The sequence below is a fragment of the Daktulosphaira vitifoliae genome, unplaced genomic scaffold (assembly GCF_025091365.1).
Source record: "Daktulosphaira vitifoliae isolate Bord-2020 unplaced genomic scaffold, ASM2509136v1 Scaffold_4, whole genome shotgun sequence".
NCBI classification, from domain to species: domain Eukaryota; kingdom Metazoa; phylum Arthropoda; class Insecta; order Hemiptera; family Phylloxeridae; genus Daktulosphaira; species Daktulosphaira vitifoliae.
The window spans coordinates 34,817,874-34,888,171 of record NW_026099575.1 but is presented as its reverse complement, the minus strand read 5'-3'; the positions used below and the strand labels follow the sequence as shown (position 1 = coordinate 34,888,171).

Here is a 70,298-nt window from a genome sequence, read left to right as displayed (position 1 = left end):
TTTTAAGTAAAAAAAATTGAAAAAATTTCGAAAATTAGCGATTTTTAAATTTGTAATTTTTTTGGAGGTTTCCCCCTTTTACGGGGAACGAGGGAATTTTTTTCAATTTTTAAGGGTAATGTCTTCGACTAGATACGATTTGTGATCTTTTGACGTATCATTGAAAGAAATCGGTTCGGTGAGAGCTGAGAAAAAGTGGTAACAGAAAAAAAAAAAAAAAAAAATAAAAAAAAAAACACATCTTAGTAAAACCAATACCTTCTCAACTTCGCATCGAAGCTAAAAATTAATTAAAATAATTACTACCAAAAGTCAATAATCTAACCTATAAAGTTCGAGCATGATAATTGTGCAGTTTATGCAAACGACAATTAATGTATTAATTTTTAGTACATTGTCAGTAGAATTAATAAATTTAATTAAAAATTAAGTCAGGATTAATTCAACTTCTTTTAATAATTGTAAAAATCAAGAGTATTAAGTCAAAAAATTCGTAATTACTTTTTAGTAGTATTAGTTTAATATAGTTTAATATATTATATGAAAATAAAGTTCATTATTAGATACAAAATTAAAACACGAACAGCTTAATTAATTTATTATTAATTAATAGGATAATTATATATTTTATAATCATCGGAGAAAATGATTAAAAGTAATTTATTTGTAAGTGTTCGAAAATATTAAAAATGTTCGATTACCCAAAAACAGAAACTTAAAATACAACTTATGTCACAAATGTAAAATCGTATTTGATTCATAACCTATAAATGTAAAATGTTAGAATACATTTTATAGTTATAACAATTCCTCAGCAATACTTCAGTATATCTATCGCAGTTTTTATACAAGTCAATTGAGCTTATTAACAATACATATAAAAAATAAACCATGAACACTATGTAGAAAATTATCTGTTTAATTGCACATCGAGTAAATAAGGAACGCTTTTGAACATACGACCAATTGGTAATACGAGTTTTATTCTTTATTAACTTAAATTATTCATTCATTAATAGGAATTAATTGTAATCCTATTTAAATCGATATGCCATGCTGTGATTAATTATATGATTATTTCGTAAAACATGTTTCACTGGTAATACTTAATCACACGCTGAAATTTCACATACTAAACAATAAAATCAGCTCAGGTGTGTATTAGGTGTCGAGAAAATTATAGTACCTAAAATTAAAACCGCTTAGGTACGGAATTTAGGTAATATCATGTACATAATATTATAATGGTGCACACATATTATAATTTACTTTGTCGGCGACCACGTAGTCAGCTCTTTACAGGCATATATTCCCGTATGCAGTACATAACGACTGCCGGTTTGCCTCTGGTTAAGAGCCATTATATTACGAACTCTACGAGAAGCCAGCCGGCTGCAAGAACGTTGGGCTTTTTTACTCGTGTGTGTGTGTGTGTGTGTGTGTGATGTTTTCATTATTACCGATAATTACAGAGCGGTGCGTAACACAAACGATACCGCCGCGGTCGCTATCCTCCTTTCCTTCACACTTGTAAGCGAACACGTTTGTATATAATGTGTATAATACATTCGTATGAGTACACCTATGACCTATTACACGCGCCCGTATACAGGGGCACCGGTTCCAACCCCCAACTCGGAGCTCAGGTATCAAGGAGTGTGATTCGTGTAAAACGGCCAAGTATAGGGAAAACAATAAAAACACAATGCACTTTATTGTAACGGCCGCCCGGGAATGACGTTGAGATAATTTTGGAAACGTCAAAGAAGCCCGCGCATAGGTGTGTTTTTTTTCCCGAATAATTATTGTTCGGTTACGACGGTTTGCCACGTGTTCGGAGATTGTCAAAGTGCCGCCACCGATTATTATTATCCGATTGTGACACGGCAGCATCGGCGGCTTAAGTCGGCACTGTTTGATGTGTGTCCAGTTGCGCAGCTGATTTTTCCTCACTTTATACTTAATCATTACAAACGTTTAAAAGAACAGATGTGTTATGTACCTATGATAATTCTTCCATTTTTTATTATTTTTTTTCCTTTGCCGATGTTGTTATGATCCAGAAAAAAAAACAGGCGGCATGCTTTGTCATCGTCAACTCCGCTTTTCTTATAACTTACTTTATTCTACTTACACCGAGTAAGTAATTAATAGTCAATAGGTAACGACGACATTAATAAATACCGAACGTTTACTGACATTGGAAACTTACACTATTTGACCGACCAATAAGTGATGCCATTTCATTAGTCTCGGACATAGTAAAATAGAATTTATAACCAAAGCGATCTTAGATTTTACATATTATGGTTCTAAAAAAAAAAAAATTTGAAATTCATTTAATGCACTCCCTAGAATTGTTCCATTAAGTAAAATTACAAAAATAATTTTCACAAAATTGAAATCGAATGACGTTAACAGATGCCGCAAAAGGATTAAAAATTTAACTGTGAGGGTATTTTTACGATTTTTGTCACTTACCTTACAAACTATGCTTAATACATACAACTACAAACTTAACACATATATTAAATGTTTTCCGTAAAAAATGTTGCGGACAAAAAAGCCGTATCTATAATAATTGTCAACAAATTTATAAAAACAGCCTATCTTTAAATCAATGTAATTATTTTATTTAAATATTACAGACGAATATACAACTTACAAAACAAAGTTTCGTATAAAAGTTGTTTAAGATTTAATTTTTTATTATTTTTTATTCATTTATTTTTTACCAAATATAGTTCACATATTTTAGATTTAATGCACGAAAAAAGTTTTTTTTACAAATATAGAACAAAGATGCACAAAACATATTTATTCATTTTTAATTATGTAGTTCTACGTGACTGAAGATAAAAAAATATACGCCACCTGAAATTATTATTATAATATTTAAACATTAATATTAATCAGAGTTTTAAAGGAAACATACTTTAATGATAAGAAAATGAATAATATTAATAAATAAATAATTGTTCTAGTTGATTACAAACAGTTTACATGTGTAACCGTTATCTCCAGTACTAATTTTCATTAAAATTCTCCAGAAATACAATAACCTTAAGAGGTTTGATATTATCGATTCCTTAGTAGGTCGTTATTGTTAATTATTAACGACAAGATGAGTATTTCTATAGAATATATCTATTCAGCATAGGCGTAGTAAACTTCTCTTAAATTACTTTTGGTTATTACCTTATTGCTCGTGGTAACTTAAAATTAAACATAACATTTTTATAAGTCAATTATTTTAAGTATATTTTCTATTTTCAAATGAAAGTATAATTTTTTATTAAATTATAATACAATGTATGTCCAAGTTTTTAAGTATTTTTTTAAAATCCATACTTACAACATAGATACATATATCAAGCGTTATGGAATAAAAACCTTTTTTTTTTTAATGGAAAGGAAATGACAATATATGCAACAAAAACTAGAATTTTTATAGGTACTTTGAGTTTTACAACTGTTTATTATATTATATTTTAGTGTATATTCTTGTTATATTTTATATAAATCACAATAAATGTTTTTCTTCGTTATTTAAGATCACAACTGCAGACCTCACGTCAAAATTTTAACATTTTTTTTTAATAATTGTCATAAACATTAATTCGATCAAACGGTTTTAAGAGTTATCAGCTATATAACGCACTCAAGTGTAAATATGTTAAATTTGAATTGTACATGTTTTTATCACAATAAATAGAACGGTCTTTACAATAGCGTATTATTTCTTATCTATAAAATTGAATATGTAATAATACTAAATAATATTTTTTATCAAAAACAGAAATGATAAATTTGTTTCCCACATTAATATGTAATGTGTTCAGTTGCTACACTAAAGTACTCTCAGTGCGATATCTCACACATCATAAAAGTCTGGTGCGTCAATAGTATAGGTACGGAAATTTAGCTGAGGGGTGGCCTGGGTACACTCCCCTAAATTTCTTTGGCCACCACTCCATTAGCTGTCCCATTAAATTGTTCAAGGATCAAATAATTCAATCTAAGTAAACCATATTTTTAAAACTTGTACTACGATTTGGTTATTACATCACGAATACGAATTTATATATTCGTTTGTATAACTTAAAAATAATATTAAATATTTAATTTTCTATGAGACGGTTTTCAGTAATATTAACAAAAATAACAATTGTGTTCATTATGATATTTTATTCAGTACGACTGTACCTACTCTGAGTAAGGTTGAGTTAGCTATGAATTGAGATTCATGAGTATTTATATTTAGAATAATTTATAAATATATTTATACCTACTTGTAATTATTAACTGTATGAAAAGAAATTTGACCAAACACAATAAACAAGAAAATAAAACAAAAATCACTAATTTAATAAATTTTGTTGATTTATTATACAAGTGATAAAGTATAAAATCGTTTATAATGAAATGTATAAAATCACTATAATCTCAATTATAATTCTGGTATCGAGTACAGGGCGTGAAAGGACATTTTCTTGTCTAAGGTACTGAAGACATACAGAGTGTTCATTAAGTGTAATGAAACGGGTTTCTATTGTACTTATTGTTTGTAATAATTGATATGTTTCCTTACTTCATGAACACTCTGTATAAGAAACAAAATGACATGATCGTCTATTATATTTATCTATGATAAACGTTGATCAGAAAATTGTAAATTTTTTGAATTTAGAAATAATTGTTAAATTTGCAGTTAATCATAAAAATTGAAAAATTATATTAGTAAAGAATATGTTTGAAAATTGTATACATTTTAAAATAAAATAAATACATATAGGTGTTTATTATTTGTATAATAAGATTTATATAAAATAAAGATGAAAAATATCTAATTTGTTTTTTTTTTAATTAAACTAAATTGTATGTTTAGTGGTAAGGGAAATAATCAAATGATTGCCACTCGATAAAAATTTTGTCCATAATTAGACCACCCCGTCGTGTAATCCAATCTAACAATCTGTATAGACATCATGTAAGTCCATCTACAATGACTTAACAAAATTATTTATGATTTAAGACTCAACAGACTTAACTCTTTTTAAATCGTTTAATTTAATTCCTTCAAAAATTATTTTTATTTCTAATTAAGCGTAAGTATTTATTTAAATAAATAAAAAACAATTGCAAACTTGCTTGTATTTAAAAAAAAAAACGAGTTGTTTAGAAATGAGACAATATGGTGAGTTCTATATTAGGTTTAAAACGATAGATAGCTTAATATTATATGATAATGATGTTCATTTAATTAACCAGAAGACTTCACAAAACGTACAAGTGTAACTGTTGGGGATCTGCAGTATCGTCCACATGTTTAACATTTAATGTGCCGTCACCATAAATACCTACGTTCACTTATTCGTTTAATTCACTTTACAGTTTTTGGGAAATGTTATAAATAGAACTAATAAAAAATCTAATGTATTTGTGAACACATATATTATCACGCTCGTTAAAAAGTTAGCTGTAAAACATATAAGTCTATTGAAAGAAATACATCTGTTTTATTTATTATAAAAGTATTATTGCCACATACAAATTACATTCACTGACATATCTAAAAAAAACTTAAAAAACATCGCATCATTAACAATCTTTTAATTTTTTACGAAATTTAGGATGCGATTTTGTAGAAAAATATCATAGGGTTTTTTTTTTTTTATGCACGTGTACTGAGATGATTCAGATAAATAAATTCTATATTATTGTAATTTATATATATATATATTTCGGAAGTTATTGACATGCGTAGGCGAGAGGAAAACTGCGATGGAGAAATGTCAAGATATAAAAATAGCAGCACCTTCTTCACTTCCAATCTTAACTTAAAAATTGTTAATAATTTCTGAAATACTGGTCCAATAGCTGTTATCAAACAATTATTTCATTAATTAGATCATTATCTAATAAATAAGCTAGTAAATTATGTCTGTTGCAATTTAAAAAATTAAAGTTGACTAAGGGATCAGTATAAATTTTTTTTTATGATTATTACATTGAGAAAAATATTGAGCTAAGATATACCAATAAAAAAATCATTATTATTATTTTTATTTTTCGATTAATTAAGTGATTCACAACAAGCGAATTACTCTGTATATGTATATCTTTCCTTAAAAGATCTAACTATTACTTAGATGATCTAATATTTGTTTACATTACAATTATATTTTACATATTTAAAACATCTTAAACGTAAATAATCATGTGTGAAAAATTCGGTGTCACTCATAATTTAGTGTGTACTTTATAATATGTGTAAAAACTTTTCTTTAAATATATTGTTACATTTTTCTAAGGAGATCATATTTTTTTATTAATGTCTTTATAATATTATTATGTTTTATTGTTAAAACATGCTTTTCGTCATTTATGTATTAAATTAAATTATTTAATATGGATAGTGTCATTCGATATTATCAAATGACATTATTAATAGCATAACAAAAAGTTACGTGCATCATATTGTATAAAAATCTATTTGATAGAATGTAGATTTTAATTAATAATATTTTTATCACTATTTATCCAATTTTTTACTTGCAATGTATACGCTAATAACTTTTAATACATGTATATGAACATTTGTATTATTATGTATGTGTTAGTTTTATTTCAACACACACGCAGTAAAAATGTTATTTAGCTAGATTTCCAAGAACAATCATATTAATTTCGATATGTAAATCATTATTTTATTGTCACTTCATAAAATATAATAGAAGTTTAAGTGAATTTACCTTAATTACCTTAATTAAATCCGTAAAGTGGTTGCTAAATTTTAAGTATACTGAACACAAATTCTTTAAAAATAAGTTTTTTCATTTTTCTATTCTTATAATGTAAGGGAAAATGTTAATAAAAATGTTTATTATTGTACGAATTTTCGATTCTTTATACTTTGATTACACTACTTGTGCGTAAAATCAAAGTATATATTAAAAATATAATGACCAATGAGAGAACTTTTGGTTAATTTCTTATAGAGCAAAGAAATTGCAAAAAATTATTAAAAATTATTAAATCTTGGAAAATATAACTAACGCCATTATACTTCCAGTCACGTATTTAGATAGGGAAGGAGGTAATGGGGGAAATGGCTTTGAGAGGTAGCAAAAAGTTAATAACGATAATTTCGTTCATCTTATCTAGCTTGGAAAGTAATGAGCAAAAATTTACATATCACGCAATAAATGTATATTAATTAAGAAAGAAACAAAAATCTGCTGAATGAAATCATATTTGGTACAATAAAATTATATTGATCTAGATCATTATAATTTTACTATTATAGTTCTACACAAAACTTAGTGTTTAAAATGTTTGAAACACCATTGAAAATTATAGCCTTTTTTATTTATTGATTTCTGTGATTCGAAATTGATCAAGTCAAAAGTTTTACCTTTAAAGTTTACATTTTACTCCTCCCAAAGACTTCATCCTACTGCATACTATGTAGGCTTAAACATAAGCTCGATTATACAATTCAGTTCGTTAGTTATTAGGTACATTGAGCTATTTGATTTTAGTTCGACGAATTAAATGACGATGGAAATTAGAAAAGAATTCTTTGAGTTCTTATCGCTTGTGACTGTTTAGTCAGTCTTTTTTTGTCAATGAAATGTACGAATTTAACTTAACACGTGTGTGGGCGGTAACTATTGAAATCTTAGGAAGCCGACGTGTCGTTATGAATGGTACAACGACAGACGAAATCAATTATACAGAAAATTGCTCGTGGAAGGATCTTCTTTTAGAGATATCGAAATATGCCGAGTATCTACCAAGTAAGAACCATTTGTAGTACCTACTGCAACACGCGTAGGTACATAGATTGTGTCTATGGATTGAAGGTGCGCCGGGCGACCACTGTGAAGATTCTATTATTGTATCCTTCGGCGGCGTAAGACATACCTTTTTGTACATTCCAACAATAACACTACTACTTCAACATATAAAATGTTGTATGTGTTTGTGAACGGTATAATCAGCAAGAACGATGGCGGCGGCGGCATCAGTTGACATAAAAATAATGATGTGTGTTCTGTTGGGCGCCGAAAAGCCTCGTCCAAATGATTAATCCCAACGTTTCTGGCGGTTTGACCAACACATTAATGGAAACAGGAACTATAAAGGGTCCAAATATTCCTACTGAGAGACGGCAAAACGGCAAACTACTAATCGACGAGGTCTACGCTGTTTGACGCCAATGTAGGCTCGACAGGAATCCATTTCCTGAAAAAAAATATCTTCAATGTAATTAAGGTCGAATAAGATGCGTCATACTGAAATCGTCCAGGCAATATTTCAAATGTAAATAATTTATATTATTCAGGTTAACTATATGAGAAAATCAGCGACGGACACATTTTTATTACAGTTATGATAACTTTTTTGTCTTTTATTTTATGGATAGATTAGGTACAATAATATAATTTACAAAAAATCAAACGATTAAATTTCATTAGGGCTGTTACGTGTTAAAAAAACCAACATTTCAAATTTTCATTAGTCTTATGGAACGTTTTAAACTGTTTATTTATGTTTTAAACATGTTTTTTATTTAATACAAGTAACGCTTGATTCACCTTTTTTGTATCTTAAATTCAACCAATGTATATAAACTTCTTTCGATTATTCAAATAAAATATGACTTTGTTTGGCACAAAAATGTATAAATATTTGTAAATTTGATTAACTTAAGTTGATATAAATTACAAGAAACAGTATAGAACTGTTAATTTTTCTATTCAAATTTTTAATTAACTAATTGGATATTACAGAAATATGCATAATTATTTAGCCAAATTTTGGCCTGTATACTCTTGTTGTGGTCAAGTAATTTTAACTAAGATTTAACAGATAAAATTATATTTTATGATATAACATGATGGGATACAGGATTTCCTCTAAATTGTGATCAGAAACTATTCCCTAAAGAAGACATGATAGGTAAATCGTGGGATTTCCGCAAATTTCACTATCTGTAAAATATTAAAGCCGTGAAGTTTAATTGACAATTTAATTTAGTGTTCTGGTGTGGTCTAGTGGTTTCTACACGTTACAGTTTAACCATTAATTTTTAAACATATATAAATGTTTATTAAAATAACATTTGTAACTATTTGTTTGATAATTGTTTGTATTAATTCATTTGAAATTTTATTTATTTATCTAATAAGTCTATTGAGTGTTGTTATTTATTTTTACCACCTGTCTTTACGGCTTCAAACCATAAGCATTACTGCCAAGGGTTCTTAGGACAGAACCTAAGAACAAATAAAAATTAAATTATTTGCGGGTCAAATATTTTGTCTGCAATACTCTTAATTTTAATTTTTTATCAATTTTGTTGTTAAAACAATTTAAATTGATATTTACGTAAGTGTTTTTAAAAGAAAATTATTTATTTAATTAAATAAAAGAGTGACCCAGAATAATGTTAGTTACATTTGATATACATTTAAATTTATTATCAACAATTTCAAAATCATAAAAAGTCTTACCTTTACTAATTTGAAAATCGAGCTACGAAATAGACATAAAAAAGATCAAATAGATTTTTTATTTCTTATATAAAATTGTTCTTATATATTGCAACAACATGCATGATCGATGATCACTGATCGTGACATAAAATCTGAAATAAAAAATAAGTTGAGCTCAAAGAGAAAAATGCTTGAAAAACAAAAATATAGCTGTGGAGAACGTTTTTATGCTAACCTCTTAAAATCGAGCACTATCATACCATTAAGCTTCATAAATGATAAGTCATAATAAAAACTGAAAGTTAAAATGTTATTAACTTTATTTCCTGACTCCTTCATTTATTGTAGGTTAGTGAATCTTAAAATAGTACTAAAAAAATTATTCCTTGATTACATTACCACAAAAAGAATTCACGCATGAATATAGAATAATAATTTCGAGAATAGGGAAATTTCAATATTTTGAATGGCGTTCTCACGTCATTTTTTTAAATAAAGAACCTGTTTCAGAAAATAATTTTAACTTTGAGGGAGAATAATTGTTCCTACGCTCTTTCTTTGTATCCACTCCTGTAATAGTGTTTATATGAGTGATTTAACTTACAATCATTGAAAAAATAATTATGGAAATATATTCTATAGTATAATGATGCCATTTTAATAACTACATGCGTGTTATTAACTTCTTTTTTAAGATCAGACGATGGTGGTGGTATTGGCGTTATGCGATGATCCGTTCCGCTGCTACTGATTACACCAGAGACGCCACCGCCCATTGTTTTACGGTAAAAATCACGTTATTGTCATGGACAGACATGGCCAAGCCTACATGATAAACCTAAAGAGCAACCGATAACAGACGTCAATATATTTTTTTTGTTATGATAAGTGGCGGATATACCCTTTTTGTTGAATGGCAAAAAACAAAATTAATGAACCTTGTTCTATTTTATCAGTATTAAATGACCGTACGCTAATAACGTGTAATAAGAGTTTGATTATCGACCCTCTCGTCGGAATAATAGTCAGAATGTTGATAGTATCGTCAAAGTGTCTTTAACATTATTGATATCTGATATCTCTGATAACTAAAAAATATAAGAGTTGATCAAACAAAAAATAAAATTTAATAAAATATTTTTTATGTTCATTCAGTGTTTTATCGTACTACCAGATTTATTGAAAAAATAGATGTAAAATATTTGTCTTTAAAAATACGGTGTTGATTTTAGAAGATAAAAGAAACAATAATAACATTAAGATTGAAAAATATCAAAATGTGGAAAAGAATGTGTTCTTTATCGTTCTTAGAACCAGTAAACAATAGCTTTAGTAATAAACTTAAAAATTCAAAACTTGAAAAACAAAACTCTCCTTAGTAAAAAATTGACCTGCTTTTTTTATTTCATCTTGTGATAAAATATTAGAAAATCTCATTTTATAATGAACATGTTATGTTCTTTTGAACTAATCATAATTAAATGTATTAACTTTTATATTATTTTATCACTATAATTTAATTGATAAAATGGGTGTTATTACTTTAGTGACCTCTAGCAGAATTCAGTAGTACTAAATTTATAAATTGAAAAAATTTACACTATTCTACATTTTGTAATATATTAAAAATAAAATTAATTAAACTAATAAAATTGTGCTAGTAAAACTTGATTTTCTTAAATTACAAATTATTATATTAAATGTAGTACATTCCATGACCAAATTCAAATACAACGTACATCTGTTGGGTTGGCTGTTATCATCAGTGTTGTAACGGACATATTTGTTTACGTGTCTACGTTCCGGTGACGTGAATGGTTTGAAAAGTTAACAACAAAGCGGTTAGGCAACGAAAGCAAATTTCTGTCCTCAATATTTCTTACGTAGTGTTACTTATTGCCAACGAGTTTAGTTTTCTAGTTCACATGTAACACTCTATTTTTTAAAGTTTCATTAATACTGTTTAGCTTTAATATTTTTTCAATTATACATATTGTTGTATACCATACTATATAGGTAAGTCTTGTTTTCAGCTATTATGCTCTGTTAGGGTTGTGTGATAATGTTTTTGCTTGTCTAACCGCTCTTGGTGTTTACTTATAAATTTGCTTATCCGGTTTTTATTTTTATAATTGTTATTGCGAATGTTGGTTTCATGTAAATAATTTAATACCTGGCATTACAATGTCTCGTTACCCAACACTCCAAAGCAATGGATATGTGTTAGATCGAACTATCGGTACGGGTGGTTTTGGTAAAGTGAAATTAGCTACTCATACATTGACTGGTGAAAAAGTTGCTATAAAAATAATGGACAAGAACAAATTAGGGAAGGATCTTCCTCGTGTCAAGTTAGAAATCAGTGCTCTCAAAAGTCTATCCCATCCCAATATATGCAAACTGTATCAAGTGATTGAAACTGAATCTCATTGTTATGTTATCATGGAATATTGTTCAGGTGGTGAACTATTCGATCATATAGTTGAAAAGAGTCGCCTTAGTGAAATGGAGTCTAGAATGTTTTTTAGACAAATTATATCAGCTGTATCATATTTACATGAAAATGGTTATGCTCACAGAGATTTAAAACCTGAAAATGTACTACTGGATAAAGATCAAAATTTGAAACTTATTGATTTTGGTCTTTGTGCAAAACCTCAAGGTGGTATGGAAAGTTTATTATTAACTTCCTGTGGTTCACCAACTTATGCTGCTCCAGAACTAATTCAAGGAGTTAAGTACCATGGATCCGAGGTAGACATTTGGAGTATGGGTGTTATATTATATGCTCTATTATGTGGATGTTTACCTTTTGAAAGTGATAATATTGATGAACTTTTTAGAAAAATATTGAAAGGTAAATATGTCGAGCCAAGTTGGCTTTCATCTGGAAGTAAACGTCTATTGAGAAGAATGCTGTGTGTAGATCCAATAAAGCGTATACAAATAAGTGAATTAATTAATGATCCTTGGGTAAAACTAGGATTTGGTTGTCCTCCAATGATAACTTCTAAAAATATGAATCATATAAAAGATACAGAATGTTTAGAAGTTATGAGTCAATATTTTAGTATAGATATGGATACTTTGTGGAGTCAGATTTCAAAGTGGAGGTATGATAGCAACTGTGCTATTTATTTGTTATTAATCAATCAGAAAAAGAGTGGCTGTTCAGTTTCTCTAAATAAAAAAGAATTACCTAAAGTAGCAGATTTTGCTATTAAAAGACCTACAGCATTACATACCCCTGGTCAAGAAAATAGAAGAATAGTTGGCCGAGCAGTAAGGAGAAAATTAGATGAAGTAACTCCAACTGTTCCAGCCAAAATCAAAAGAAATTCAAATCCTGATACTCCTCAACAAAGTACTTCAGCTCAAAATAGTCCAGCTGGTAAAATATTAGATTCTATTGAAAAACGGTTGGGCTTAAATCGAGTTAGAAAAGCATTAACACCAAGACGAAGAGCTTGTACTTCAACATTAAAAAAACCAGAATTATTGGATATTAAAAAAGATTTATGTAATATTTCGACAACAGTCTGTAAAGACCCAGAAAAGGTAATGAACCAATTGGAAAATGCATTGGTAACAAAAAATATTATTTGTTCAAGAAAAGGTTTTGTATTAAGAGGTAAATTAAAATGTGATATGGCTGATAAAGAAAAATTGAAGTTGTCATTTGAACTAGAAATATGTTTGGTACCTTCAATGAACAAAAATAATGGTTCTGTTGTTGCAATTAAAAGAAAACGTCTTAAAGGTGACTCATGGATGTACAAAAAAATTTGTGAAGAAATTCTCAATTTTACAGGCAAATGTGATACAATACAAGAATAGTAAAAATTAAATTGTTATAAAATGTCTTATTTAAATATTAATATTATACATTTTTTTTATGACTTAATAATTATCTTTAAAAGCTGAAACATTTTGATAAATTCATATTTGTGATAATTTATAGAATATCAAAATACTTAGGCTATTTCATATTGACCTGGTTATTATTTGAGTATTTAATGTACTGATATATATTTAGAAACATTGTTTTGAAATTTGACAAACATGTAAATATTAATATAATTATGTATGCATTATGTTAAAAAAATTTCAGGGTATTTATTTGAGAACTATTGTTAATTTAAATATAATTTAAAGCATTTTATTTTTTTTTTCAAATTAAAGTATTTTCTTTTGAGTAACATTAAACTTTAATCATAATATAATTGTTCATATCTTTGTAATGTTAAAATTAAAACTGATTGCAATACTGCACAATCTAGTATTTGTGATGTATTGAAAATAAAACTGAGATTGATATATTTTAAGTTTATTTTCATAAATACATTATGTATAATAATATTTAATGATTCGCAATACCTTTTAATCATTTTTAAGTTAATTGATAAAATATAATTTTTAAAATTCGTAGGCTCAGAACAAATGTAATATTTTTAGTCATATCTATTTTTCAAGCTCTAAATATGGTGAAATTATTCGTGATCATATTTTACTAATATTTTAAATATGAATAATTTTAAGGTTTAGTTGTAATTTCTAATTAATAAAATATATTAGTTATGTCTTCATTCTAATATTACTTATTTTATTAGTTACTTAAATTAAATTATATTACTGAAATGATATTTTTCTTTTTAGTGTATTTAAATTTGTATTATCTTGCCATGAGCTTTTTAGTCTCCTTAAAGATTAAATGGTTATAAAATTTAGACAATTTATGGTTGTGTATTTTTTTTCAACTCTTGTTACTATCAACATTTTTAAAAAATTATTAACAGATTTTTAATTTTTATAAATTGGTAACCCGTAGTAGGAAATATTAGTTTTTTAAGGTTATGTTATTTTCATTTCATGATAACATTATCTCTTTTTCATATGAAATACTGACTTAATCTTAATTTTTTATAAAACTTTTTCAGAAAAATGTATTCATTAAAAACATTATTAGTATTTACTTTAATATACTCGTTCATTGGAGTTTATTCCCAAAAAAAAGAAGACCAACGAGCTAGATTATTAGTTTCCAAACAAGTACTTAATAAATTATTAGTTCAAGATTCTGATATTCTAGTTAAAGTGAGTGGTTTATTATCTGTTATAAATTATGTGCATTTTTCATAAAAAATACTTTCAATTTTTAGTATACCATTTATAATGTTGGCAGTGCACCAGCAACCAATGTTATTTTGCAAGACAATGGTTTTCCTACTGAAGCATTTGCTTCTGTTAAAGGAAATCTTAATATGCGATTCAAAAGAATACCAGCTGGTGCTAATGTAACACATGCTGTTGTAATTAGACCTCTTACATGGGGAAGATTTAATTTTAGTGCAGCAATTGTTCAATATAAGCCAACTGAAAATGTACAAGAAACACAAATTGCAACAAGCAGTGAACCTGGTGAAGGTTATATCATTAGCTATGCCGAGTATGACAAGAAATTCTCTCCCCATGTGGTAAAAAAATACTATCATAATCTTATCTAAATTATTTAAATTAAATTTGATAATATGTTTATATTATATTAAACAGGGTATTCAGTAAGTAAGGAATCAATTGTTATAAACAATGAGAACAATAGAAACCCATTTCCTTACTTACTGAACATCCTACATATATTTCATTAATCTATACATGAAATCAATATATCTTGAATCATTTGATTATTCAACAAATTTTTGATTCTTTTTGTTAATATCGTTGCTTAAGAAGCAACATTACCTATCTTATTTTTGTTAATTTTAAAAGGAGAGCTAAAAAATAATTTTCTGTTAAATTGATAGTACCGGTCATGAGTTTTTTATTATTTATATAACATACTATCTTAACAAAAGTTGTTATTGACTAATCTTTTTTTAAATTAGATTATTATCTAATAAATTAGCAAGTAAATTATTTGTGTTGCTTTAATTTTGAGAAATTAAAGTTGATACTCCTACAAGTTATATGGGATTATTATAAAAAGTAATAGCTGATAACCCAAGAAATAAAACTGAATAATATTAGTTTAAAAGATTTATAATTCATTTTTGTTCATAGATCTTCTGATTCTGTGTCAACCATATGTTAAAATTAAATTGTAATCCAAGTATTATTATAATTTTTTAGTTAAAAAAAAACAGATTGATTGGTTTATCACTTTAACATTCAAAATAAAAATATTTTTTACTAATGATTTTCAAAATTATTATTTGAAAATTTAATTTCTGAAAGGTGTTTTTGAATGATTTGTTGTTAAAATACAAAATGTAGAAAGTTGTTTCTTAACTAATCATTATCTTCTTAGCCTTTATCTTATCCCAACTATTTGGGTTCTGCTCTACTTTATTGATTTGACAGGATTTTGAGACCTGCTGTCAACTTGATGCAAACTTATAATGGTTAACAGAATCAGTAAAGGGACAATGTGTGTAGTACTTTAAAAGTTTCCGTATGGTCATCCATCGGGAGCTCGCAGCAAACAGAGTAGTTAAACATTAGTGCTAAGACATCGACTGAGTATTCCATTGCGCCACACCACACAAAAGTTATTTTTTAACTATTAATAATAAATTATAAATATTTTTTAGTTGGATTGGTTAGCATTTGCCATCATGTCTTTGCCAGCTGTAGCAGCTCCATTTATGTTGTGGTGGTTTAGCAAGAGCAAATACGAATTAATTTTAAAACAAAAACGTGAAAAAGCATCTAAAGATTAAAATATATTTATAAAAAAAATTGTGTATATTACTATTAAGTATATAAGTTTAATTTTTGTTTAATAGTTTTTGTATGTTTTTAATGTTTCCTATAAAATCTTTAACGCTCAATAATTGAGTTAGTTGTATTTTTTCTATATGCAAATTTTTTAAATAGGTTCTATGTCACAAAAATTTATGTGATCTCTATAAAATTAATTAAACAATATCAATAGTTTACAATAATTGAAAACCCTAATTTAATTTTGCAATCCTTTTTTTTTTAACTAATAAAATTAGTTAAAGAATAGTGCTTAGTTAACAAGTTAGGATAAATACTATAGAGAATTAAAACTAAAAATTTATTATAAATATTATTTGATAATTCAAAAAATCAATTTTGTTTAACAGTAGAAAATATTTTACCAACTGTTTAAAAATATTAATTTTAATTTTTCACTCGAAAATTTTTAAATGTATCACATATTTATTGAATTTAAATGACTCTTCATTTAATTATATGCTTTATATACATACATTTATAAATTTTCTTATTATTATATGTAGATAAATATAATACCGTCCATTGTAAATTATCTGCTTTTATAGTAATTTGTACGATTTATTAAAATCATTTAATTTTTAAAATTAAGTAAGATTTTTCTACTTATTTATACTTCAATATAAATTATTTTTGTTACTTTTATTTTTTATTTAAATTTGTTTAAATTTTCTATTTAATAAATTGATCATAAATATTTAAATATATAACATAGGGACTCAAACTCAAAGTTTCAAGTTTTAATAATGAAATAATTAAGGATAAACCACTACTATAAATAAACTTTTGTCAGTTAGTATTAATATCAATCTCTTCTTACGTATCTTAAAAAAGTAGGCTACAACAAAAATACACCAGTCACAATACATTTTTAAACAAATATTAAAAATAGTTTTTAATGTTTAGTTATAAAATATAATTAAAATTTATAATATTACAATTCATTACACTTTGGTAACAATAAAATGTATTAAAATCAAACAGTTATAAAATATGAAAGGTACAATAGGTTTGAAACAAATTATATCCATTGAAAGAGAATCGTAGTAAATTCTTCCTGTAACAAAAAAAATAAATATTTAGTTAAAAATCTCTAATGAAAAAAAGATTATTTTTTTAAATAGATAAATTTATAACATTAAATTAATATATATATAAATGCAAATTGAGAGGGCTTTGTAGTTATTAATTACTCTGGATGTTTAGCATACATAAAGCTTACAATATTATTTTTAATTTAAATAAAAGAAAAGAATTATAAACTATTATTTATTAATACTAGGTACTTGGAGCATTTTAAAAATTTTTTATGTCCACTTTCCGAACTTTGTGAACATTTTCTTAAGTATACTCAGTACCATAGAAACATTTTTTTTTAATATGATCTTTTCTCATGTTATCCATAACTAAACTTTTCAATTATATACATTTTTTATTATAAAAAATAACAAACACGAATATTTATTTATCATTGATGTACTTAAATAAACTTTATAAATGTCTTGAAACGTATATATTTTTATATAAAAACAGATGTCAATGAAATCAATGTAAGGGGTTGTAGAAGTGGATTAATTGAACCTATGCTGCAGCAAAGGTAATTCAGTCCTAAAGCAATGAGAGTGAGAAGAGAAGAGTGTAATTTCAAATTTTCCATATGGGTATGATATGGGAACACGGTTTAATCGTCTATTATTTTTACAGTTTAAACGTCTATTTTTATGATCACTAAAATTTAGACTACGCCAATGAGGTCTTAAATGATATTTGGTCTACGCTATAAAGGCAACATCGACATTTTGACTGTTCTTGTTTAATATTTTTCTAAATAAAAAATATTTTTAAAGTAAATAAAGTATAAGATTCTAACCCTTTTGTCTAATTCTGTTTATTAAACATTAACATCGGTAGATAAGTGTATATATTTTTATAAAAATTATTTGTTATAAATTGATATTATATATGTAGAGTTACATGTATGTTTTAGAGATCAGTGTCAGTATAGAATTTCGTCGTTTCTATTCGTTCGTCTTAAGTAGTATGTTTAATTTTTGGATAATAGTAAAAAATTTTCATTATGAGAGAATATAGCGTGTGTTTGTGTATAGTGTGTGTGGTTAATCTATAATCGGTAAGTAAATAAAAAACTGATGATAAAAATGAAGTTTAATTAGTAATAATATTATTTAACATTATTAGGTAGTTTACTCAAAAACCTTATAACAATAGACATAATTGTAAAGTAAACGTTTTTTAGTAGGTCTATAACCCTGATATATAATTTTTAATTGACATTATTGGTTTCGTTGAGAATAGTCTGTACTCAATAATGGTATATGAAGAGGATAATAGAGCTAGTTATTAAAATAAGGGATTTTTCGCACTTCAATTTTAGCAGTATTGTGTGAATCAGATGATTTTATATTAAAATTATACATGAAATATTTCGTGGAAATATCGGTTATATCATTATAGTACCAAAGTACATTTTTACGTTTCCATATCAGCAGTAAATTATACTCAAAATTTTGTTTTTTATTGTGTTTTGGAATCATCAATATCAGGTAAGATATTTTTTATACTAATTATTAATTGTTTATACTTAAATAGTATTCCATTATAAATTTGGGATGAAATTTCGAGTGATTATGATGTATATTTAACATTTCAATAAAAGCTAGTAATTAACTTGTTTTTGTGAGAAAACACTGTTTTTATGTACCAGTAAATAAAGCAATAAAATTAATTTTATTCAGATTGAAAAATATTTCAAAACTAATATACAATGTTCATTAAAATAAATGAATAAATAAATTACATTTATATATTAGCTTAGAGTTTGCAAATTAAATATTAGTATATTTTTCCTTAATCAATAGAAAAAATAAATACAGACAAATTATATCACAAACCCCATTCTCTCCTACTCTAGATATTATTATTTATACATTGTTATTTATAAGAGCTCACAGTCATCATTAGCTCTTTTGATTGATAAGTTGAGAAGAGTATAAAATTAAAAGAAATAAATCTATATTAATGTTTTTTTTTCGATTCCTGATAAATGAATCACAAATATACTTTTATAGATAATAAATTTGAGATACCACATTTGTTTACACGTATCTTAAACCTAACTGACAATACTTATAAGTATTGATAAGATTATCATTTTTAGACTACATGTAGTATTTGTATAATTCACACTTACGTTCAAGGATCTCTGATGGTTTTACATGATTCGCGATTTTTCTTTGGAACTCGCCTTCCTATGTGTAAAGCCACTTCACCTAATTTAATTTCTTTGAAGACTGCTATTGCTTCTTGATGACTTAGACCGTGCAATGGTTTGTTGTTGACAGTCAAAATTTCATCACCTATTATAAATCAAAAAAATGTAAAATTTTATTTTACTTTTGAATCGCAGATAAAAAAAAAATTTTATTATTTATAGTGATAAGTTAAGTTCGGAAAGTTTAAGATTAAACTCAATATTTACAAGTTTTAGTTAATTATTGTGTAATAAATTTTAATATGCAATATTTAGACGGCAGAAAAGCCGTGTTTATGTCTAATTTATAATTTATATGTATATTATCGTGACAACTGTGACACGCTATTAGGTACTTTATAAATGCAATTTTTAGGTACACATTTATTACATTAATTAGATGTATCTACCAATTAACACGTTGCGTGTTTAAATACCTTTAAATATCAATGTCGAACAAATTCTAGTTAAATGAAATAATTTTAATTACTTGCACGGATAATACATTAATGGTGTATTTGGTTAATATCATAATACTATGCGAGTTCGCACGTTGATCTATTTAAGTACTTAAACTTATAAATAACTTATGTTATAAATTTCGTAACGCTTTTTTTTTAATTTAATTTAAATAATAGTGACTAATAATCTGCGCCATTTATGATATATATTCATGATAGATTTTTATAAACAATAAAAAACTTTGATAGAAGTGTCCACCAGTTAAGCGTTAAAAAACATTTCAATCAGATACCAGACAAAAATTACTAGGTGCGCCACGGACACTACGATTAAGTTTGAGACATTATAGTTGGCCGACCGCGGTAGTCAATAGACGGTGTGGTTTGATTCCCACGACAGCACCGAAAGTTCAACTAATTTTAACTATATAGGTAGGCATAGGGGACAGGCAATATGATATTTAATAGAACGACCGAAAGTTGGTCTATAGTTGGAAAACCCGCTCAGAGACAGTTGAATTGTACCAATTGATCAAAACAAAGCCACAAAAACCACACATTCAAACAATATAACGTTTTGCTAATATTAATATTAAACTTGTTGGGGAAATGTTTTGGGCACAGGGAGTTTACTATTGGTAGTAATTTCTGTGCAGGGCTCAAAATCCTTAGTGTGATCAAAATCTGACCGCACACCACGGCAGGGCTGGTGAGATGAATGCCAATGTAAAACAAGTTTATGATGAAATTCGTACGTGTTGCACTTGTTCAATCTTTCATGACGAAAATACATTCAGCAGTGGATAGGCTAATCATATTCATATTCGTCTATGAAATATAATAGTGTACAACAGGTATCTTGGCTCTTTGGTATATCAGTCGTCACGATGGTAAACATATCTCACGCGAGTCGCCCCTCAAGAAGGCCCGTTTGAATAGTAATATAATTAATATTGTTATTGTTATCAGTAAATTGTCGTGCATTTCAATAACTTCAGACGCGCGTACTACAAACGTGTGAGATACCCCTGTACCCGCAAACGGTGTATATGAATAATTCATTCAGTGCAGATAACGTGCATGTGTGTATTCACTATTCAGCATTGTTTTGTATATTATATTGTTGTTTCCTCGTGACTCATATTTTTGGACGTACTGCGTCAGGGAGAAGTGGCAAGTGCACCTGTACGATATTATTATTGTAATATGTGTGCGGTGCCAGCAGTGCAAGACGTGGCCCCGAGGCAATGAACCTAAGCTACCGGACGTTCGTTGTTAAACGACGGGCATACATCAAGTACAAACACACCTTTAAGTAGTATTCTGTTGCTGTGCGTTACAAATTTTTCACGTTTCCCGGAGTCCAAACAATAGAATTTAACACTAATTAACCGGTTGGACGTTAAGAATCGGAATTCGAGTAGAATTCTTGGAGTCATATACAATAGAAGCAACTTGTAATTGTACACCACCAATGTGATACCTAATATAATGAGAATAATTGTTTTAGCGCGTAGGTATATACTATAAAAAATTTAATGTCAGAATCAACGGCGTGAATCTCGTGTATTAAAAGTAATAATTTAAATCATATGATTTTCTACGGATCGGTACAATATGATGCCGGACATTTCGATGAGTAATCTTGTGAAGAATTTATAAAGCAGTCACGGTGGCTAGTCGAGATATCCACCAGAGGAATGCAATTGAATCATGTTCAAATTTATAGTTACGACATATTTTTCATAAAGTAACATAAAAGTCGTTTGAACTAAGAGTATTATTGCTCGCTCGTTTTTAGGCGACTTAAGTTGTGAAGCTAATATTTTAGTGGTAATCATCTCGTCTCTTGCATATTTTATTACATGCTTGATGGTTAAAATAAAAAGGAAAAAACTATTTATCTTTCAGTAGTTAGTTTTTAAACTGTTATACTGTTAATGATAAATTATAATGGGTTGTCACGGTATTTTGTATCTTGAAAATGTTTATGTACATTTTGTTTCCTTATAAATTTTTTTGGGTTCCTGTGTTCGGTTTAGTATGTCATTTTTATTGGATTTTTATAGAAAAGCGACTACAGTTATTATCTGTAACACTAGGTAAGTAAAACCACTGCAGTATACTTCACTCACCTTCCTTCAAAGATTGTAGGTCAGCGGCTTGTCCGTTGGGAAATATAGTTTTCACGTATATGCCCATCGTTCCTTTGGGTGAATCTGTACCGCCGACTATGCTGAAGCCCAAGCATTTGTTTCCCGGACCTTTATGGAACTTGACCGTCATGATTGTGAAACATGCGTCTTTGCCGCCTCCCCGTGGCAACGTGTAAAAACAATTTTCCTTTTTATTTTCCTATAAAAAAAAAAAAAATTAACATAAAAAATACACTTTTTTTATTGGGTTCAAATTGTTTGGTAACCTATACATATTTCTCCAGTAAAATTTTATTACGCCGACGAATTCGACTAAGAAAATCATACTCGTGCGCTATTTATTCTAAAATTGATTTGTTTTTGTAACATGAAAAACGAGTTGGTGTATTTCCATTCATTCCTAAGAATAATTGCTAATGTAAAATACGTATAAAACATGGTAGCAAAACGCGCAAAGTGAAGATTCGCTCGGAGACGACGAACATGTAATAACAATAATACATAATAATTTCATTATCTATCTAGTGCATACGACGCTTACCGTTGAGTAGGTAGAGCGTATAACCCAATTAAATATTCGATGATGTCGCGGGGGGCAATATGCCAATTACTTTAAGTTTATATATAATTAATCTCATTTCAAGTTAACCGTATGTGTGCAAATACCACATCTATACGATTTTAGACGTGTAATATGTGGAATTATGTGCACTTACGTATATTTATTAGTTGTAATTACGATTATTAACAAATTATACTTTCACAACAAAACGATCAACCGGATATAAAACGAAGGCGAGATAATTTATTTAGTATACTATTAAATAATAAATTATTACCAATAATACATTGATGATTGTATAAAGTTAATTCTGTTCAATAAAAATTTATACATAATTATATTAGAGAGTAAGCAGCAAATGTTTATTATGATGTCTATCAAAATGAATTTACACGATATTTGTAATGAATAAGATGAATACAGAGTTTGAAGAAAAACTGAATAATTTAAAAACAAATTAACTCAGGAAATAATTTCGGTTGACTCTTATTCCGTGTGCTAAATATCAAATAAATAACCATTTTGTTCTATTTCCTTGAAAGTTGTTTTACTTTCAAATTCTGAATTTTAAATTATTTAAAAAATAGTTATGGATTATAATAACATAAAGCAATATTGTTTCTATAAAGAATCTCTACCCTAATTGTTTCACAAAATAATTTGATGTAAATATGATAATTGAGAAGTGGGAAAATATTTGTACAATAATTTCTGTTACATTTATAGATCTGTCAAGTTTCAAACACCCACTGTATGAAAATTTAATTTATTTTATCAAAATCGTGATGGCAATTTATATTGAGGCGGGACCTCTCGAAAGTACACAGTTATGTGTAATGATAATTTTTTCATTTCTTAGATACTATTCTATGTTGAATCACGTTCACATTTGCTATTGTTTGTGTACCCATTAATAGAAATTTTATCGTGATCATTGATCACCGTTCGGGGGTCTGATACACACCTACAAATAATGAAACGTGATCGGAAAATAAAATTCAAGTAAAATATACTCTTCGCTGGTTTTGGTGTGAAATATTTTTATTTAGGAAAATTTATTCGATTTTAAATGGTGAAATATGAGTATTTATATTTTATGTTTGTTTTGACGGCTGAGATAAATTGACACTTAATTTTTTGGTAGTAAAACGTCAAATGTACGTTTCGACAAAAATATATTAACGATTTGTTAAAGGATTTCGACGTGGTGTGAAATGTTAAACAAATGATTTCGTACAAATTTGTGAGATTTCGTTTTTAGAGCGACTACTTGTGGTAGTGAGTGGACTGTGATTTATTATAAAAATTGAGAGTGTTTTCAAAGTAAAATTTTAATTTCTTCGTGCGAAAATTTCGATTGTGTTAACGTATAAAAAAGTGACAGCCATTTTTTTACTTAATTCTTTCCAACAATAGTGTGCCCTGACATTCTATGCGGTCTTATACAAACGCATTGCAGTCATTGGATGCAATAGCTAACATGCAGCGATGAATGAAAGAATTGCGGTTACTATTTACCTTTCAACAGTAACCGCATTAAGTACGTTTTATGAAATGAAAACGTCATCGAGTAAAAAAAAAAAAAACAAATCACTGTGTTACTGGATTATAAGCGCGAGGAGTGTTTCTCAGCCAAGAGCTCTAACACTATGTTGTTGACCAAGACTTAATGTTATTGTCATGAAAACGCATGCAAGATATTTAGGGTAAACATGCAAAATTTATGCTGAAACAAAAACACCGTTGCACATACTGTTATTATCATATTAAAACTATATTGTTTAATTCAGACTGTCTGTGCAATATTGTGTACTTCGCATAATTTTCAGGTATAAGATGTAGCTATTTAGTTGAAATAAAACATTATTAAGTGAGAATTGAACCGAAGTAACTCACGAAAAAAAAACCCTATTATTACAAAAACTTTCATATACATTTTGTTCGTTCGTTTTGAAATGTTTTTGACGAGACCTTTTTTGGGTCAGACATTTGCAAATGTTTTATTAACATTCATCACGTAACGCTTTTCTCTTTCGTTTGAACCAAGCCGTCGATCGCCTGGTATCTACACTGTGCTTTATATGCATATTTTTTATAATAATAACGATGTAATTTCCGGTTGTGCCAACACATCAAATGAGATTTGTTTATTTAAAAATAAAATACTTGCACGGCCGAACATGATACTTAAAAAAAATTCTTAGGATCCTAGATGATATTCGATTATATCGTGTACAATTGTGGCGGATGTTTTGGAACGATGCTAAATAAAATAATTAACTAGCACTTTTGACTAATTGTGTGTAACGATCGAGTGTCTCGTGAAACGTCCGTTCAATTATAAAAGACTTTGCAGTTTTGTTTATAAGGGTCCGGGCATGAACTAATTAATTGGTCTACTCGAGAGTATTTTAATCTCATTGATTAGTTTATTACTATCGTTTATGATCCCGCTGTGAACGTATAATTACTATGTGTGCTCGTAGTACCAACCACTGCTGCATTGGGTCGAGTAATTTAATTCCGAGTCCATTAACACGGTTATCTAAGATACCGTGACGGTTTTGTGATCGAATGGCAGTCCTAAAATATATCATGTGCCACGTAAAAGCTTAAATAAGGACGCCGTGTGTCGACTTTTTTATGACAGTGCAACTGCAAACCCTTCAATACAAAAATATTGTGATTACGTGCGAAAATGACGGCTTGTAATAAATTGTTCTAGGAATTTAGTCGAAACAACTTCCAAACTCGGAGACATTGTATTTATTACAATAACTAACAACTAGTCGAACGTGTTGTGATAGCTCGATGAGATCGAATAGATATGATGTGTATTGGATTCTAAGTTCCCAAGAATTTCGCTAGGATGACAAATATTTCTAACACTTGTACTTTGTATTTATATTTACTTCAGTTTTAGTTGCCACGTAAATTTTGGGAAATCGTAAACTCTCCCTAAAGTGATCCTTCCAAAATTGTATACTCGCTAACTCTGACAAATTTGAAAAAGTACATTTCACAAACTTCAGCATGTATACAATTTCCTAAAAATATCTTATGATCACTTAAGTTTCCACGTAAGTGATCAACTGATGTGTATAGATGAATTTATGGGCTTTGGTAAAATTATAACATTTAGTGTGTATTAAAAAAAAGACTATTGATATTTCAATTAGATAAAACGTGAATTTTAATATCACTATTATTAAACATAGTATTGAACAGATAATAAAGTGAAAATAAACAAATAAAATATAATTGTACATTTTCTATTTAAAATATTTATTTTATTTTGTATATATATATTCATTTGAACTCTTTTTTCGTATAAATGATTGATCGAAATTGTTTCTACGTTTTTTGTATAAATTTAAATTAGGCACCGAACAAAAATTAATAGAAATAATGTCGACAACTTTTGACGCAGTTAAGACTAGTAGAACATATTCATTAACTTGTTTGATTTGCCGGAATTTACATGTATAAAATTTGGGAATGTTTGTTTTTGTCGGAGTTTCTAGAATGTACTTTTTAAGATTTGTTAGAGTTTATATATAGCCCTAAATTTCATGTATATTAATACCAATAAATTATGCATCTAAATTTTGTCCTTAATTTTTATTAAATCTCAACTGAGAGGTAAGTTTGTAATGTCTTATAAGAAATTGAAGATGCACTTGGTCGTTTATTTATCTATGGCGTTTTGGTTAAGCCAAGAGATTTAGATTTCTTTCTTAATGGATACCAAAGTACATTAGTCATATCATTTTTATGTTTCGTATACTGAGTATTTCATCTGAGCTTCAAATAAGAATAAGTAAATATAAAAGAGAGAAGGGTTCCCAATACGTATGCATCGATAACCGATACATAAACAAGATATGTCAACCGACCTTTACGGTGAGTGTACATAAGGTACTGTAATGATAATGACTATGAGATTGTACCTGAACGTCGCGTCGGCAACTGGTGCTGATGGAATTTGTTATCTTTTTATCGATGGTGCGATAAATATTTCGTCTCGCCTTCGTCGATCCATTTCTCTCGAGTCTGTCCACTGTGGCGGCGACGGGCATCCGGTTCCATTGTTGAGACTCGGGAATGGCGGGCAAGTCTGTGGTTGTCCTACTGGATGGCGTCCGTAATCTGATGTCCAGTGGGTCACCGGTGATTGTGGGTGGTGGCGGCGGCGTGAACGTCAGCGAGGATGGTGCGTATTGGACATAGTCGGGTGTGACGGATAAAATGTTGGAATTGGCGGTAACTGGAGCTCCAATTTTGAAGGAATTAATGCCGGACACGGATACCGGTCCACCTATGCGAAACGAGCCTACGTTGTAAACGACGTCGGTCTGCTGATCGTTTAACCGCATGGACTCGTCCGAAATTGGAGGTGTCGCGTCTAAAACCAGCGAGTCGGCTTGCGACCACCGGCGACAAGATCTCATTTTAGGTTTGTTCTGCAACAGAAGGCTGCAATTGACGTACTCGTCGTCCTCTTCGTCGTTGTACCCGTCGTCCGTTTCGTAATCACTGCAACGCTTTGAGGAGGTGACGATGTTCAAGGACAATCTGTTGGCGCTGGGCCGACGGCCAATGCACCTGTAATAAAAAATACATGATTGGTATACTATTTTTATTAAGGGATTTGCCGGCACGAAAGATTTTATTTTCGAATTTTCGGTCACGTCGTGGGATGAAACACGTGTTGACTAATTGGCACACACGTTATATTTACTTTCCCGAATAGCTCTATTTTTATAATATTAACGCATTTGATATAAAGTGACTTTTTCCTAACGGTGACAACCTAGTGTAACAATAAGAAGATTAACAAAGATTCCAATTACTCTGATACGGTCCAATGGAGTAATAAATATATTAGTCGGTACACAAAGTAACCGGTCGCACGCTGGCTAGGGCCTTTGGGTTTAGTCCTCGACGTCATTACATTTGTTCGGCCGGCCGTATAAGTAAAAATTAATACCGGAGAGAAGTCTAATGAGTTGGCGAACTTGACGGTACAATGACTTTTGAGTTATGAGTAACAATATTAATAGTATTGCGTTGGGTCGAATCGTCAAACATTTTCTAAGAAAAACACTGTTAGACTGTTTGACGACGACGCGCTGTTATTTTTTTCTTAATCGACCGAAAACAAAAAGAAAAATAGGATGCACTAAACATACCCTAACCGGATTCTATTTGTGGACCAGATGTTTGAATCGTCTGAAAAGCTGTCAACGAGGAGCTCGTTAAAAAAACGTGCTAGAAAAAAAATATCAACATTTTTTTTATTACGATTTCGTGGTTTACGCCTAAGGATTTTTTTAAAGAGTTTGAAATAATATATCAATCATATTTCCACTAGGCGCTTTACTTTTTTGAAATTCGCTTTATAAATATCGATGAACAATACAATACTCTAAGGGGATTAACGGATATGCATTTAAACAATTTTTACTACTCCATTTCAAATACACCTTTCACTATAAATTAACATTTCGGGGTCTATCCTTAGTATTTCCTCTATGGAACTCTCATGAGATTAAAGACCTGTAAAATTAAAATATTGTTATGTATATTTTTTAAATTTAAAACTTTTTAATCGCCAAAAAAAAGTAATTGAATCCAACCGTACGGTTTTCTTTTGCTGAATAAAAATATGCATTTTGCTTTTTCTAGTTTTACAGTTTTTATCAAAACAAGTTATTCTGGAAAACAGGTTCATTACATACTGTAAAAAATGATCCGAACATTCCCTTTCGACAGTATGATATTTTTAATATACACGTTAATTTTATACACAAGTAGTATAAAATTGACATAAAGTATCCAAAAGTCGTACACCAACATAACATTTTTATAAAAAATTTCCCTTAATTTGAATGCGTTAAAAAATATTAGTATTTATTAATATTTAGCAAATATTTATTAATAATATACAAGTACATGTATGTGAAAATTTGACAATTTTATTTTTAGAGTGCAATAAAAATATGTGAAAAACTAAAATATTTGTAAAAATTACTGTTTTTATGCTTGATTTAAAGATGAATTATTTTTGTATTTAATATCCAGATTTATATAACCATATTATACTAGTATAAAAATGAATAATTAACTTGTGTAAAATGGATAAAAAAACTTACTGTTATATAATTTCTCATGCTATCAAAAATGATGTATCGAAATTTAACGAATACTAATTATTTTTTTAATTATTTATGAAAAATTTAAGTATAAGCAAATTAAGCTTTATTAAAATAAATTTAAGATAAAAAATTCCGGGTGAATTTCGAACTTGCATATTTTATTTAACGATGTTTACTTTAATTAATAATATATCTTAAAAATTAAACAACAAATACTTGCCTGCTTAAATTGACAAGTAAAACTATTACAAATCGCTTAATATATTAATAAAGTTTTATTAATTCTTTAAAAAAAAAGTTCTACAAAGAAAAGAATGTTAAGCATTCTAAATACTTTGATTTTTTAAAATCACAATTTTTATCGATCGCTTCAAAAATAGTCGAATACATTATTTTCTTTCTTACGCTAATGTTACACTTGTTAACCGCAGGCATTAAAATCTGTCGGTTGTCAAACAAATTGACATTAACCACCAATATTAAAAAAAATTTAAATGATTTGGTCACAATGAATTACACACAATGACATTTCGTGGTCATGACAATAAATCATTACACATTTTGATTCATCGTAAACTATTAGGTAACATTTACGCACATGGATATCGTTGGCTGTAGTATGTTTTCTTGTTCATTGTTATTTATTCGTTTATTTAACATCCCTTTTCGGTAATATTGTATTTTATTTATGAGGTCATGCTAGTAGTGTAACCAGTTGAATGTAAAACACTTCAAACGAGGAAGTCTTGGTATTGTTATTTACTCCCGCACAATACAATAATTATACTGTCATAATGTGTCGTACACAGGTAATCGTCGAGCATTTCGGCATTGTCTACTGCAGACGACCTCGTCCTCAATTTGCAAAAACTATTATTTTGGTAATAATATCTGTTTATTTTTACGACAAAAGAATGATGGCATAGCAAACACATCACTTATGTCATGACCACAAAGTCGAGCAGAATCGATTATGGAAATATAAAGGATCTCAAGTATTTCATATTTCGCCAGTTTTTCTATAAATATATTATTTTTTAACGAAAATAATGAACTAATGTAATGTTTAATGCACTTGTGTTTTACCTTTTAAAGGTAAACTTTTAGGGTTAACTTTGAAAGCTTATTTGGAATAAAAGCGAATCAATTTTTATCATTGTTAGAGATTTATTCTTTTATTTTTACATGTATAATTTTTTAAATAAATCCTTCAAAATATACATGAAGTATATTGATTTTAGTGAACATTTTTTATTTGAATTACACTGTATAATGATTGTCGGTGTAAACATTTTTAAAGTAAAATATCTACCAAAAGATAAAAATTATTTCTTTTAAAAAAAACTACCGTACCATAAAATTTTAAAGACCTTGTGTTTATAAAATCGCATATTGTGTTGGATGATGTCGAATGTGTGTGCGTGCGTAAAGCGTCGGCCATACGGAATAGCCATAGAGACCGTTTTTTTCCCAAACTGAATATTTGATGGAAACCGTCGAAATGTGTATTTGATTACACGACCGTCTGGTATGATATTATTCTGGTGGTAACCGGAGCTGTGGCGGCATAAACGAGCTTAGGCTGCGATGACCAAAAACGATTTCCATGTGTGCAGGAGACGTTATTTGGGTCGATGGAAAGCGTGAGAGATTACAGTCATAAACTTATTATTGTCCTTCTGGCCGCGCTCTGCTGCAATCCTCATGAGCGTATTATAATAATACTAATATTAAAAAATTATTAAAATGTCTAACGCATCGGTCACGAACGCCACAGATATTTTCTATTTGCCGATGTAGTTGAAATCCTGTTCTATAAAAGTCAACACACGAGATAAGAGCCCGAAAACAATGATTAAAACATTTCGGTAATCGATAGGCACGCGATGACTAACGCTTGTCATTTACATGATATTATGAAATATGATTTGTTTGAAGAGTTTTTTTCTATAATAAATTTTCAAGTATTGTGATCGATAGACACGCGTGAGAATGTTTCAACGCGTTAACTAATACTCGATGACTATCTGAGTTATTAACGTTGTGGCATCCAATCGATCAAGAAGTGGTAGATATTTTCTCAATGTCCAATCTCTTTAATAGCCTGTGAATTATTTTTATTCAAATAATATTTTATATTATCATGTGTTTATTGTTTAAATGTCTCGACATCTTTTTGGCACGACTACGAGCAACAAAAAGTGCTCGCGGCAAGGTATTATTTCACTTTTGCTTTTTTTTATTATGATGTTCGTTAGGTTACATGTTTAGGTCAACGGTGGGATTTTCATAACTGCTCATCGTAACACGGTTCAGCTATACAATTACTTATATAAACCTCAGTTTGCTATTACAGTTCATTTTAGTAGTAAAACGGTTCTTTGCGAGTGTAAAGCTTCGAGCGAATTGAAATCACTTAAATCGACTAGCTTTGAGCAATAACTTCACTTTACAGAACGAAGTAATTGGATTAAAAGCAACGGAATTTATGAACGGCAGCGGTTCTTTAATCGTGACGGCTGTTTCCTCTTGAATTTCGTAAACGTTGCACAATTTATGGCGACAAACAAATATGTTTTCTTTGTAAATTTCGATTCAGATAAAAAAAAATACAAATGACTATGAATTCTCTCAGAACCGAGGTGACTGACGCCACTTGACCGATAGTTAGCCAATTGATTTATGACGTCCCAGACAATACGTGCGAACGTATAATGAAATTTATTCACGCGATAAACATCTCAAAATAATACTTTTGTGACAGTAAGACATACTAATAAACAATAATTAACGTTATTATGCAACGAGGATTTAGATTAATATTGTGGTCGTGCGAAAATGCAATCTAATCGTAATTATAATTAATTATATCATAAAATGCTTACCGGCCGTTGTGGGTGTCTTGGTCGAATCCATGAGACGTCGTAATCGGGTTGCCAGTAGCAATGCTGTTAAAACCATGTTCACTGTAGGACACTGAAGACCGGTCGCTGTCATCAGTACCACGTCCCGAAGAGCACGACGATGGCGTTTCCACGATGCGACACCGTGATGCCAGATTGTCGCCGAGGTTATCGAAAATGGCCGGCAACGAGCAAGGTCCGTTGTGATCGTCGTCGGCTTCTTCGTATTCGGGAGTCGATAATGGGGAAGGCACGTAGAACGTGGACGAATCCGTCGTCGTCTTCCAAGCGGTAGATGCGTCGGGTTGCGTGGGTGGACAACGTTTTCGCATACGGTTAATTCTTGACCGGATGATATCTTGCACGGCCACAGCAGGCGAAGGCTGTGGAGACGACGGGATCAGAAAACCCCTATCATGGTGATTGTCACAATCCAAATGTACACCCCTATTTTCGTCGCCCTTGATGCTTTTACCGCCGGCATTGAACGATGAACATCGCCGACGAATCTTGCGCCACTTTTGTCCCATGTTCTTGTTCCACACACCAACATCTGTAAACATGAAATATTCTTAGAAAATGTGAATTTTTTAAAAATAATTACACTAGTTATGAAGTATAATTAAAGCTATTTTCATTTAGTTATAAAGTGATTTTTCACTTTTCGAGGGATTTACAAATTTTTATTATTTAAAGTAAAGTGTAACAAGGGGTAAGATGACGCATGGGTTGAGATAACTTATTACCAATAAATTATTTAGATTTTCAAATATGGTTAAACTGTGTAGTGAATTTACTAAGAGTAAGCAGTTTTAGCTAAAATTATAATTTAATTATTCAAGTAATACTAACCCAACCATATTCTATTGACGACAACCATAGTAACAAAATGTTCAAAATAATTATTTTAATACGACTTTCAGTTACTTAAATATTTTATCAAATAAAATTGCTAGAACTCATTTATTAGAAGTGTCATATCGTCTTAAAAAATAAAATTATTTTGAACATATTCATTTGATTGAATTAAGGTCTATAGCGCGTCAATATTGCATGACAATTATTTATAATGCACTAAATATCAAGTTAAATTTACTCGGTGTTATCTCTTAACCTTTTCGCGATATTTAAATTCAATTTTGAAAATTGCACTATATTTCAATTGAATTAAACGATCAATAATTTAATAGAAAGTGCAATTAATGAACTAGTTTTCGGATGCTAATGAGAGTATAATATATATGTTAATTAAATGGAACTTGTTTATTATAACGTTTATAAAATGTCATCGACAACACTGTAGACACAATCAAACAGCAGTTCAGTTTGAAACAAAAAATACACTTTCTTCAGCATATAACGTTATCATTAGTGTTTTTATGAAACAATATTTGTCCGGTCAAAGGTATAAATATATTGAACATTGAAATAACTACATTTGGTAGTTTTGAAGATTCTTAATTACTTTTTGTTTCAAGCGTTGAAAAATAGAAAACGTAATGACTGCGCAAAATTTAAACACCAATGAATTATTTTACTTTACCATATTTTATGTTACGCGTGTTTTAATTATGAGGTATTGGTTTGATCAATGATTTTAGTAACTTATTTTGAGGGGAACTAAGGTTATTTTACATAGTGACATACGTTTACCGTTTAAAATGTAGCAAATAAAGTAAAAAAAATACTATAAGTTGTTACATAGTTACTATTGGACTTGCCGCACAAAATGTAATTTACGAGTTGATTTAGAGAGTAAACATTCTCATTTCTTAGAACACAAAACGTCTTTTATTAAATGATAGTGTCCTACTATTTGTATATGTAGACGGAATATTTGAAGTAAATATTTATCAGTTGGAGTTAAACTTTAAGGAGTGTTCAGATGTTTCAATATAAGGTAAATATTGAAAGTAAACTCAATTCTTGAAATCTTAGTATTGGAATAATACAAGTACACGTAGTATAAAACAACGGAAAAACCATCAATAATTTAATTACAACAATATAATATTTTATATTATGAAATCAATTTTTCATGGTAACTACAAATTTGTACAACTTACATGAAACACCTGAGACAATAACTTCTGAATTAGCTTTAATGGTATTTTAAAACAAAAAAATCCTTGAAAGCTCGTGAGGAAATATTTTATACTTGGAAACGAATCGTTTTTTTTTAAACATTGCTGTTTTATCTTAATAATCTACCATTAAGATTATAAGAAATCCTGCAATAATTTGATGATGATAGTAATTGACAGTGTTTACTTTTAAGGCCAAACATAAAAGTTTTTTAGTTAGATGAAAAGCAAATGTCAAATAATTTACAGTTAATATGCAATACGACGATAGATTTTCACGAGTTTCAAGGAAATAAAAAGTAATGACTTAACCTCTATTATAAGACAACACTTATTTTCCTGGATCTCATGTTTTGTCAATGTAGTAAAATGAAATCAACCTTTTTGCACTTTCGCTATTGTTAAATTAATGCTTCGCCTAATCCGAACAACTTGGACACGGTAATTTTACTAAAGATGATTAGGTATGCTCGTCGTTATACCAGAAAGGTTTAGACGAAGGCACATGGCCTAAGAACGCTTTGATAAAACTTTAACTTTATGAATATAGAATGATCAACATTTATTGAAATACGAGCGACTTGACCATATACGATTAATTTGTCGTATTAAAAATCAAACTGTCATCGTCCCTGTTAATTGATTGCGAGTCGTTCACGATAATTTGTTACGATGTCGCAATAAAAATGTAGGAACTCTTAATTAGAACGCGGGAGGGAGACACACAACTATCAGAATACAATGATCGACCGCGTCCTCCGGTTTATATGAATACGTTTTGATGGTCACAATCTGTCCATAGAATCAGTTCTTCATCCGGTTGAGACGCGCACCGATCGCAACGTGAAATGATGGATTGAGAACCTGCACGCTGTTTTCGGTTAAACGAGAGATGAAATAAAAATACATTTGTGTGCCATACACGACGTGTATTTGTTTTATTGCAAACGTCGCCGGGTACACGTGTGGGGTGCACTGTTTGCAATCACTAATGCGACTCGGGGAAATAATACGTTCGAATATACACAGTGTGCAGTACTGTCTGTCCGGATGCTGCGTGTAGACAGTGGTCGGACGAACGTAACAACGTGTGCGTGCGATGGTTAGCTGTCACGTGCTTTTCCTGTCCTACACGGCTATGCCAATTTTTATGGAAAAGTGAACGAACCGTTGAGATTAGGGTTACTAACATAGAATGTTAGTGCGACTCGTTATAAATACCGTCGGTAGGCTTCCGCTTGACGGTATGCGGCGACACCGGAAATTGATTTAATTGTTGTACATACTGTTCCTCTACTGTACACAATTGCGTTAACCGGCGAGATTCGGTAAAAATTTCATAAAACGACGAGTAACACTCATTCGGTTTATTTAGTGTTGCCGAACACGACCAGTTTACGTTGTTGTCCATTATTTTTTCATACATTCACCAGACAGATAAATTGCAGCGTCCGTAGAATTTCTAGTTATAGACTAAACAAATGTATACGCGGCGATATAGTGAGTTTCTTTTCCATAAAAAGGACAACGGTCGCTTGTGCAGTCGAATCCATATACATTAAGATCAACCTTAATTATGTGTTGGTATTTTATTATTTTTTATACTCTCGGTATAAAAATGAAATTAAAAGTAATGAAGCGGAAAAGAGAACGTCCATCGTTGTACTCGATTACCGGCAAAATAATAGTTGTAGACAAATAAAAAAATGTATGTACGTTTGCGTCTACCTACGTGCCGTCGCACTCTAGTGCAGCGCAATATAACGAACGACACTATGCAAATATGATGAGACGTCTGCATGGCCGAGGTGTATTCGGTCTATGTTTATAGCACCCCCACGGTTGACAAAAAACGTACTAATGTACTGTTGAATAATCATGTATTCGCAGAACACTAATAGTAATAATTATTATTAATAGTCGGCTGTGTGCGGTTTTTTTTTTTGTTTTAGAGAAGAACGCGTGCGGCGTTGGCCGAACGAACACATGTCTTGTCCGACCACCATCGCCGCGAACGCATTACCGAATGCTAATAATAATAACCGTAGTAAAACATACGACATATTAACACATGTCCGTATGTGGAACTGGCAGTATCGCATACGGAATGATGATCTTTCGTTCTCAAGTAAATTACTGTCCCGGAGCGGAGATGACGCAAACAGATACGCAATTCTTATGCGCTGAGTATTGAATTTCACGAAAACTCAATAGAATGTCGTTTACATAATTATTTCCATATTAATCTCTAAATGAAATAAAAAATAATAATAAATGATCACTAAAAACTGATTTGCCGTTGAAATTTATATTTCCGCGGTTTTTTTTTATTCCACAATACTCAATAAGTGGCGTCTTTTGCAATACACATTAATTGTTACGAACACAAATATATCAATTACCGTACGTATACACGAGTGGGATACGAAACGTGCAATTCGGGTGCACAATTACTGTACCGAAACCAAAGCGTTTGACTCTCCTTTGAGATAATCTTTGCAATTCTCTTTTCCCGGCGGATTGGCGACAATCCGCCGGGTGCTTTTGAATGGCTGGCTGATCGGCAGCCGCACGTTGTACATTCAAATGCCGATAATAATACACACGGGTAAGATTTCAGCGAACACACACGCGGCTAATTAGTGGTTTATTCATGTTTGCTCGATGAATACCTATAGAAATTCGTATGCGAGCACAGCCCGTAAATAATTATATTAGATACGACAAGATATAATAGTAATAATACCCTGTGTTGACGTTAAAAAAGTATCATGTGCAGGGATGTTTTTTCGTCAGTGCCTCATCAATCGCCACTTGTTTGTGTGCGGTAATTTTTTAACGTGCAATTAAAATCCGATCGGTACAAGTGAAACGTGCAATTTTACGAACCAACAGCAATAATAAGACGTTGATTAGACTTTGCGATGCACTGATCGGTGGACATGTGGAACAATTGAACGTATTACTACGTAGATGACTGCATAACAGTTGCATGTGTAAAATTGTGAAATGATAACGCCTTGTAATTGTCAGTCGATAATCACAGACTTGATAAATCACGACTGTGTCAATTGGTTCTTCTCTCGCGAAGTGATATTGCATTCGAATTAAAAATAAAAAACAATGAACAATGGAATTGTAATTGACGAAACCTATTGTTATAGAACGAGATGAATCGTTTGTATTGGTTTAGAAGTCGCCGTTTGCAAACAATTACCGGCCACTGCAATCTTCTCTCCAAGGCGAAAGTTCGAGTTTTTAAACACAAAACGACAATAGGTATTTATTGCTTGATAAAAGTGTTCGATAAATGTTCAGGCCCCACGCGCATTTTTCTTCATTAATGTCGAATAGAAACGACCCGTCGCCCGAAAGAGGACTGCGATGTAAACTAATTCGGTGTATTCGATGTAACGTCGCGGTTTCGATGGGTTTCCAGGATTAGAATTGGGAGAAGAGACCGCATTAAATAGAAACAACTGTTGTGTTTTGGTTGTAATTATTTATGGTATAGAGTGAAAGATATTTGCAATCTAAGATAGACGTATACCGAAAGATTTGAACGCGAGTTAGAGGGTCCGTACTAAAACAGCGAAGGTCGCAAACGATAAATCTGCGAGACCGAAAATACCTGGAATATTATGTATGGATTAGTATTTGTAACCGACTCTAGACACGACGAGAAATGTAATCACCCAAATACCGCATTGTATTAGAGCGAGGTGGTCGATGGACTGGAATGAGATTTGAACGGACGTCTAAGTTGATCCTCGTCGGGGTCCAAAACGTATACCTTGCCACCCTGTCTTGTGACTGGACTCGGTATCATTCAGTATTGTCATCATGTCGCATTTATATAATGACGGTACTGTGATGATATATTATGATTACATGGACGTAAAGCGGAGCTGTGATGTCTTGTGGCATAACTGAGATTAGGATACGACTAAAAGAGTTGTAAACTTACACATGCGAGTACTATTTTAACGCCCATGGACTCCAATAGGTTTGTTTAAAGTGGTTTGACGGCAGGTCCAATGCGGAAATGTTGTCGATAAAACGTTTTGGTAGATGAAACAGACCGATTACACGAATAAAACGAATATTCATCCGCGTGTTGACTTAATAGTGCACAATTAATATTGTACGTCGGAGGTGCAGCTTATAAAAATTATAATCGCTTGAATAACAAACGCATCGTTGAGGAGCAGTCATTTGTTAATACATAATAACAGCCCCAAAGAAGGAAATGTGCCTATCTTATGAACACATCATGTATGGACTAATAAATAACATCAAGAAGCCGTTTTTTTATTGTGATATAATACAAACATAAATATATTTTTGCTACTTAGCCGCCCAAACTCTTCGGTTTTTAAGTATTCGGTGGAGGCGTCGATCTACCATCCCATTCCAAGTGATTCCTCCCGACGGTTTACGCGTTTAAAACATTCAGATGGATTATGTAAGGCGTGGACAAACGACTACCCCCGTCTTTGTGGTGATACGTAAACAACATCTGAATTCACATCTATATACATTATTGGTTCGATTCAAAAAAGATCCATTAGCCGGACATGTGTTTATTGAATTATTGAATAATAAATAAACACATGTCGTAAACGAACCACGTCCCAAGAGTTTTTATTTTATGTACATTTGTTTGGCAATCTCTAAGAGGTTATAAAATATGCACACAATTCTAACGATCGTCTCTTGTGGTATGGCCATTACGGTGTTTGTACAATTCGGTTTGGACAAGAGTTATAATTCATGTACTCGCGAGAAACGACACCTTTTATAATTTTTTACTCACACGAACAAAATGGAAGAAACTCCCACGTTATATTTGTAGACGACATTTGAATAATGATTTTGCGTACAAACGGAAAATTTACTTTGTACTGTTGGGCCTAACTCGATAATTTGTAGGATAATTCGACAACGGATCAGTGGTATTTGACAATAAAACATGTGGGTGCTTTATCATCATATAAATATTGTGGTTGTAATTTAGCGCTGTATTGGCGGAACAGTTTTTTGGAGATTAGAAGATTTATATCAAATGCATTAGGAAAGAGAATATTACGTTTAATCAAATCGCGTGTAAATCATTTTAGGCTCGTCTCGATTACAGTTTAGCTCGCCGTTCTCTTTATTATCTGACATTGTATGCTATTTATACGAGAGATAAGGTTTACGATCAATTTACGATTGAATTGAAAAAGGACCCTCTCGTAAACCCTGAATAGAGTTTTCGTGAGAATCTCAAGAGGGTCGAGAGTGTACGAGTATAAACATCCTCGTGTCTCGTAATACACGCAATCTACTATTCTTATTGGTCCATTGTTTAATTCTTTTACAATGTCGACTTGTCCGCGGTAATAAATTTCGGTGGACTTTTTACCCAAAAAAATAAAAATAAAAGACCGTAAAAAAATATGTAAACGTAATTCCATTACTATTGTAAATTAAACAAAAACAATATTATTGTTGTGTAAACGGACTGAGGGCGTCGGTTGTACGCCGCGTTGAGACTAACAACAAATACCGCCGGACGGGATCGCGACGCCATTGACATATGGCCACTCGTGTACGCATATAGTTAATGAGTCCAAGAAATAAACACACTCTTGAACGCAACGCATTTTGATCCCTCGGCGCGGCTCACACATCAGTAGGGGAGCCACGGCGGAATGCGCATAGTTTCGACGACGGGGTGTCGAGAACCCCACAAAATATTACTCGGGAATGCCACTTCGTTGGGGTACTACTCAGAGACCTGTCGGGGCTTAGTATGATAATAATTATCGAACAGACGCGTTCGTCGGGAACGGAGCAGGTGCATAAAATAATGGTATTGTTGTTGTTGTTGTTGTTATCATTACTCCGTTCGTTTTGTCCGTTATCTGTACGAGTAAAGGTTTTGACGAGTGTGTACTAGTTTTTTGATCGAGCATTTTTTCCGTTAGCCGTCGCAAAACGATGATATGGGCGTGATGGTCGAGGAGATAATGCAAATATTCCATCCCCGAGCAAGTTTTTTTATTATGTCCGGGGCGTGACGCCACGACCGTTACACATGTAGTAAAGGGATGCTCTTCAATTTCCGTTTTTCACGAACAGTATTTACACATAGATATATGCGACTAATCCTATCAACGTATTGTATTTCTGTTAATATATTATAATAGCTGTTATAATTATTATTGTTATTGCGTACAGTGTACCTTCAAAGTTTACACACAGGACGTTGAATAATTAAAATAATATGCTCATCGTCTACCGATTATATCACGAGTCGCTCCCGAGGGAGTGAGTTTGTTCGACAAACAGAACAAAAAAAAAAAAAAGTTAACCCGAGAAAAACCCAAGATAAAATAAATTCTGGAATATTTTAAACACACTTTCAACGCACGTTCCCATACAGATGTGTAATCCACACGCACAACAGAAGATTCAGCCGTAGTGTCTTGTACATCTGCACGTGTGTGTTGGCCTTATGTTCGACGCAAGCAACCGCAATTTCCGCTTTTCGACCGCAGATTTTCGTCGGTCCGTTAAGTCGAGCTCGCGTTCTTATTCGCCCGTATTAAACCTAATAAACAAATGACCGTGAATTACGCCGCTGCCGGTTAAAGTTAGCTAGTTCGCACTATTATATTCTAATAAAGCGTTGGCGAAAATCAGGAGATAGAATTTTTGATAATCGTACTGTTGTTCGTGGCCGGCCAATTTAATTCGATTAAATAACCTGTTATTAATTAATCCTCTGCACGAGCAATCTTAGTCAACGTTATCGGACAGATGTTTACGACTCGGTTAAAATTCGATACGGACTTGAATTTAATTATTACTCGTTTCTGTGTCGTTATGACCGAACCGGCTGGAAATTCGACACAAAAATAACATTAATATTCGAATGAGTCATTCTTTAATATTGCACGCTTCGTGTTCGTCAACGAAAAGTGTTTGACTGCGTACACACCGGTAGGCCTGGATTGATAAAAACTCCATTAAGTCCGTTGGGCATCACTGGGCTGCCCGGATGTTTTTAGGGGACACGCCGAGTCGTGTAGAAATGATGTTCTGTTGTGTTGTTTTTATTTTCATGCACTCGACCTGCAATTACCGTTTTGTATTTTTTTTTCCGTTTAAAATATTCACCGCTTGTAAATTGTATACACATAGTATCAGTGCACCGCTAGGTTATCTTTACTGCGCCAGTTCTCGGGGCCCCAGTAATATTACGAGTCCTTAAAAGGAAAAGATATATTTGTATTATTGTCATTAAACCTGCGAAACAGTTTGCAAAACGAGGTCGCGCATTACACGAAATATAACACTGAAAAAACATGGAAACTTTTGGCCACATTTCTCATATACACGTGTACGCGGATTGATCTGAAAAGGTCAGCGCCACAAGCTAATATTTTTCTCAGCAAGTTCAAACCCTAGTAAGTGAGCCGTGACAGTTTTGACTGCCGCGTTCCATTAAATTTGCTGGTTCGACTCGGTGTAGATATAATTACAATAAATTTATACGATAATTCGATTGTATTGTAATGTAAACGTAACCGATGTGTCACAAATACTTATAAAAAACTCGGCGGTTCTTTTTTTACAACAATTATTGAAAAAATCAAACATTATATTTGTCAAATACGCTAAAACCTACGATTATAAATATAAAATTATATAACGTTGAACATTGTGATTATCGCTTATTTGACATTTGTGGGCCTGCTCACACGGTCTGTATAATTACACTACTAATTAAATTCAAAACGCAATGTGCGAATATTGTGCGATTCATCGTTTTGACTATAATGTGTAAATTTTGTGTGGACATTTTAATATAAACATGTTGTTATTGAATAATTGGATTTTCGATAATAATAGTAGAAATCAGAAGAGTTGTTTACGTTGATAAATTTTTAAAGGCCGCACAATAGAGCTGATTAAGGGTGACGCTCAATCGAAAGTAAAATGTAAAAATGTCGGTCCAAAAGTTATTGGACACTATTTGGAAGTGGTTTGCACAATGCAGTTTGCTCAAATATTCATTTGATGGAGCGCTTGGTCGGTCACACGGAACGAAAATATTGTTATAGGTCGGTCAACACAAGAAAATTTAATAATTACTCGTTGTGTACAATTATGGTAGGTATTTTGTATAGACAGGGCATCCTAAAACCGATTAAAATTATAAAATAGTTAATTACGATTATTCGAATGTCACAACGACTATGATATATGGAAATATGCCATGAACATTTAATATGTAATAGATATACGTGTAGGTGATAGTTATAAGTGATGCGGAGATGCATCGATCGTTTACATAATAGCATCGTTAACGAATTGATATATTCAAAGAATTTGTGTAATAATCAAGATCGTTTAGTTATTTGTATAAAATATATTTTGATTTATTCAAAATAAAATCATTGTAAAACAACATTTTTTCAAACAGGAATATCACTAAGAATAATATAACCGTGAAGTAGTCGCTACCAATAGTAAGTCTGATGTGTTAGATAATTTTGTAAATATGTACTTTTTCTGTTTGTGGGCCTCATGGACCTGTCCTATATTTTTTAACTGGGTTTGTGTACACTATTTATGATTTAGAAGATTTCGCGATTTTTTCCCTTTTAACATTGTTATTTTATTCAAGACCACCGCCATCGCTTTTTAACTAAACACCACTGTTTGCCTTTGGAGTCACTTCTGCCCCGCGAAAATGCGTTGGTGGTGCGAAAACCATTTGCCGTGTACCCATTTAGAATCTAACCGAAATAGCAGTTTTAAACGAGATGATAAATATTGAATCATGAAGACGTTACTCACCGAAATCACAGACTGCACACAACATTATCGCTGATGGAATTCAAAACATTGTTTTATTCAAATGTTTTTAATCCGACGATAAATTTATGATTGAACAGTAATTAGATGAAAAAACAACTCGAAACGCGTAAACGGTAGCTGAGACGGCGCGTAGGTGAGTCAACAACACGCGGGCAACGCGGTGTATTCACACAACACATAATAATACTCAACTGTTCGTTAGACTGACACGAATAAGAAAAAAAAACACAACATTAAAATGGGATGGGTTGCCATAGGAGTGGAGCGGCCTATGTGGTTGACTGGTTCGGCCGTCTATACTGTAACACGCACAACCCACTCTAGTGGTTTTATTTCTAGTTCGCTTTTTACAGATATACTCACACATACGTCTTAGGTGTTAAATTCTTTATTTTATTACGTTTTTTATGTGATGAATTGGTCATTAAAAATCTCGTTTTATCATCCGACTACTTGAACATATAATTATTTGTCTTTTAAAACTGATTAAATTGTCAATTATTAAAAAACTATTAAAACAACTAGCCTGATAATTATCATTTATATTAAATTATTTTTACTTTTATCTGAACACATTGTCAACTGATTAAGTGAACAATTATTATTTGTTAATTGTTGTAATTTGACAGCTGCCGGGGAAATATGTTTGAACTGGCCTAATAATAGATGATTACATTTTGTTTAATTTTAGACGAATTAAGTTTCATTATAATAATTTTGCCATCAACCCTTTCAATTGATTACAACGTGATCAATTATTTATAACTTATTAATAATTAAGTGATCACGTGTTAGTTATTATGAACAGAACGCGTTTGTATTAATTATATTACAATATCGTGTTAGTATAAACATTGAAACGTTTAAAAAAATCTTTCTGAAGTTTTAAAGTTGAACGAACCAATATTTGGTTACACTTGTTAGACATTTAAACGTCACAACAACACAATAGCTTAACTAATCAATAAATCATATTGCCTGGATCGTTTTGGTTCGTGTAATATGTTGTAATGGCTTTCAATTGTGCTCTCCATACTCGTGTCAAAGCCGTAAGAAGTCGCGGACTGCGCTTTCCACGACAAATACGTCGACACATTTTATTGTAATACGTGTTATGTACAAAGGATACATTAATAACAATAATAATAATTCATACAAATAAATACGCACCTCTAGCGTTCGACTCACGTACGGGGTTTCGTTTGAAAGGTTAAAAGCTCATTCGCTTTGCCGGTGTTCTGGTCCGAGTATTGTTATTTGCGGGAAATACAGTAAAGCATTATACGTCTTTGGGATAGCGGTAAAGAACCACGACGAAAAAAGGGATTTCTATAGTTATTTGGAGCGTTTACGATCGCGACAAACGTGATGTTTCTGCACTTTTGACGACATCGGGTAAAATAAGATAAAAAAAAAAGGCATACGCAATCGAGGAGCTAAATATGTTTTAAGGGCCGTATTTAAAAACATTTATATTTCGTGAAATATAGTTGTTTTATGAGCATACAGGCGCATAAATAAACTATATACACTTTAATATCACGTAATGTTTTTGGCGCTATTGTTAAATGGCTCGTACCGTAAGTTTACATTCATACACCACGTGTCACGTCATACGGAAAGAGTGTAAAAATAAAAAAGGCCGCTCGATGATTCCCTTCGGCGAGCTTTATTTGTATTTTATTATTGATATTACTATTGTTGCTACTGGTATGACTTGGCGTATACCTCACACAGAGCCGCACACTGTGTTGTTAGTTTGTTTTAATAATCCTTGATTTATTACAGCGACAAAAGAACTTTGCCGGCGCCGCCCAATTACCGGTCGCCCACCTTTTGGGCTGCTTTTGTGTTCTCGGTACCAAACCAGAATTTACGCGCAACGTAACGTTGAATGAGCAAGTTTATCTAAATATTCAGATATTCGAATCTGAACGCGCAAATTCTAATATCCCGCGGTGATGAGTAAACAATAAGAAAACGACGTTATAGTCGAATGTTCAACTTACTGTTTTGTGTGTCGTACAAGTCAGTGTGATACGACTTCTCTGCAAATCTGAGCTGCTCTGCCCGCATACTGTTTCTGATGGCCGTCATCCTCAGAAGTCTAGGTGCTGAAATGTCCGGGATAACATCTTCGTTGCGTATCGAGTTCCGACTTCGAAACAGAACCATTTTGAAACGCTTATGAACAAACACACAAAATTTGTATAAATCATTCATTACAGAAAACACAATGCAACGTTATTGTTGTCATTACGCGTTTTAATTCACCGTCTACTAGAAGCCTAGACAAGATAGACTCCACACCTAGTTCAAAGTATACATTTTTGGGCGTTTATGGTTTTAAAACTGACAGATCATTTTAACTTAAAATATCGCGAAGACTGATGATATTTTAAAATTTAGTTTATTTTATTTCAACAAACTATCAAAACCATTTTAACAAGTTGGTTATTAATTGTTTGTTATTGTCAATCTAACTTAAGGCGTACGTATATTTAACACTGTCCCGTAGTTTATTCACCCATACGATTTACAGACCTTGATAACTCTGCAAAAACCATGTAGGTGCTTAAGATGACCACGCAACATTTAAATATTCCATTTCGTTTGCAATTATATTTTATTTAACCAATTTATATCTCCGCGCTATCATCAAAACGAATCGCTAAGTTTAGATGTTTTATAGTAACGTTTTTTCTGATCTAAAAGATAGTGTAATGAAATTAATCCGTTAATTAAGAAGCCAGGAAATAAAAAGAAATATACGTATATGAGCCAACACATATTTTTTTGGGGTTCAGACCACTGCTAGTTTTTTGTGTCAATAAAACGGTTGCATAATGACACACATGTTATAACTGCATCTGGCTCAGGTTTTGAGTATTTAAAGATATTAAGAATTATATTTAAAAAATGTTGACTTATAAGTTCACTAAACCAGCGACATAACTTTAACATGTAATAGACCATTTACTTTAAAAAAAATATAGCGTAATAAGTTGAATACGGTCAAATCGTTATTATATTTAATTATACATTATTTAACTTATATAATTTCCTCGACGTTATTGGGTGACGTGCTAAGGATAACAACATGAAAGTCGCTGATGTGATTGACGCCGATGGGATACTGAAAAATTCATTGTATAATTATTGTATAATTAAATAACCATGAGAACGGGTTTATTAAAAAATAAATAAAACATATATCTACCACAAATGACCTTATAATTCCTAAAATCTTATCACAATTAAAAAACGTGTTTCTTTCCAAAAATCGAAGACAATTTCAACGGACGAATAATTTAATAACTCAATAATTTGCATCTGTTTGTCAAACTTGAACTTTGTTTATTTTGAAATAAGTGGCTCAATGTTAATAAGTACGAGCCGTTATGTTTGTATAATTAGAATAGGGCGCCTTGAACTATGTCCAACTAATTAAACACGGGGATGATTCCCGGTAAAACAATTCACAATGCGACATTATGTTAATTTGATTTGTGAATGTGCGTTCAAGTTGTATTAAATTATCGATAATATTAAATTCTTAATTTAATCCTATTTGTATACGAGTTTTTATTTAAAAAAAGTGATACAGTAGTGGGTCGTGTAACGCTAAATTATTCATATCGAGATCACTTTATCATGTCATCAACTAAGTACTATGACAACTATTATGAGCTAGTTGGTTGTAGGGAGTTGACACATGGGCGATTATTGTAGAACTATAATCTAATAAATTTTTACTTGCATAGATTACACTATCTAATCGCCTGCAGTATATGAACTAATATAATCCTTTAACATCTGTCACAGTGTCACAAAAAAACGCCTCATTAAGCCGATCGGCGTATTTACATTTAAGTATTGTAAATGATCCGACAGTGAAAAAAAGTGATAAAAATGTGGTAGAAAAAAAAATGACGTGTCACTTAAGACAAGGTCGGAAAATTCGAGCTTACCTGGACTTTTACGGTAAAGGCGCACACGTTGCAGCTCCGGGTGGCCGTTGCAGTGGTTTTCGGGTGGTCGCATAAAGTCGTCAAACCGATGGTCACTCGCGATAACCGGATCGATAAAACGGCTTTCAGATTTTAATATATTATTCTAATTCGTCTGCCCCCCCAAGTCGTACTCAAACAGAAAACCATAATATTGTTATTATCGATGTTCTTTTGTGCTGACCGTCAACGCCGTCGTACAGTCGTCGGCATCAACGCCGTAATATCCACTGATCGACCGCACCGGCGTTATTACTGCATTTGTCTGTGAATTTTTTATAAGCCTGCCCACACTTTTTCCCACCGCTTAACGATCAATCCCGCGTACCTATAACATATTAAACATTACCTACTGACCCGTCGCCGGTGCGGCTAGACGACCGTAGATACTGACTGTGACAAATCATGATTATTTTATTATGGCACAAAAACATACGCACAATATGTTATCACGATATTGCAAACAGACTACTTTGCAACAAACACTTACACGTATTTTCCAACAAATTATTATTTTTTCTATCTGCTTGTCATAAATCCGTTTATTTTCCCACATTTGTACTACGCACGACTACGAGTTTTTCTTCTTTCTTTGCGACACGCGGAGTGATCCTTTATATTCTCTTGACACTCAGGATAAATATATCGGACTGGAGTAGTTTTATAAGTTTTCAGTTCCAACAGTAGTAATTTAACTGCGGGAATTAATTTATGCTTATAGTAATTGACCTTGACGTCTCAAAGCCAAGGCCGTACGACTCGATAGACCCGATCACGAATTGAACCACATAAAAAAGGTCACAAAAAACGAATTTTAATTGTATGCCGTTTAATGTTTGTAACTTTTTTCGGTCGAACTTTATATTTGGTTATCGGACAACATTTGTACACGTATGCATTAAACTAACTAAATTATGATTGTACTGACAATGTACATACGGTAATTTATACACAACACAGTAGCTCATTGTGTGGAATTGAAAACATTTTAACAATTAAAATAGAAAAATAATTATGTAGACCAACCGAAGTGAATATTTATAGCTCATATTTTTTTTAATTGTTTAGTGTCTTAGACTATAGTAAAACCAATTGTACAAAGCATTTAGCGTCAAATGAGAAGTTAAACATAAAAGTAAAACAAGACAATAAAAAAACAATTATTGTTTTAAAAATGTCGTTAATTCAAACACTGCCAACCGCCTCTTTTATGGTTTACAAACATTGTGAAACTATTACATTATGTTGCGGCTGATGAAATGTACCTATTTGGTGTTTTAAGTAGCGCTCTGATTTTATTATGCTCATCACCCACGTATTTGATTACAGCTGAAGGTCGAACAAGCGCCTGAAAATCGTCTAGGGTTATTTAATTACTTTTTGGGGCATTCGTTCACCGATTTTGGCGCACACGACATAGTGGTAATCATTTCAAAGTGTCCTCGAGTGTCGACTTAACCCTTCGGTCGACGGCGGTTACGTACCTGGCCGGTTGTCGCGGTCGGAAAGGTTATTGGACGGGGTTCATTAATCGATAGAAAACAAAAGGCGGAAGTCAAGTTATACAAACGTGACGGACGCACGGGATCCGAATCCGTAACACCTGCACCGCAATAGCCCGTGCTAGGTCATGACATATCCATAAGTTTCGGTAACAGTATACCCGGTAAAAGTCACTGCGGGTCAAATATAGACTCGATGCATTACTCTGCTGGTCACCGTGCACGCATTCAGTGTTCGTATTAATAACAGTTTTCAATTCGGTATTCATGTTATACCTTCGTGTATGATTTTAATGCACCGGATTTCCTCAATAAATTGTAAGTGCAACGCGACCACAAAAATAAAAACTACTCCATAAGAAAATTTATTTGTGGATACCTAAGCACATGGCATGCATTCGACCTTCGTATGAATGAAAACTTGACAAGGCGTCCAGTAGTTCTTATCAGCCCCGGGGCTCCGTTAATAACGCGACAGAATTTTTAAATAAAATTCCCTAACCTGACTCACGATTTTAAGTTGGTACAATTAATTAACAAAAAACCTACCTCTGTTTAATAGTTCAGTGTCGCGCAATTAGAAACTACACGCCTACTATGGGTTATCCTTGACGCGAGGTGTCTTTCATTGTTCGACAATAAAAAGCGATCACCTGTCGGTAAGGTCGCACATGTATAATAGTAATATAATTAAAACGCGACAGGATTAAAGGCGAGCGAACACCGATGATTTATATTTGTTTTCGCATACTCAGTGTTGTGTTACTGAGTAATCATATACTTGAACGCGAAACACGACAATTATATTTATTCTGTGCATAATTACCTTAAGACCGAGATAGTAAAACAATGTGTTATCGGGGCAAAAGAATTTACATTTGACTTAGGTTGATAACACCCAGCAATGTTGTTTTCCTGCGAGATTAACAAACAATTGCGCATTTATATAGAACATGCTTTGTTAATCCGTCAACGATCTCCGTGTACGAACTTTCGCCAGTAATGAACTCTTTGAAATTGATCGCCTCTAAAAATTGTTGATGGCTGCGAGATAGATTGGTCCGAGTGTGTAATCACGTGAATTCAACGTCGCCGCCGCTTGTTAACGCCCTCGAGATATTTTTATGGTAACACAACGGATCCATATTGTAGTCATAATTACACTTGCAGCTGGTAGCAGTATTACGATTTCTGTATTGTGTACACTGCAATTGCGGAAAGAGAAAATAGTTGCCTTAGAATACGCGCGTGCACACTTAACCCCCCAAAGCGGCGTAAGTGGACCGAAATCGATTCGCGATAGCCGACGGTTTACACGAGTTTTCCCGTTCTTATGTTATTTTTGGGTAATAAGCCAGCGTTGTTCTCGAGCACGAATAAATTTTCCTCGCAGTTTTTTGATGGACAAACAGACCTTTTTTAGGTTAAAATCGATCTGTTCAAAACAGGAAAATATGACAATCGTCGTGGTGGTCAGTAGGTTAATGCGATGCTCTGGTAGTTATGTTTATAAGACGTACTATGGTTATGATGATTATGTTTTATAAAACGTGAATCTGTATTTTTCATTATAAAATAGACACGCTATATTACGACGGTACAAACAGCACCGGAACGGGTTATTATGTTGGTTTATCGAAACGTACCGAATTTTGTACTAAAGACGATCCGTGTAAATATTGTCATTATTATCCAATTCTTTTAAATTATACCATTATTACCCTAGTCTTGAAAATCTCTGGCCACTAGAGGTAATCTTACTGTTTTATGTGACCTATTCTTATTCCTAGTAAAATACACGTTCGAAAAAATTGGCTGTGTAAAACCTATACAAATCAAAGATTCCATCTTTCGGTATGCCTATTTTCATAGCTGTGTTATATTTTTTTAATGATAAGACGCTACGTTGAATTTTTCTATCAAAAATTGTTTGCCTAAACACAATTATTTTATTGATATTCCTGAGATTTTTCAAATTTATAGAAAATTATAGTAGTATTTTTCCGTTTCCATAAATTGAAATAAAAAATAAAACTTTTATGTTTATATAACACAAATAAGTATAAAAAATGATTATATAAAAAAATCATGATGAATTGTGTGCATTCTCACAGAACAATGTCGAAACAATAACTACACCAATTATTTTTGAAATACAATCAAAACAAATAAAAATCCAAGTAAGATAGTTTTGCTCATCAATTTTTAAAAACAAAGACCGGAAAACGTAATTGAAAAAAATTAAGAAATGATAGCGTTCAACTGAAAATTGGTTGGAATAAATATAGTGTATAACCTTTGATGATATTATACATACTACATTATTTTCTTCGAAATATTTTAAATTCAATTTTGAGATAAATATGAAAATAAATGAATAAATATGATAATTATAAATACAAAATAATTAGTTGTATCCATGTTGATATAAAGTGATCTTTGTATAAAGTATTTTGTATTCCTTTAACACTTGACACTCGTTTTATGTTAAAATAATAAATATATTAAGAAAATTATTATTAGTATTTAGTAGTATTATATATTTCTTAATTTATTGGTTATCAATTATTTTTTTTAATTCATCCCTCATAAGAATGTCTAATATAGTTAATATAATAAAAAATTATCTTATTAAGAAAATTATTGGCAATAGCAATTTTCGACCCATTAATTTGTAAGTTGTTAAAATTTGTATACTTAGGCGGGGGGAGAGGTGCGTCCAAGAAATGTTTCATTATAAATATTGACATATCTGCGTAACACTCCAAGACTATAATTTAAAATGGTTATAACACCGAAATAAAGTCAAAAATTGTTATGCTTATAAGAGACAAATTAGAACATACCAAAAATAATTTTTAACAATTATTATTTAAGAGAAATCAAGTGGCTATTATTAAAAATCGCCCTGTATTAAATTGTTTGCATATTGAGCTACTGCGTATGTTGATTATATTTTAAATGTTTAGGAAATTTAATGTAAAGTAATAAATGACACTATTTAAAACTTACTACCCAATGAAAATTAAGTTTTCGAATGTTAAATCAACAATGCCAATCATTCGAACCGTAACGCTGTCGAAAACATTGACTTTGTACTTATAATATTAAGTATTATTTTATTAAGATGGCAATTTCAATATAAAATGCACTTAAAAGTGGTTTACCATTGGCATGTATGATGTTGTGAATAACTCTTTAAATGAAGTCTAAGCGACAGCTTAATTAAAAACTTTGCGTACATCAAACACAGACGCTATAAACACAAAATTGCATTAGCCATTATAGTTGAGTACAAATTTAATGCGCTCTAACCAACGCAGATTGTAATTATGATGCTGATTTTGGGTAGGCTTACATTACCCATAAATATACTGTAAAATTCAGTATTACCAAAAGATAACAAAATTAGACAAATTTTATTAATTTTTAATTAAAATAAAGATTTGAGATAGAAAGTATGAATGATTATGTACAAGTCTACTATATACAGGTTGATCCAAATCTGGTAGAGCGCTTATTTTCTAAAAAACTATTGAGAATTTAAAATTTTTATAAAGATAAAAGTATGAAGTTCAAAAAACTCTGAGTTCCTATTAAGAAAATTAAATTTATCGTTTATTGACCATTTAGAGTTAAAAAAAATATTATTTATTTATCTACTATTGTAGTGCTTTTGGAACCTAAATTTTTTTTCTTTACAAACATTTAAAATTCCCAATAGTTTTTGAGAAAATTAATGTATAACTAGATTTGGATCATACTGCCATAGCTTAATACTAACACTTTTCTCCCTTAAAAATAGTACAACTACTTTATCTCTGGCTTTAAAAGCATTAAATTTTATACTTCTATAATGTTAGGTGTTTACACCTAATATAGTTCAAATAGAATATATATATTCTATTTAAAAACACATATATGTATTTTTGTAAAGAAAAGTTTCCTTTATTTTTATGTATATATTAATATATATAATACAATTTATTTATTAATTTTTGAATTGTTACGAACTCATCTCCATCAAAAAATATTATTTGTTACTTGACGAATTATATTGTCAGATCAATAATATAAGTAATGACTTATAATTATCAAATAAAATCTAAATAATCGATTTTTTTAGTAGTTTTATTATAAAAAATGATTATTTGTCTATGTTAACTACAAATTGTATAAGTGCTAATAGTGTCATGCATTTTTTTAAAATAATTGGTTTTTAATATTAAAACAAACTCTAACTCACTCAATCATACCATGGAGCAAATATTTAATTTGTTTAAAGGTGACCTGCATGTTTTTGAATTTAACGCATTTAAATTAAGTTTAATGAATTATCATGTAAGTGTTATTATAAACATTTTGACAGAATTTATTTTAAAGATTTTTTGTATAGGTTAATGCTAGATACTACTCTACAGATTATAATAAATTATAAAGTAATATACTAATATCTATTGAATATTTGTTGTTAGTAATTAGTTTAGTACAATTTATTAAAAGGGAGATATGAATAATGTGAAATGATACAACACAATTTCCCCCAAAGAAGACCTACGTCGGTCGCTTTCAGTTCTCAGAAGCAAAAGGCAACTACTAGAATCCTAATAAATGCAATTGTATAAGTTGAAATGTGATGTGGCGTATTTTCTCAATGCAATGAGTATGACTTTCGGAGAACAACTGAACGAAAATTACTTTTGTCGCCAACAAAAAGGGTACACGCCAGTTTATAAAATCCTGCAATTTCACACCTCTGAAAACTAATTTGCTTGTTTGTAGTATGTTCAATTTGCAATGAAACCTCTTAGCAAATCATCACTGTTCTAGTATTTTCAGGAAACAAAATATAACAATAATTTATTAGTACTGTTTGTTTTCTTAATAAACACTGGAGTTTTTAAAAATAAACTAAGTTTACAAATCTACTTTCTAATCACCAAAAAACACAACGTCTGTTTTTAATCTCATTTGAACTTAAACTATTTATATGCTAAGTTGGTACACATTAGCTACTAGTAGATTTATGTAATCAATCGCTTAAGTGTCGTTGTTTGAACAGATTGTAATTCAATAAAGTAACTACAAGATACGATAACTGTTATGATGATCATGGTAAGTAAACAAAAAAGCAGTATAAAGTTTATGTAATAAAAGTTTAATTATTGTTTTTTAGAGAACAAAATTGTTAGAAACCAATATAAATCCAATTTAACTTCTACCTAGGTATCAAAAACAATATTAGTAACCATGGAAACAATTGTAGAAAGGGCAAAAACGACAGCCGCTGTAAATTTTATGCTCGGGCATAAAAATTATAAAATGTTGTATACCTATATTTTATTTAATATTATGTCCATTACAAAAGGCTTAGCATTTTTATGTGAATACTTAAAATAAAATTTTCGGCTTTTGGTGCTCAAAAATATTGAAATAATATAAAAATGAATTATAAATACAAAATTACTTTGAGAACATAATTTAAAATTCTAAATAATTTTACAATTTTATTACCTCATTAAAAAATGTTTGATAACAACATTCTATTTTTTTTTTGCTCCTCAACTTGACCTATCCGTTTTGTTCTAGAAGATATTATTGTTATATAATATTATTAAGTATCAATTAAATAATGATATTGATGAGTACGTATAAGTAGGGGATGTAAGATGAACATTACAGTTAAAAAATAATCTTTGTGGAAAAATAAGCAGGTGTAGAAGTTTTGTGTCGTCATTTCCTTAGCTATGAACATCCGGTTGGCTTTATTTGAGTTACCATATGGGGCGAAAAAAACAAACGTTTTACTACTAAGTGTGTTTGTAGGTTTTACATTTAATGAGTGGCTAGTAAATTAATAGAAATTTAAGGAAAGTTTGAAATAATTTAATTTTTGTATTTTTATAAGTTGCTTTATTATAGAACCAATATATGGTAGTATTATAGGTACTTAAACACAATTTTAATGATATATTATTATTTGTCATTTTGTAGTTGTACAGTATCTACAAGCTGTTTGTCCACTATATAGTCATGTGTCAACACTTGAATGGACTATATTTTTGTTGACGGTCCATTAAATAAGGTAAACTTTGAGCAAACAACAATTGTACCGCGTTTGTGAATATGTTCCAACAGAATGTTTTTTAACCAGACAAGTATAATGTTTACCTTGTTTGTTGGTGAATAAACTAAACGATTATTGTCAAAAACATCTTAAGTTGTGCGCTTTTTTCCTTCAAAAAGAAATCCATGAATAGTAAATAATATGTTACACTTAGAGTACTTGTTTAAACCAATAAAATATAGTTAATGTTTCATATAGTTAAAAAAAAAGAGACTCGAATTTAAAGATAAATTTGAACTTACACAACAATTTTATGTAAGCTTTTTCCACCCAATTGCTTAGTAAAAATATAAAATAAGATTATATTAACGTAGCCCGAAAAAAACGTATTATGTTTTATATATTTTATGCAATTATAAATAGTAAAATTTTTGCCATAAACTTTAAATATCAAGGATGAATTTGAAGTTTTTTTCTATTATTATTGATCTAACAATAATTACTCTTGATAATTACTTTTGATTACTCTTTATTTATCAACAGTTCATTTGATAACATGCATTTATTTATATGACTATTTTATAATCTGGTGCTTGCTAGTATCGAACTAATTATATTATTATTATACCATATTATTTAATTTAATTTGACCAATTTTTATTTATTTTTAAAACCTTCATAAAATCCAATAATTTAACACTTTAATAATTATTTTATCAAAAAATATTAATTAAGCAAAATTTTTTTATTAAAAATTTGAAATCGTGACAATTATATGACATGTCATTTGTAAAATAATGACGGAGGTATAAAAGTTATTCTAGAATTTTTTTACGTTGTTGAATTATCTAGTTATAAATTTTATTGTTGTCTTAATTTTATTTCTTTTAAATATAAATGTACTACAAAGGCATAACTACAAATAGAAGAAGACGATTTTCTTTGAGTTTTTGATAAGAGATCTCGTTGAAAAATTCGAACTAAGACAAAAATATCCCCTACCATAAAATTGAATCTGTAACCTCCATAACATTTTATTTGTGTGTCGTAAAAAATATTGATAACCCGCTGATCATCATAGTACATATCATTGAATTCAAAACACTATTGCAATGATTGAAAAAAAGCGAATATTTACTATCAGTTTGCTCGTTTATCAAACGAATGATTATTTGGAATCATAAAATACATAATTTTTTAATTGCATATCATGGTAATCACAATTCGCTAGAGAAATAAAAAAAGTCGAATATTCTTCTGTTTAGGATAAATTCATCAAACTACTTTAATATGTATAAAATCTTTTATACATTTCCTCAACCACTTGTTTATGGTTTTCATAAGCTTAAAATATACGTGTCTTTGATGTAATAGTGAAAAAATAATGTCAAAAATAACGAATACTAAAAAATTGTCTATATTTGTATTAATTGGTTGGAAGGTGGCCAAATATTATTAGATTTAATTAAATAAACTGTGGGTAGATTGTTATATTTTATTGTACACGAAGTATTTAAATTAATTAGCAAGTCATAGTAATTCAAATATCAAAATTACCTCCTTTTTTTCCATAACTAAATGACTGAATGAGAGTTAGACTGAAATATTATTTTTAAGTATCACCAAATGAGTATGTTTTTCGTTATTTTTATTATTTTTAACAGGTGTGTAAAAAATGTTGCAATCATTCTTATATATTTCATAATAGCCATGGCAATTGAGGGAAAACTAAGATGTTTTATTATTTTTAACGTGAACTCTGCTTTAGGTGACAATTTGGCTGGATAACACAATTCATTACGAAATGTTTTATAAGTCGTTGTGCTTGGCATAAAATCTGATTGAGTGGGCCGTATCGGTAAGTCATCTGAACTAGTTTTACAGGGGCCGTACAAAATGAACCACGCTAATGTTATTCGGAAAATATAAATAAGGATTAATATAATGTCATGTCCAATATATATTATTAAATTTTTTCATTAAAACGTAAATATATTGTAGATAAAGCATAGGTGTAAAATTAAAACCGGTAATCCTTAACATAAGTCGCTTTTATTGGTCAATCCTCCCTTGTAAAAATCTTATAGTTTGCAAAAATATATCATTCTAAACCGTTAAAAAATTTAAACATACAACATGAAGTTCGATTTTTTAACATCGAAGCGAATCTAAGAAAGTATTAATTCTACCATGATATGTTATTTTTTCAATTAAAATTTTTTCTTTTTCAATTAATTTGTCAATGTTTTAGGTTATACGCTATAGTCATATCGAAGAGGAGTGTAAGTACTCCCATTTAACCCTCCTTTTAGGGAAACAGTAAATTGATATGTGTTAGTTATAAATTTTTTTCAGGAAGATTATTCGTATCTTTTGATGTTAATCAAATATGTATATCAAAAGAAAAGGGGCTCCCCTTTCCAAAAGAAATGTTCTAGCTAACAATGGCTTATGATATATTGAAGTAACAAAATATAGGCGATTCTTGTAATAGCCACGCTTAATAATATTTGGTGTTTTTTAAATATATATATTTCTTGATTTATCAATTTATATTATTTTTTTAATTCATCATTTATAATTTATAACGATGTTAACTTAATATTATTATAGTAACATACATATTTAACTTGTTTATAAAATGAAAAATAATTTAATTAAGAAAATGGCTGGTTGATGACAACTTTTAACCAATTATTTCGAAAGTTATAAATATTTTAAAATATAGAATGTAGGTAAAATGTGGATTATGTTATTTTTATTCTCTACGCATTACTTTTCTGCGCCCTTCTTACATTCTATATTTAAAAATATTCATAACTTCTTAAGTACATTTTCAAAAATTGTTTTTCATAATTTATTTTCATAATGACTATTTTTATATTTCATTAGCTAGTCAAATATACATGTGATAATTTAAAAAAATTAAGTTTTCACCTTTATAAGGTATAAGGAATGAAATTAAAAAAAATTAAAAAATAATAACTCAAGAAGTATATAAAATTAAAAAATACTAGAAGAATTGTCCTAGAACAAATATTTAATTTTAATTTTAATGTTTGACAAATCAATAATTTTTCAATAAAATTAAACCATTTTATACAAGGGAATAATTTGATTATTATAAAGAGATATCTAGTTAGGTGGTTTGTTTTAGTTCACATTCAAAACACAAACTAAATGTAGCCCTCTAGTCATGCCGCGAAAGGTTTTGGATGCGGTCAATATGACTGTATTTTACTTTCAGTAGATTTAAATAATTCCCCTCTGTGTAACCAAACATCATTGGTGAACCATATTGGTATAATTTCAAAATATTAATTTAAAGAACTTTATGGTAGTATCAAAAGAGTTTTAAATTGTATAGTACAAACACTGGGTTTCCATTGAAGATAACATGTAGCATTTATAGTATTGAACGCGAGCTTGAATGCTTTAACAATATTGCCATAACTTGTATTTATTAATAGACTGTATATAAGTATAATATGAATCGGGTAGAAACTTTATTAGTTACTGCTACCAAAGTTGAGAAATAACCCTTTGGTCGATTATAATTTCAAGAATGTTTTTAAAAGTATTAATTTCACTTCAACCAGAATTCGATATCAAAGTAAAAACTAATTAAAAATCTCTTGCTTGATTTTTCCACCTCGAAAGAAATCAGGAAGTATTTAAAAAAAGGAAATTTAAAGTTTTATTATCTTTAATTCTAAATTTAAGTGAGGAAATATTTACATGTTCCATTTTTTTTAACTTATTAAAGATTAACAGAAAACTATTTTTAGAAATACTTACTCTTCTTTTTTTTTTTTACGTAAAACAATAAGCAATGAAATAAATTTAAAAAATAATGATAAAACAAAATAAGGTTGCATACATATACAAAAGTGTTAAGTAAGTAAGGAATCAAGTTAATTGTTACAAACATTGAGAACAATAGAAACCTGTTTCCTTACTAACTGAAAACCCAATATAATGAAGTACCCTATTGATCATAAACAAGTATTTTTACTACCAGACGAAAAGAGACAAAGTTTTAAATAAAATCTATGCATTTAAACATGATTATCTATACATTAAATGGTGCAAATCAATCAAGTATACATAAAATATATAATAAATAGTAAATTTTACTATTTCCATTTGTATAAATTTTAATTAATTTGCGTAAATTGAATAGGCGCCGTACCTGTCACGTTTCAAGATTATTAAAAATTCAAGGTATTTCTGTGTTATTGAGATGGGTAGGATTTCTGCTTTCTGTCATTTATAGTAGTTTAGAAAAGTTAGCTATTAGATTTAAAAAATGTTTTAGATAAACTTTAGACGACACTCACTATTTTTCTTTTTTTAAATAGAATTTTAAGCTAAAATGAATAATATATGAAATAATATAAAAAAACTTTTTTTGAATATATTTTAACGGAAATTTCCTTGGTAATCAACGAAAATAGTTGCACTGATTTTAATTTTGAAATACAATTTTTTTGACAAAAATTCGTTTGAGTCTTTTATTTGAAAATTTAGAAGAAGAAGAGTTTAAAACTAAAGGAACCCATTTAAAACAAAATATTTGAAATTTGATTGGTTAATCCATTATAATATTATCAATCATTTTTAAGGGAATAATTTTTATTAATTAAGTTAATTGATTTAGTTCACTTAACCACAATATTATAGTGTTTACGAGTTAAAAAAAATTAAAATTGTTAAGATCTGTATATATTAGAGAATAATCAATAGAACGATTTCGCAATTAGTTTAACAATTGATAGTTAATTGTTTAAAGTACAATTTTTTAAAATTTATTATAATCGAAATAAAAAAATAAAAAAATTAGATCTAGTCAGTGTTAAAAAAATGATCACTATAGCTTTACAATAAAAATGTGTAAAAAATATAAAGTATACAATATGTAAAAAAAAAAAATATTAGCTTAAAATGGTAGAGATTTGTATTATTATAAATAATATTTGAATGGTGGGTGAAATATTATTCGATTTATATGACATTCTAGTATTAAATTACATTATTAATAATATACAGAGTGTTTAGTAAGTAAGGAAACAGGTCAATTGTTACAATTAATGAGAACAGTAGAAATCCGTTTCCTTAATTACTGAACACTATATAATTAAGTATCATGTTGATTATAAACGAGTTTTTTTTACTACAAGATGAAAAAAGACACAGTTTAAAATAAAATCCATGCTTTTTTTATTTGTTTATATACATTAAGTGGTGGGAAAATTACTGAAAGATATTACACAATTTTTATTCTTTATCATTTATTGAAAATAATATTTTATGCTAAAACGTCGAATATTTTTCGACAGAATTAATTCTTATGCTTTTAAACAATTTTTATCTATAATTTTTCAGGGGCCGTGTCTTTAACAATTTACCTTATATTTACACTTAAGTTAAACTCAACCGAACCAGTAAAGTTGGAATCCAACATAGTAAGATTTGGTATAGTAAATATCAGTATTGAATGTAATCTGAAAGCTATTAACATCATTATCATAATATGCTTCGATACAAATGCGTTAAAATAAAAAAGATTTTTTGAATTTATAGAGAAATAGCATCAGTAAAATAATTCATCAAATATCTTTCTTCGAATCGCCTCTAAAAATAGTTAATTAAAATTAATTAATAAAAAAAATAAAAAAAATATTTTTATATAAATAAATAAAAAATTAATATAAAAAAAATGAATAGATTTAAAATGAAGTAGCTTTAATGATTTTTAGTAAATTAAATGAAAATTTTTAAAACTTTTAAAACCAAAATAAATTATATTAGTAACATTTGTTACTTGAGTAACAAATGAAAAGTTTGTTAATTGATTTCAAGGTATTTTTTTTTTTATGTTAAAGAGTAATTTAGACGAATTTTAAAAACTACATAACTTATATTAAAAAATACTTATCATTTAATATTAAGTATTGTCGTAGCCGAATATAAATTTTCTGGAGTAGGGTATCGCACCCAATTTTCCTATATATAGCAATATTTAAAAAAAAGTCACACGCAAACGACCCTACTTCTCATATACGAATAAATTAAAATACATGTATTTATACTATTTCAGTATAATATCAATAAATTTTATATATTTTACGTAATCAATAATTTTTTATATTTAAAATTTTTTTACTATAAATTTTAATTTTTGTAAAATTAAAACGAATCATTTTATGGGAATGGTATTATCTACCTAATGGATTCAATTGAGCTTAGAACATAATGTTTTGCTGTAAACAAAACATTATCTGCATGATGTCGATTAAAGTAAAGGTTAAATTAAATGTTTTAATAGTCAATTAGGACACCTGAAAGTTTTGTATTGTCTTATTTTCTTAAAGTTTGTTTTTTTTTCAGGTACCTTAATAATATAGTGAAAATTTGTCAAGATTAATATTTTAAAACTTTTTGCCCTTTTGCCTCTTAGAATAATGAAAAAGTTGTATCTTTTAATGTGGAAGTACTAACTGTCAGAACTCAAAGTAAACAATGTGAAAAAGTAAGTCAGGACAATATTATGTTACAGTTGAGTATAAAGAAAATTCTCAATGATATTACGAAAATTGCAATGATAAAATTCTGAAACTTAATATAACTCTGTGATACCTACGCTATTCTTTTGTTTTATCTCTATCCCATGTTATTTAATTATCTTTCCAAAAGCTGAGAGGTTTATGTTTCTCTTAGCATTTATACTTCCGAAAGATATTATGTTTTTATTAGGTCTACTTTAATGTTAATAATATCATTCAATGGCCATAACTAGATCAATTAAGAACGAATGAAATTAATATATGTTAAAGTTGACAAAACATTTTAAATTCGTCTAATCCTCAAACTGTCGTTAAACTTTCTATACAACAACGTAACTTTTATTATTTAAAAGCTTTACCAGCTTAGTTAAAACCTACTCTAATTATGTAAACATAAATTTTTTATTTCAGAACGACAGTTTTCGTTTAAACTGACATGACGGCACTACATGAATTTTTGAAGCACATACTTTATACACAGCGATTTTGTACTCAGTCACCCGTATAATTCGGTTTACTGTTTAGCAAACGTATATTTCTGTGACTTTTGACAGGACGAACACATAGATTATGTAATAAAACTCAACAAATAAAAAATATCCACCAGAAGTATATAGTGTACCAAACTTGTCGCCGACTGTTAATATCATTTCGATGCGAGTTAAATAATAATCTACCCACCTGTCCAACCTAGTGATTGAATCGACGGAAATCGATACTTTTTTAACAATAGCTGTTACGTCGTAACCCGTTAAAATGAAAAACAGTGTACACATCATTGAGGAAGTTCGGCTTGTTATTCATCAAAATGTGTTTTACACACTTAATAAACGGTTAACATGATATTGTAAGGCTACGGCAGCAACATGGGTCGCCGGCGGTGGATAGCTGAATAATGTAGTGTAATTGTGCGGCATTTCACGCGGCGGCAGGCAAATGATTACATCCAGTCGCGAGGCGGCGGTAAGGGTTAATTATTTCGTCGGTTTTCCGCCCTTAGTGGATGATATGCTGCGTGCCGTACCAGGCGGAAGGGTAGTCGTGAGCCGACGAGTGGGGCTGCGTGCGCCGGCGTCCAAACCCAACGGTGCTGTATCACTAAACGCCGTTCGCAGTCGCCGACCAACAGCCACAACGACGCAGGGTCTACACAGAGCGACCACGGCGTACGAGCTTTCTCGGAGACAACATTCGCGTCCGCGATCCGCACACGTCGTTTCAGACACCGGCCAACAGCTGTTGAGCTGTTGTCTCAATTGGGCTTTTCCGGTTTCCGTGCCGATTTTGGCCACAGGTAAGATTCCTCGTTTTGATTTCTAAAGTGATGTTTTGTCAAACTAAAATTTTTTTTTAGTCAAATCGAACACAATTTTAATTGCTGTTTAATTCACCGTGCATTTGATTGTTCCAGTGCTATGCTTAAGTAATGCACGACATTTTTGGCTTATAACAATACAAGTGAATTGAAACTAATAAAAATATTTTTATTTTAAAGCGTAAGACAAAGCAATTAAATTACAATAAGTGTAGAAATTCTATGTGAAACAAATAATTAATAGATAGCCTTTGGCGTTTGACAGCATTTCGATCGTCACTTTATCAATTCAAACAATTGAATAATGTTCGATCATAACGAGTCATTTCGAAAACGGCCTATTTGCATCTGAACATCATCACTGCAAAGAAGAATGAAAATTGACTTGGCAATTTTGCTGTGTGGCTTCCGTCTGAATTAAATTTATTGTGGCGACCGTTTTTCGTTAAAATTAATTTACATAATTTCTCCGTAGCGTTTATTTAATGTTATGAAAGAACTCCGCGGAAAACACTCGGTCCGTATGACGCAACAAGTTTCACGAACTGTTGTTTGATTGAATTGTATTTATTTTTCTTATTCCGTTCTTACATTGTAAAAATCCCCTTCATTGTATTCCAATTGGCCGTTGAAAACTTACAATTTCATCGATTGAAGTTCGAATCAAAGTCGAATTTTTAAAGTACGTTACTTGTCTTACAGGCTCCAAACAAAAGCTGCAGTGGTTATATTAGGTTTCATACATAAATATAAATTTTGGGCTCGAGGTTATTGAGGTAATGATATAAAAAAGGTACTAAGTACAAAAAAACCAAAATTTTTTTTGAAAAACTTAGTTAATAGATACACTAATAATCTGATGAAAAAACTGAATCATATTACTGTGTAAAATAAAAATATGTTCGTCATAAATCTATGCGGTTTAGAGAAACGATTTTTTCTTTCTTGTGTTGTAAAATTTAATATTTGTGACTTTGTACTCATCCCATGCCATCGCCTCAATTATTGTTATTATTGTATATTCTGTAAAATGTTTTTTTAAACATCCAGGAGAATTGTTGGGAATAGGCGATGTTAAAGCGACTGGATATTATTATTTAATTGTTGTTTCGTCTTGCGAAAAAGAAAAATCAAAATAGAAAAATCCGTAATATTTATTAAATTGGCTTATTTGTTGAATACTTCCGGTTGTATGATTGGGTCGCCGGCATGTGCAAGAAGACGTCATGAGGAGTATAGTCGAAAAATAAAGTGAGCGAGAAATGAGTGGTTTTGCAGTAAAGGATAGTTTTGGCGGCTGCAGTGGATAAAAAGACCATATAGCAAATAATCGTATGAATAAAAGATTTATCCGAGATAAAACATTTTCCCGGCCTTGCAGTTTTTCAATGAAACACCCGAGCAACTCGACACCACATTATATGATATACTGTTAAAATCATAGAAAACGTGGCGTTTTTTTTTTTATTATTGTTATTTTATTGTTTTTTTCTTTCTCGTTGTTATTTTCACATTGAAATACACAATAATGATTTGCAGTCGATCACGCGAAAGATCAAGTGAACGTTTGGTACATGTAACGGCAACGGCCTTGTCCACCGAAATTTACCGGAAAAAATAAAAACATTTATGTGTGTATTTTTTATATTTGTTTGTTTTATTGGCGAATATTTTTAGTTGAAAAAAAGCTGAATTCAATTTTGTAAAAACACACCCCTACACCATAAATGAATTAATCTAAGGTAAACATTAGTCGTTGTTTTGTTTGATTTTCGTCTATTTGCCAGAAATATACATTAAACATTTCGATTCATATCTGCACGTAGAAAAGTATTACAGCGTATTACGTTTGAAATTTTACGGAAAAAAATACTTCGTTTTGACGTGGAGCCCGTCACCGATACAGGCAAACCGATGATTTTTAATAACAAGAAATCTTCAGGTCGATTGCATGAAAAAAGTCGCGAAAGACAAATAATAAATAAAAGCTTTTAACCGTTGCAGGCTTATTAGACTGTCAGATGGCGTGTTGTATGGAGAATTTATTATGATACCGTTACCCCCGGCGTTTTGTAAGTTTGTAAAATACGTTGACGGCGAGATGCATGAAACTCTGCCCCGGGATGTTTGAGCGACCTTTATTAAAGACTACAAGACAAGACAGAGTAAAATAAAAAAAAATCCCAAGTCGTCGTTATGTAATTTGATTCCCTTTAGGTAAGGTTAACAGTTGCCGTGCATGGCACTGGCAGCTTTTTTATCTTGCAACGTCCTTATGCTTTCACGCTAAAGTAATAGTGCCCGTCGTAGATGATCGCGTATTATTATGGTACGGGCAATCAAAGAAAATGTGCCTTACGTCATTTATTATTGTAAACAGAATGTATTTTATTTGATATTATAACAAATCCAATGGAGCCAACGCTAGTTTGACCAAACCGAGAATGGTATTGACATTTTTCAAAGGTTCCTATTCCAGTCATTTAAGGGCGTACCGATCTTTAGGCTGCATAATTCCGTTGCTTGTCGACCGCAAGCAATGAGTTTATGACTTTTGCAAATGTTTTCGTTCGCTTACTGCCTTGTGCTTTAACTTTATACTCCATTCACGCATGTTTGCGTTGCATTATATAACTTTGGTGTATGGTGGGCAGTGTCCGTCTATGTAGATATACATTGCCGTCCCTTCTCGTTCAGCATCCGAAAATAATACAAAACTGGAATTGTGAAACTGTAAGCCGCACTCCGCTCTAGTATGTCATACACTATTATTATATTTTTATCGAGTATGGAACATATATATATATATATATATACATCCTTGTAAACTGAGGCTATTTACTTTGGTTTATACGGCAGCTAACTGTATTATTTGATTAAATATTATTATACCACACATATTATATGACATCTTGACAACAAAGGGGTTGTTTATATGATCTCCAGGGAGATAATTCTTGTAGACTTTTACCCGAACTTGAGCCGGTATCTTATAGGTCACCGTACACCGAGTTATCAATCTTTACCATTTTATATAACAATAATGATAATAATAGTTACAGTATTAGGTACGAATCTTTCCGGCTTTTGAGTTAAAGAAAATAATGACATTTAACATCTGCAGATAATACCGGTTATATTTTGCATCGGTTAAATTTCAATATAAAATAATTCAGAGTAATATAATTTAATGTTCTTATTAATATGAATCTGTGTTGACTGCATGCCAATATTTAATTAATTTGTATCCATATAATAGTAGAAAACAGCAGAGTAAAAAACGTAAATAATCTCTTTTTATTTCGTAAGAGCAAAAAAACAAATAAATTTCAATGTAGTGAAGTATAAAATCATAAAGGGAAAGATAAATAAATTTCAAAAAATGAAGTACTTTGAAACAAGTAAAAAAATGTTCAGAAAAAAACAGCTTAATAACTATTCAATGTATATATTCTTCAACATATTTATAAACTTTATTACGAAGAAAATGCAGTGCAAAAATATAACATTACGAGAAGTGCTTGCAAGAGGTGAACTGATTTAAAAATTATAGAAGTTCAAATAGTATAGACCGGAGCTCACTTATGTCGTACGCTCATATGTCGTATTGTATGTATTCGAGTAATATTTAAAAGGAATTGCCTAGTGAGTTGACAAAGATATTTTTTACGACTCAATTTATCATTTAGCCATTTTGCTGCGATCGATGTCAAATGTCTTCTGAATACATAGCAAACCTTTGAGCGTTTTTCTTTCAAAATAAATAACACTAAACATTTTAAGAGTAGTCTCAACTGTAAAATTTCATTTGAACAATATGAATTCGCGTGAAAATTATTTATGGCCATATCAACACAACATTTAGAGGAAAATAATTAATAGCTAATAGTATTAATTTATAATAACGCGTAACGCTGTGTTAGTATGCATAATTAAATGTTTACGAGTTTTTGATGTAGGGCGTTTGTAGTTTAGAAATATTAATTGTACAATCGAACAGATATCGATTATAAACGGGATAAATGTGATGTTCATTTGAATATTTTGCTACGTGTTTCTATTCGAAAACCGTTGATAAGCTGTGGAATATTTACAAATCTATTCAATTCCATATCACGTTATACTTGACAGCAACCAAATCTCCGAGTCAATCTTGTGACGATAGAATATGAACATTCATGAGGATTTTCAAATTTGAAATGGGATAATATCGAGAGTGAAAAATTGGTTAAAGATTCATTATTTACATTACTTTTGGCTAAAGCTCTGACAAATACTTGTTTTACACGTGTTGTGTTTTATATAGTAAACAATGTTACAATGTTTAATAATAATAAAAGATAGCTCCGGTACAAGCTCAACTAGTCATTTTTATTTGACATTTTTGTTGAAATTTACTTATTCAGTATAAGTCGAGATTGTGCTGTAAATTGAAATAACTACAAATATTTCTTTCGCGCTTTAATCGTTTACGTCTAACCTACGAAATATTTTAATTCAAAAGTCATTTAACAAATATTCGAAATTAAATAAATTCCGAGAATTGTTTCATTTGTTATAGATAAAAATATATTATTTTGTCATTGTATTTAAATTTATTTTTAATCGCTGAGTGAATATATACAGCAAAATTAATAACGAAAAAAACAATGATACAGTACAATTAAATTATGAACATTGAATTGTTAGTGTAAAACATGAATTAAAATCGTATTTTTCAATAAAATGTTACATATTAATATTATGTAACATTTATGTGACAGTAAAGTTTTTTACTATATAAAAATATAGTAATTAGGACGACCTAAAAATGTTTAGTCATAACTATTACAACTCCCAAGGGATAATTTTTTTCATACTCGAGCAGTATTTTTTTAATCGTTTTAATTAACAGTCTCATAACTTTTTCTTTTCATTAGTCTAATGTGACTAATTATTTAAGTAAAAAGCATGGGCGGACAATGAGTTGTCTTCGAAAGCGTTGCCATTATTGTAAATTAAACGACTACTTCACCCGGAAGGATTTTCATTATTGGGCAGTTTTTAAGTAAGACAATAGCCATTAACCTCGGCTAAAAAGTGCGCTCTTCGTTTTGCTGTCGTGTATATTATTGCTTTTGCGGTCGTTTGCGGGTTATTTATGAAAATATATCGCTAGTAGTTAATACGGAAACACATGCTAAGCCATCAAAGCATAAAAAACATCGTACGTCAGACAAAGTGCGACTCTTGATGTGTTGACAAATGAAACGTCGGGCAGCGAGCATTATTCATAAAACTTTTTAACGTTTTTATCTACCTAATCCGGTGGTCGCTTTATTTTTTAGTGTTATTAATATTAGCGACGCCGCCAACTCCCGGAGAGACGCGAAGATTGAAATTCAAGATGTTCTCGTTTTTCACTTATGTTTTTACATTTATCTTCGAGAAAAAAGTTTTTCGAGTCTTACAAAATATACGATTCCCGGAGGTTTACTGAGCACATACATCCTAATGGCGAGGACAAGGACATAGTGTCAGGAAAGGGTGATAGGTCCCTTGAATATTAATGTTTGTATTCCGAGCGCCAACGCCCGTTTCCGATGCTCTGCCACAATATGCTTTATTATTGCCGTCTCCCTTTTTTGATGGTTCACATTATGCGCCTATGTGTTTAATATCCGTGTGTTATTTTACCGCTGTCGTTATCGTCGACGAGCAAAACGTCAAACGACAAATTACGACTACTTTTGTGCAAAATGTTTATTATAAAATACTTATTTTTCCTCTCCGGCACACCTCGCGGGTTTACAATAAAAGACCGTCAGCGACGCATAACTCGCATCGTTCCAGCCGTAAGTTTGTTCAATTGACTTTTACACCTCTTTCACTTTTATTTCCGGTCCCTTTGACAGCCCCACGCCGTTCGTAGTTTCACCGATGGGTTCGTTTTGGTATCCTTTGTACAGATAAACACGTACACGCCGAAGTCCATTGTATTCGTCATCGAGTAAAACGTGATTTTGAAAATAAATCGCTAAAAATATAATAACAATCGCTAAAAGTATAATGACAATCACTCTAACGCCCCACAATTAATTGACTTTTGCACACCAACTTTTTCATAACAAAAATTATCATGAAATTCACGACCGCCGTTTTCAATCTGTTAACAAACCTTCACGTTCGAGTTTCAGCATTCTGACGGAGAGTTATAACGAATGGAAAACTATAAATCAAATGAAATTCAACATATTTAGTTGTAATTCAAATAGTTCGACTTGTTCATTCAAATAGTTTACCAGAGCGACTGAATATTTTAAGTGTCGTATAATGAGATGTCAAAATGTAAAATCAAAATTTAGTAAAAGTTAATTAAACACAAGTGTATATTGCAGTAATAATATATTATCATTACAATGGTCGACATCGACATTACCGTACAATGATAGTAATCATTATATAATAAAAATTAATCGCTCGTAATTAATATTATTGAAATTATTAATTGAAAACTAAAAACAATTAAATTCAACATTTTTTACTAAAATATTTTCAATATAATTTTTATTTTAACTAACTAATTATTATTCTGCGGTTTAACGAAGAAGAAAATGTTTGTCTCTGTAAACGTAATAATATAAAAAATGTATACTTCTATTCGTATTTGAAGTCAACTATGAGTAACAACGTGTAGAATATTGATTCACAAGTCTTCCGAGTAGCCGTATTGCATACTCCGAACGCCGTCCAAACCAACATTGTTGTTTTTACTAAAACTTTTGAAATGACAATTTCGTGTTATATTTTATGATATATTTTCAATGCGAAAACTATTAACAGAGATAAAAAATATGCAAACAACTGTATACTCGTGGATGAAATTGATATCAACTTTTTTCCTATAAGAGAAAGAAAATGAACTTGTTCGACATTCAGTATGTATATAATAAAAAATCAATATTATTTAAGTTTGAAGCAGGATTAAATTACATTATTTGTAGTTTTTTCACTTAAAAGACCATAGATAAGATATATTTAAATTCCTGAAAAGTTACACTTCTAAAATCTTTATTACAGTGTAATAGAACTCATGTTTGAAAGTGTTCTCAAACGAAAAAGCTTTTGATCATCGATAAAATCGTCAACGAATTCCTGTCGAGACATTCGACACGAAGAAAGTTTCTACTCAAGTTAATAAAACAAAAGGGTCAAATCGGTCACAGTGATGATTCCGCATGTACATTTCCTGTTACCCCAAATTCTAATAACAATAAACAGAACGGCCATGAAAATCGCTTGATTTTTTCAATCAGTGTACGTTTTGTCGTAAGAGATTAAACGCCGAACAACTCTTAATAAAACCCAAATAAATAACTATTTAACTCTTTCCGCAGCTATCTAAGTAAGGCTGGTTCATTTTCGCTCGTAGAAAGCTGTGTTTCTCATAATCAATTCGGCAGGATTGGTCGCACTGTTAATGGAATTGTTTTGATCAAGCAAAATGTCGATGAACTGTATTGTAGGGCAACCTTGTGATGTTATGAAAAATGTTATACTAGTCCGTTTTCGGCGGTACAATGGATTTTCTTAGTCTTAACCTGCCAAACTAAGATAATCAGTCGAGAAAAAAGATATTATACTCGTCGATCAAACTTTCTTACGCACGAGTAGAACTTAAAAGCTAGCTATCAAAAAGTTTGTTCGAAGGTTTCATATTATAACGTCATCGTGAGATTAATAATAAATGTGTATCGATCGGTTCCAACAGTATTATTGCACAAAAAGACTCTCGATGACATATTATAAAAATAAGAACACGTTTTATGAAATTTTCATCGACTTCTATTTGTTCATAACGAACACGGTATTCAATTGTATCTTTTTAGATTTGGCGACATTACCGTTTTTGTTTTTCGTAAGTGCTTATTAAAAATTAACCGGAGCAATAACATTATAGCTCTTAAACCTTGTATAATATAAAGTATGTAAGATTAAATATATATAAGCTCTTCAAAGTACTTTTCTTTCTAACGGAACTATGATATCCGTTTAAAAATTCAACATCTCTCGTCAATGATTACGAACGTACTTAGAACAGTGCGTATCAAAATAGAATCATAAACCATTT

The 70,298-nt window shown here is 30.4% G+C and overlaps 3 protein-coding genes across 7 annotated transcripts; 2 read left to right on the top strand and 1 right to left on the bottom strand.

The window, feature by feature from the left end:
- Positions 1 to 11,316: 11,316 nt before the first annotated feature.
- LOC126906234 (translocon-associated protein subunit beta) lies at positions 11,317 to 16,284 on the top strand. The gene is made up of 4 exons (XM_050686637.1): positions 11,317 to 11,519; positions 14,441 to 14,597; positions 14,663 to 14,977; positions 16,091 to 16,284. The coding sequence occupies exons 2-4, from the start codon at positions 14,445 to 14,447 to the stop codon at positions 16,217 to 16,219; spliced, it is 597 nt and encodes a 198-aa protein (XP_050542594.1). The 5' UTR covers positions 11,317 to 11,519; positions 14,441 to 14,444; the 3' UTR covers positions 16,220 to 16,284.
- On the top strand, positions 11,526 to 13,525 carry LOC126906233 (maternal embryonic leucine zipper kinase-like). The gene has a single exon (XM_050686636.1). The coding sequence runs from the start codon at positions 11,688 to 11,690 to the stop codon at positions 13,338 to 13,340; it is 1,653 nt and encodes a 550-aa protein (XP_050542593.1). The 5' UTR covers positions 11,526 to 11,687; the 3' UTR covers positions 13,341 to 13,525.
- A 782-nt stretch (positions 16,285 to 17,066) lies between the features above and the next one.
- LOC126906232 (uncharacterized) lies at positions 17,067 to 47,399 on the bottom strand. Of its 5 annotated transcripts, none has more exons than XM_050686630.1 (7): positions 46,700 to 47,399; positions 44,738 to 44,912; positions 31,753 to 32,323; positions 26,660 to 27,314; positions 22,127 to 22,346; positions 19,471 to 19,636; positions 17,067 to 17,316 (listed from the first exon to the last, which is right to left on the bottom strand). In XM_050686630.1, exons 2-6 carry the CDS (start codon positions 44,901 to 44,903, stop codon positions 19,473 to 19,475), a joined length of 1,776 nt encoding a protein of 591 aa, XP_050542587.1. In that variant the 5' UTR covers positions 44,904 to 44,912; positions 46,700 to 47,399; the 3' UTR covers positions 17,067 to 17,316; positions 19,471 to 19,472. The 5 variants fall into 5 exon arrangements, with proteins under 5 accessions (XP_050542587.1, XP_050542588.1, XP_050542591.1 ...); XM_050686634.1 differs by lacking the exons at positions 44,738 to 44,912; positions 46,700 to 47,399 and adding exons at positions 42,415 to 42,646; positions 42,708 to 42,965 and having other exon boundaries at positions 17,068 to 17,316; XM_050686631.1 differs by lacking the exon at positions 44,738 to 44,912.
- Positions 47,400 to 70,298: the final 22,899 nt, after the last annotated feature.

Bases quoted from the DNA above. Each gene is read 5' to 3' on its own strand.
- LOC126906233 (XM_050686636.1), top strand. From the start codon at position 11,688: ATGTCTCGTTACCCAACACTCCAAAGCAATGGATATGTGTTAGATCGA.
- LOC126906234 (XM_050686637.1), top strand. From the start codon at position 14,445: ATGTATTCATTAAAAACATTATTAGTATTTACTTTAATATACTCGTTC. The intron at 14,598-14,662 runs GTGAGTGGTTTA...TTCAATTTTTAG, and splicing joins ATTCTGATATTCTAGTTAAA to TATACCATTTATAATGTTGG. The intron at 14,978-16,090 runs GTAAAAAAATAC...AATATTTTTTAG, and splicing joins AGAAATTCTCTCCCCATGTG to TTGGATTGGTTAGCATTTGC.
- LOC126906232 (XM_050686630.1), bottom strand. From the start codon at position 44,903: ATGGTTCTGTTTCGAAGTCGGAACTCGATACGCAACGAAGATGTTATC. The intron at 32,324-44,737 runs GTAAGTTGAACA...TCATGTTTACAG, and splicing joins CTTGTACGACACACAAAACA to ATGTTGGTGTGTGGAACAAG. The intron at 22,347-26,659 runs GTACAATCTCAT...TTTTTTTTATAG, and splicing joins GTTGCCGACGCGACGTTCAG to GAAAATAAAAAGGAAAATTG.